The 72,089-nt window shown below is 41.1% G+C and overlaps 2 protein-coding genes across 2 annotated transcripts; both read left to right on the top strand.

Moving 5' to 3' along the window:
- The first annotated feature begins 12,379 nt into the window (after positions 1–12,379).
- LOC115015670 (hippocalcin-like protein 4) lies at positions 12,380–33,588 on the top strand. The gene is made up of 4 exons (XM_029443174.1): positions 12,380–12,548; positions 26,918–27,093; positions 27,711–27,926; positions 28,455–33,588. The coding sequence occupies exons 2-4, from the start codon at positions 26,932–26,934 to the stop codon at positions 28,650–28,652; spliced, it is 576 nt and encodes a 191-aa protein (XP_029299034.1). The 5' UTR covers positions 12,380–12,548; positions 26,918–26,931; the 3' UTR covers positions 28,653–33,588.
- A 2,754-nt stretch (positions 33,589–36,342) lies between these two features.
- Positions 36,343–52,597, top strand: nt5c1aa (5'-nucleotidase, cytosolic IAa). The gene is made up of 7 exons (XM_029443168.1): positions 36,343–36,872; positions 40,415–40,462; positions 43,707–43,874; positions 44,038–44,167; positions 47,339–47,461; positions 49,646–49,830; positions 50,367–52,597. The coding sequence occupies exons 1-7, from the start codon at positions 36,732–36,734 to the stop codon at positions 50,721–50,723; spliced, it is 1,152 nt and encodes a 383-aa protein (XP_029299028.1). The 5' UTR covers positions 36,343–36,731; the 3' UTR covers positions 50,724–52,597.
- The last annotated feature ends 19,492 nt before the right edge of the window (positions 52,598–72,089 follow it).

Genomic DNA, 72,089 nt, shown 5'->3' on the forward strand with positions numbered 1-72,089 from the left:
GAAACATTTGGGAGTAGAAATCAAGTGCTTTGTAAATTGTAATATAACTATATATATAAATGTTAAGTTCAGGTGTCCACATAGTTTTGGTTATATATTGTTTCCATGATGTCATTGGTGTTGATGCATTTGCAGTGTTTGTGCTGTAGATGGCAGTATTTATTAATCAAGGCACTGCTGCTCTTTTATCACTTTAACCACATTTTACATCCACCACATTACCTCTAAGACCAGCAGGAATATAACTAACTTACATCTCTTATGTGCAAGAGAATACAGTTCATACGTGCTTGGATCTGAAGTGAACCTGCACGCTGTGTGACTGTGAATGTGTTTAAAGACCAGGGTTTCCTATGGTTTCTTATAAAGTTTGAAATCTGGATCTATACGTTTGTAAATAGGATCATATGTCTTAAAATGAACGCTCTACTCTTGTGTTAACCGCACATAAGGAAGAGAGTAGTGCAGAGGACAATGAAAGCACAAGATAAAGGTTTTCCACCCCGATCAGAAACGACACAAGGATATCCACGAAACTGTCTCCATGGTGACCATCATGCTGCTCTACCAGCTTCTTAAGACTTAGATTCTAGATTCAGACTCATTTTGCTGTTATATATTACTATTGTATTGTTTGAACATGTTAATACATTCATGCACTGGGACTCATTTTCATACTTATTTGACGGGTGTGACGACATTTCATTCACTGCGGTCTCACAAAGTCCAAACTTGTTGAAACCCTGAGAGAGTCGTGTGCACGTGTGCATGTGTGAGTGCACTTCAAACACTGACTGGCCTCGCTCTCATGCTCCACGAAGCCAAAGAGCAAGAAAGCTGCTGACCGTGTTACTGTGGCAACCTGCGCTGAAGCAGACACTTGTCAGCGTGTGTATTTATGTGTGTGGGTGTGTATGTGTGTGTGTGTGTGTGTGTGTTTACCCATGTGTGTGGCACTTGGACGAAAAGCAAAATAGGACAGATGAGAGTGGAAAATAAGTGTCTCATAAGATGATGTGTTCTGCTCCTTGCACAGGGTGAGAGATGGAGACACTTTTTTAGGCATTGCACGATACTACTTCAGGAGTTGGGGCGGAAAATGGAGTTCACACGCTCTTCTCCCCGCGGTGGAGAGTGCTGAGTGGGTGTGTGGAGAGCCGTGGACGGGCTGCAAAGGGGAGGCTGAGAGCTTCAGTCCTGTGGCCCACGCCGGGTGCTCTCCACTGGGAGGGACGGGCTCTAATGGCTGTCTGCATGGTTAGCACTTGGCACTGGATAGGGGGAAAGCACTTCAGAGAGTGTGCATGAGTGTGTGTGTGTGATTGCATGTGGGTGTGTACACTTGTTCGCCCTATTTCTCTCCCCCCATATGTTACTTTTGCACACTTCACTTACCAGGTGAAACACAAGTAAATGTCAATAGTCTAAAGTGGCATCCTCTCTTCTCTCATCATACACAGATCCTCACACTATCTATCTATCTATCTATCTATCTATCTATCTATCTATCTATCTATCTATCTATCTATCTATCTATCTCTCTCTCTCTCTCTCTCTCTCTCTCTCTCTCTCATCTATCTATCTATCTATCTCTCTCTCTCTCTCTCTATCTATCATCTATCAATCTATCTATCTCTCTCTCTCTCTCTTCTCTCTCTCTCTCTCTCTCTCTCTCTCTCTCTCTCTCTCTCTCTCTCTCTCTCTCTCTCTCTCTCTCTCTCTCTCTCTCTCTCTCTCTCTCTATCTATCTATCTATCTATCTCTATCTCTATCTCTATATCTGAGATCTCTTCCTCTTGAGTAATCTCCTGGACGTCACTGACCTGATGGTGAAGTGCTCTGTATTGAGGGCTTCTAAGTGCATGAACACGGAGGAAGGCGTAATGAAAACAGTTATTGTCGTTTTGGCCCATTTTGCCAAGTTTGGATCATTTAGATTCACGAGAGAACATGTTTTCATCAAAGGAAATTAACTGAAGAGAATAAAAAAAAAATCTAATTAATTAGACAATTATAAATGGAATGAATTAACTCTCATGATAGACATTTAAGGAAATATATTAAAGCTGATACAAAATGATTGTCAAACCAAATGATTGAATACAATGTCCTGATGGTGTCCAGCCGTTTGGTCAAATCTAACCAAAAACAGGTGAAAATATGACTTAGTTTTACAGTTTGTGAAAATAATAAAACATTCTGGCCAATCTGCATAATGAGTAATCTATTTCTACTGTAAACCTGCAGCCTCTCTAATGTCCAGCAGGGGGCGACTCCACCGGCTGCAAAAAGATTGCATAGAAGTCTATGCGAAAATGACCCGACTTCTCACTTCATTTATTACCTCACTAAACATTTTCTTAATAGGTTTATGATCTCAATCGCAAATTTCAAGTCTTCTTTATTGCAGCATGATGTTAGTTTAGTAAATGAGCGTCTTATTTAGAGTAACATAGACGATAAAGCAGGATATGCTTGTGTGTTTTCATTTCATGAAGGTAAACGGTAACATTAGCATTAATCTCCATCCTCTCGTGTCACTTGTAGCTCCAAAAAGATGGCGACGGCCAAAGTTCACATAACAATGGATGACGTCACGGTGACTACGCCTACTATTCTACACCTTACGTTGTTTTTATATTGTCGTATTGGTTCTCTTACTTCAGCAGAGTTCTGCAGCAGTAGTTGCACTAACACCACCAACAGTGGCAGCAGTGCTTGTTTGTGCAACACGGGATGCTGCACACTATAAAAGTACTGGAGTGGTGCGTCTCCTGTGTACGTCTACAAGGTCAAACACACAGAGAGCAGCTCTCGTCTGTGGGAGACTTCCTTCATCTCAGACAACAACACCTCCAATTTGAAAGTCCTGCAAACCAAAGAGAGCGAGGACCAGGAGAGGTGTTGGGAGAGATAAGAGGTAAAAATAGATGGACTCTCTCTTCTGCAAAAACACAAACATGCACACACACCTACACACACACCTACACACACACATACACACACACACACACACACACACACACACATACACACACACACACACACACACACACACACACACACACAGTATACATACAGGGGACAGCTGTGTGCCTACCACCTGAGGCTCTTTGATTCCTGGTGTGCTTTAATCTGCGCTGTGCTCCTGCTCGTCTTTGAAGTGAAAATCCCTGCTTGTCACCTTCGCCTCTCGCTCTCTCTCTCTCTCTCTCTCACACACACACACACACACACACACACACACACACACACACACACACACACACACACACACACACACACACACACACACATACACACACACCACAAATGACCACCACCTGTTATCTTTATCATAGTAAATGCAGACTCGCAGCTCTCATTCATATATTCTGTTCTCTTCTACTGTGCCAGAGGCGAGCTGCACCTAAATTTACCCCAGCAGTTATTTCCGGGCCTTTCTAACATACATCACTGTCTGTCTGCTGGATTACATTTGTATCTACAGGAATAGAATCTGATTTCCAGCTTTGCGCTGCCACAGAGGTCTTTTCATGGCAGGAGGATGGAGCAGGCAGGTGTGGGAGAGCAGCAGAGTTTTAGTATAGATTTATTCATTTTCTCATGAATTACATACAGGGTGGAAATATTGTTGATATGGAAGTACTTTGTCCCAGAACCCAGAAAGAAACTTACAGGAAAGGTTTGACATTTTGGTTAATGAGCTTATTTGCTCATTATTAAGAAATAATTTGATTTAACTCCCTGCAAAAAGGCAAATTGTAATTTTTACTCTTTGTTTTTTGTCCGTAATTGAATAAAATACAACAATTCAATACAACAAGCAGTGTGCTTTAGAGCAGTCACAAGATTATTTACACACAGCCCTGGAGGGATAGGGAGGACACAATCAAAGGATGAAAAAATTAAATAAAAGTACTTTTGTGAGTCAGTATGTTTCTTTTCAACCTTCATTTTCTTTCGCCCTCCAAGTCTCTTGTAGTACTTCTGATTTACAGGCAGGAATGAAAACTTATGTTTTTTGGCCTTATTTTCCTCTATTCTTTACTTGTTTCTTCTTTGCTTATTTATTTCAATCCATGAAGGAAGAATACGTGACGTGGGGTTGCAGGTCATCATGTGAAGAGTCTGGAACTCACCTAAATAACTGAAAAGCTTCAAAACTCCCAATGTCCCAGATATTTGCATGCAAACTCTGAATGCACCCATGCATAGTGTAGCACATTACATGCAAACGTATTGGGACATAGGATGTTTGTGCTAATCATGGGCAAAGTTTTAATGCACATATATGGTGATATGGCAAATGTAAGAACACTTTGACAGTAAACTTGACCATGCATTGGATTAACACACCAAAGGACCTTTCAGTAACATGGAGTTGTCATGTAATTACATTAAAATATCAGGAGGTTCTTTTAGTGGAGTGTTCTTACATGATCTGATTTTAGTGAGAGATTTAAATACTTTACACCACTGTGGGTGGCCTGCACCGCTTTCCCTCTCCTCTCATCCCTCCATCTCTCCATCACTTCATTCCTCTGTCTGCATCTTTCTGTTTCTTCCACGTTCCCACTTTAATTGTTGGTTTCTTTTAGGAAGTTTTTCCTTGTGCGGTGCGAGGGTCTGAGGACAGAAGGTGTCGTATGTACAGTCTGTAAAGCACACTGAGACACATGACACATATAAATACATTTGATTTGATTTGATTTGTCTCACTTCCTCTCTCTCTCTCTCTCTCTCTTTCTCTGTATTAGTAAAAAAGGGTGTGACCTGGGGATCGGCATCCAGCAGACAACCCTGTCTGTGTCGCCATGGAAACTGGTTCAGCTTCACGGTGGCCATGGCAGTGAAATGTGAGCGTTGTCCCGCCACAGGTACGTGTGCAAATGTTTGTGTGTGCTCACGTGTGTTTGAATCAGAAAACAAGGTGTATGTTTGTGTGTGTGTGGCAGTCAGTGACATGTGTGTGCAGGTCGGGGGCATTCTGCAAATAGACAGGGAGAAGAAAAGCAAGTGCGTGCACAAGTGTGTGTGTGTGTGTGTGTGTGTGTGTGTGTGTGTGTGTGTGTGTGTGTGTGTGTGTGTGTGTGAGAGTTTCACATTTCTAAGGATATTGACATAACATGGCATTGACATTATTGTAACTAATAGTGACACTATGTTATCATTCATTACAATAACATTGACATCATAATATTGCACCATACAAGCAATGACAACATTTCGCATGTTCATGTGTTAACGCTGCTATAATCCTGCATTGCATTGAAAATATAGATTTTATGATAATATTCCATTCCTGAATGACAGTAGCATCTATTACTCACCATTCACTAAACCCCTCCCCTGAACAGTGAGTGCCAGCGAATCATTACTTAGCAGTTGTAGCTGGGCAAGCCTTGGCTTTCTCTACATGCTGCGTGCATGGGGCTGTGCATGGAGCTAACATTAGCTTAACCAGCTAGCTTCAACTAATACAATCTGCCAGCGACAGGTGTCATTCCTGTAGACAAAAAACAATTACAAAAACAAAATGTTTTGATGGTAGATCTGCGTTTGTTTTCATTATAAGCTGCACATGTGGTGGAAAGCTCGACAGGGAGAGCAACAGTAACTCTGGGGGGCGTATGGCTCGTGTATAATGAAGGTGTTGAATGTATTTCCTCTCCCCCTCTCGTACTCATTACCACAGCGTATTAAGGATCTGTCAGACTCTTTCTCCTCTCCCTCTTTATTTCTGATCACCCCTTTCTTCTCTCCCCATGTGAAGTCACTGGAGTGGAATCATTGTCCGATTCGAGGTGATCGTCATGGTTGCTTAACCCCACCGCCCTCCCGCTTCCTCCCTCACCTCATCTCTCCCTGTCTACTCCCTTTTTTCTTTTGTCCTCTTATGATTAAGCGGTTCAGTGCCCAAGGTGGTACATCCATTGGTCTGCTTAAAGACAGGGTCATTAACACCAGTCAACTCCATCCAAAGAGAGGTGAGAGTCGTTAGCTTTCTGGAGAAAAAGTTCATGCTGTGTTATGAATTATCAATGTGGAAAGCCTGAAGTAATATTGGATTTTTAAAGTCAGTGGTGAAGTCAGTTTTTCTGGACTAAAGGTGTTTATAGCCAGAGGGAGAGATTACCTGTGAAAACACAAAAACCCGAACATCAGATTAGACAACACAACTATTCCAGGTTATGTGACACCTTAGTGGGGACAATTAAAGGAAGTAGCGGCAGTTTTCACATTCAACTGGCAGATTACCAAGATGAACCTCCCAACGAGCAGAACAACACACATGCTGTCTGTAGGGTAGAGGTGCAATGTTGTTCTATTATGGGGGCGAACAGTGCACATTTTCAGACAGTCTCTCCTGGAAGACATTCATATTGTTACACTTAGTTGTACACAAGATAAGCGACAGAAAGAGTTGTGTTAGAGAGAAGTTCAAACCCTGGCTAACCTACGTATATCCGGCCAAACGCGTCATGAAGTGGTTGTGAATGTCGAATTGTTGGTTTCAGAAAGTTACAGGACTGGTTTTAAACCCAACGTCAGAGAGGTGTGAGCGAGAGGAGGTTTCCACTGCTGTACGTCCGTCCAGCAAGCAGCTCTGAGGGAGTACACTGTAAGTAGAATGTGTAGGATCATCCTAAAAAACAAAGTATTGATTAATGTAAAGACTGGTATAAACACAATCCCTCTCAATCTTCACTTGTGACCCACTAGAAGTGTGTGATGGTGTCTGTATCTGCAGAGACCCGGACCCCCAGCCTGGACTTTCAAAAAATGGCAGACACAACGCCAAAAAAAGAAAACACCAAGCGAACATGGAGTGAATCTGGAGTTTGCTTTCACCCGCTGGCAAAGAGCGTAACCCTCGTTGAGTTCGGGAGGAGGAACTTTGAATGTTGTGTTTACAAACCACAGACGACAAATCCTCCTCACTGTGCCTTTAAAGAGTAACTTTACACCCGGCTGAAGAGCAGTGATCCTCTTCTTCTTGCCATATTCAGAATCAAGTGTGGTGAGAGGAAGTGTGTTCTGTTGCACGTGTCATTGTTAGCGGGGTTCTCCAGCCATTCAGTAAAAGTAAACTTCCAAAAAGCAGCGGAAGGAAGATTTAAAAATATGGTCATAATTAATGCAGGAGTGGTCTCATGTATTGCATCAGAGAGATGGTTTTAAAGCAAAACTACATAAATAATGAAAGTGCTTGAGCACTATTTGAGCACAAAACAGTCCTGATTATGTGTTCAAAGCTTCAGTATGCTCAAGGATCCTAAAAGCACTGCAGATTTTATAGACTGACAAACTTAGAAAAACACTGAACTCATCATCAGATTTAAGATTTCCTTCGCTTCTCCTGGCTTTCCAGAGTTCATAATAATAAGATGATGATGTATAAACACCTGCATACATGATGCATAATGACTCCTCTGCCGCTCTGATGCTACATGAGGATACAGGATACAGGATACAGGATACTCGTATTGCATAAAGCGGCCGGACTCCCAGTTTTCTAATGGCAGATGTTACAATAACAAATAATACTACTACAGAAAGACGACATGCAATGATCCGGGACTAGGCTGCATAATTAAATGCACATTAAATGTTTAGTGTTATACAACAACAATACAATACATAAAGTATAGTAAATGTAATGTAAATCCGAGAATAGGTATACTACTAGGATACTAGGAATACTACTGTTATTTATAGCTTAACCAATCAGCCACCAGGACAGGGATGTGCACAGACCTTTAGAGGGGCAGGTGCTCCAAGTAAAAAATGTGCGATCAATTCAAACGTTTATGCGTTTCGACACTGAGCCTCTTAATGTGTTGTGTCACCAATTATTTGTGTAATATTTGTTAAACACTGAAGACGCCTCTCCGCTCTCTACTCGGCAGGAAGCAGCTAACATTTGTATTGAGCACGTCGGGGCGGACGGCGACCGATCCAGATGCATGAACTGATGAACCGACCGTCTAACGTTGTGTCAACACTGCAGCTACGAGCATAACAGAGAGCATCGGGGGAAAGGTGATCATGTGACATAGACTGACTGACCACCCCCATCTGTAAGAACCTGCACCATGATCTGCCTCCACTTTAGTTAAGTTTAACTAAAACTGTTTTTTTAAGGTTAGAAAAAGATTGTGTTCAAAGTCAAACACTGTGTTCTGGTGAGGACAGGAACAACGTGGGCTGATCAGTAACGAATATGACCGAGGTGGAAGTAATGTTATCGGTTGTGTTAGTTGGTTTGTTTCTCTGTTCGTCAGCAGGTTTACAGAAACACTATTGGCTTTCCTGAAACTTGATGGAGGAGTGAAGCACGGTCCAGGGAAGAGCCCATTACATTTTGGAGTGGATCATAATCACAAAGCATTATTTTCCACTTATGGAAATGGCCTTGGCGGATGTCTGGGCTCTCCGAGTGCCCTTCTGGTTTCATATATAATTGCAGCGTCCAGTGAAGCTACAAAATAAAAGCCACAATTAAAGAATTTGAAAAGGACTCACACTGCCCCGTGCAATATTACAGTAGCAACATTTCTAAAGCTCGGATCAGATCAGCAATGTCAGACATATCGAATGTATCAACAACATAATGAATGAATATTGAAGAAGGGTACAAATGGAGAGGAGAAACTAGAGGACAAGAGGGGCAGAAGTGTCGCGGGAGAATGGAAAAGGAGGATGGGAGAAAGAGAAGAAGGGAGGGAGTAGCAGCCGGAAGGAGGCGGGCGGAGGAGCCGTACTTTGTGAAGTGTGGAAAGGTCAATTAGGCGGTTTACAGACCGCTATCGCAGGCCTGAGATCATAGCTACGTGTGATCTGAACTTACTGTATCTTCCAGGTCTAACATTTCTATTATGTACTGTAAAAAGAGCACATTTGTCTTCACTTGTGATTCAAAACCCGTGAAGTCATAATAACACTGAGAATCATTTTAAATCAAATGATACGAAGCAAAATGTTAATAGAATAAGAAGTTAAAAGAGGAGGAAAGTACAGCACACAGGGCCAAAGTGTGGAGATTAATGGCAGGACGGCGACAGTCGACAGGAGAGATGAAAGAGAGAAGAGAGGGATGGGTTGTCTCCCAGGCAACCCTCTGTTGCCGATGGACACGCGCGCACACACACACACACATGAATATTAAGAGAAGTAAGAGGGAGAGAGCTTCATACTATATTCATGCCATTTCAATAAAGCATATTTCAATTAGAGAGCGAGAGATTAATTTTTATATAAGTAATGTGGTTTCAATTATACATGTCTGGATCAGAGGGAGGAGGAGGGAAGGGGAGGATGGAAGACAAATTGGAGAAAGGAGGAGATTTTGCTGTAATACTTAAAGGAGTAGTTCGACATTTTGCGACAGTTAGATGAGAGGGTTCTCATCTCTCACTCTCCTGATGCCTAAACGACAGAATAGGTTGTTTGACTCCCAAAACTGCTTATATGACCGTTGGAGAGTCACAGGTGCACGCTGGGAAACGGTCGCAGTTTTAAACACGTGGTTAAAGTTGTGAATTTAAACAAAAGGACTTGGTTAAGTTTAGTTAAAGATCCTGGTGTTGGGTTAAAACAAGTATGTTGTTACACAACTTAGGTGTTACGGTCCCAGATAGGGAGGACCCAAATGCAGTAAACAGACGAGGTTAAACAAAAAGAGAGCTTTAATTCCAAAAAGCTAATCCAAAACAAGGTAACAAGTAAAAAAACACAAACCGTGAAGACACGAGGTAGCACGAGGTAGCACAAATGACGAACCGACAAAGAACACTGGGACAAACAGGGATGTATACACACAGACACTAAACGAGGGAATGAGACACAGCTGGGGGGAAAAGGGAAAGACACAAGGGCAATGTGAATGGACACAGGAGAAACAAATTAACAATCACAGAGGGAGCAAAAAACACAAGGACAGAAAGTAAAACAAAACATGACACAAGGGGAGTGAACTTTACAAAATAAAACAGGAGACACAAATCGTGACATTAGGTTACAGTAAGTACGCTGCGTAAGTTAACTTCCGTGCGTAAGTTAAACATGAACAGTGGTCTCATGGGGAAAATTCTGACCGCACAGACTTTGTCGCTGTTTATACTACATGACGTAATTTCCTGCGTTACGCTCGTCATAATTATTATGGCCAGTAGAGGTCGCCACCTAGCAGTATCTGGTCTGTACGGTAGACATAAAGCCATCGTAAATAGCTGGTTAGCTTAGCATAACACACAAAGAAACTAAATAGCACCCAGTAAAACCAAAATCTTTACTTTTCACACTTTGGTTTTTGTATTAACAAACAATAAAACATATGTTTACAAGAATGCTTTGGAGGCTCTGGTTGGTAAGATATTTACCTGTCTGTAGTCTTTCAGTTAAGCTAAGCTAACAACAGCTAGCTTTATGTTTATCCTGAGAGAGCGGTATCAATCTTCTTATCTAATAGCTGAAGCGTGCTTCTTAAAATGTCCAATTATTTCTTTAAAATGACAGAATAAATGCTGTTCTTTGTTTCCTGCATGAATTGATTTGCCCGCATTGCTGTGCAGCTTTATTCAGGCTGCAACTGGTTGTTTTCTGTGGTTATCTGAGTCTCTTTCAGAGTGACTGATGCTTACCTTGGATTGAAGGACGCACCGTGGCATACAGTGTGTGTTGCAGTGTTCCTGCGGAGTGATGGACGTTTACCTTGTGCTTGAGATTATGTTACTCCCAACGAGGCTGACCTTGGCTAATCAGAGTGCAACACATCTTTCTCTACTTTCTGTTATAACTCCGTAGACTCTATCGGATGAAGCCACAAAAACACATTATTCTGCTGCAGAGACGGACACTATCACAAGGCAGGAGTCCTTGTTCTTCTGTCTAATTAGTAAATTCACTCATTAACTCGACTATAAACTGTTGAATAGGAACAATAATAAAACAGTTTTTGTTATCTCAGTGTTGGTTATGAGAACAAAGAGTAGATCAACAGCACATACATGGAGAGGAAATGCCAAAATAATACAGGAAATTTGAGTCAAACAAAGTTCTGTTGAACTTAGCTCACATACCCAAATCAAATCTGCTTTATTGTTACAATAGTTATCTTATATGAACTCAGATAACATGATAATGGAAGCTATAATCAATAGATTTAGCAAATAACAACAACAGAGAGTAAACCATGTCGGCACAAAATGAATCAATATATGCACTACAGTTGACATCATTACATAACTATGTAGGGCATTATTGAAGGCTCTGGCCTCATGGGATAAGACAAAAGGTACAACATAATTCTCTGTAGTCACAATTACTCTCTTAAAATGACATTTGTGTCATTAAGAGACAAAGTAGAGACAGCAAAGAGCCTCTGACTGGCACGTATAGTGCTGCCGTTCAAAGGTTTGGGATCATCTGTTATATTAATGTTTTTCTTATTTGTTTAAGATCTTTCTGAGATAAAAAACTAAATTATTTAGACACCAAATGTATTAATTACATTTAAAATAGTTTAGTTTTTGCAAAGTTCAATCACCTCATAAAAGATTCTTAATATCACATCTCATCCTTCTCCCTCTAGTTGTCATGTTAATGTGTCTTAAAAAGATTAAAGGTTAAAGGAGGATGCGTTTGCCAACTAGTGTCAAACTGTGCACAGACATTATTCCCAGTGAAGCTCAAACACCCAAGTGTAACAATAAGAACAAATACAATAAAATCCTTAATATGTTTGCTGAATTGTTCAATGTAGTCATCCTCCAATCCTGACTAACCATGTCAAACTAGAATACTTTTTTTTGTCAGTTCTTTGTTGTTTTTAAAGACAATTTAAGGGAAAATCCCTTAAATTAAATGTCCTCATGTTTTTTCTTCAGAGGTTTTCTGAAATGTTCAATGTTATCCTGTTCAGAATGACTATGGCCATCTACAAAAGTCTTTAGTATTGTGTGACTAGTGTTTAACAAGTTTACCAGGAGCTCGTAGCAGGAGAAGGGTTAGCCATACATGATGCAGAAACAAGCTCAATTTGTATAAATTAGGTGCATTTGAAGGAAAGGTAACGACATAAATAACTCGTATACTGAGCAGTTATAATCTGTGTTTAAATTTTTTCACTGTTTGACTTCCCTTTTAGCTTTTTAAAATATAGTCTCTCGCTCTAGTGCGCGCGGTCAGCCACAGAGAGGACGCGAGGACGCGAGGACACACAGGAACGCGCGCGCGGACGCAGCTCGGGCTTCTTTATTGACAAGGCGCTCCGTCGAATCAGAAGAAGAGGTTCCACCTTTAAACAGCATCCCAGCTAATGGTCGGCGGGGGGAGGCGGCCTCCATGCAAATGTGTTGGCAAGGGAGACGCAGCGGTTCATTCATCTTCTTCCAGAGAGAGAGGCGAGTTAACGCGAAGGTTATTTTACATGCGGGAGGAACTGCTCGGGACCAAAACACTGCCGCGAGAATAGCTGCAGAGCAAAGAAGAGGCTTTTATTTTGTAGCTGTCAGGAGCTCATTCTTCTTCCCAAACATCACAGGGTAAGTGGAGGACATATTTTGCATTTGTAAATGCTCTCTTTGTAACATCATGTCAATGTGTACAAGTGTTGGTCTACAATGTGTCACATATTCTGTTACTTGTCTTTAATATCTAACTAAGAGAAACAATAAGTGATGAGACAGGAAGTCATGGACATTATGTTATCAGAGGTGTCTCACCGGGAAGGGGGACACGAAACCCTCTCAGTGTTACACTTATAATGCACTACAAATGAGTCAAGTCAAGGTTTCAATTATACTAACCCATCTTATTTAGCAGTAAGGGGTTTCAATGTCTTGTACAAGGACACTCAGGGCTGTAGAGTCAATTGAACCTACTCTATGTTCTCCTGTTTTAAAGAAAAGGACCACTTTGTTGACCATATCTGCAATGGTGGCAGCAAACATGATCATGCTTGTGTTATGCTGGTATGTGTTACACATGGTGAGTCATTTGTAGAGAAAGCTATACATCCTGGATGGATGCATTAACTGTTTTTATTCCACACGGATCTGAAAAAAATGCAGCCAGGGAAGTCAGCGCCAGAATGTCTTTCAAGGTCTGGGAGCAATCAATGGATGAAGAAAAGAATGCTACCTGTGTGTCGCACCACTGAAACTGGACTCTTGCTTTCTGCTCTGCACATGAGACCAATAAGCATGAGAATTGAATCAAATATGTGTTTATTTGTGCACGCCTGTGCTGGAGGAATGCAGTTGAAGGATGTGAAAGCCTTCTGAGTGGCTGGTAGTACTAACTATGACTAGAAGGGCATTCGGAGAGTGCAGACCAAGGCCGCTTCCATATGTAAAAAAGAATGCATATATTCCCCTCCCGTGATTGGTATCCGCTTTAATGGGTTCTCTCTTGACCTAAGTTTAATAAAAACCGGGCCTGTAGTTTCCCCGCAGTCCTGCTCACAAACAAACCAACCATCTGAACTGGAAACATAACCTCCTTGGCATATAGATCGAGAATTAGTGAGCGTGTTTGCAAAAGGAGCATGTAACAGCTTCAAAGTCACTTCAGAGACGGACAGAGAAATACAGCAGGCTGACCAAGTGGTTTGATTCTATCTGCATAATCCAGTCCTCTGTTTATGACACCAGGTCCTGCGTAATCAATAGGACCAGCTTCCAATATGTGCTGTTTGTGAGCTCGTCCACATTACTGGTCGCCTTCAGGCGGCTGCGCTTCAAAGGGTCATAGCAGATGGGTTATTGCATTGTGTGTCTAAACATTTGTATGCCTTGTCGGGTCTATACATAATGTTCATTGATTGTGTTCGTATGCACAAACACAGCAGTGATGGGCACATCTATGACAGACAGCTGGTCGCTCAGTTGAGCTCGGGAGTCCTTTGGCTGCCAGCCTTTAACTGAAGAAGAGCAGAAGGATACACATTTTAATAGTTTAAATCTATGTTAACATTCGGTGATACAGTCTATCAATACAGATCAAGGCTGCACGGGATTGGAAAAATCTGAAATTGCAACAAATAAAATGTCTGCGTTAAATATTGCGACGTGGAAAAACATCCTTTCTTTAATTTAAAGCAAACACATAAGAAGGTACTAGTACTCTTAATACACTGGTCTCCTCACCATGACACCATCATATTCATATACTACTCAATTGGAGGCTAAAGTTAGTCATCTAGCACGTCATGATATTAATAATGCACGTTGCCTACCCTAAAATAAGGTAGCTCATCTGTGAGTGAAGAAGGGGGGGCGTCTAGACGGGATGCAGGAATCCAGTGAGCCTGGGTCGAAGTTGGAAGTGAGACACGGGAGCTTGTCTTAGGTTTTGAGGAGTTGTGGCATTTATTCACGTTCACGCTCACTAACGTTATGCACACAACCTACACACTTAGTCATTCCTCAAAGGAGGTCGCTAACACACTTTAGAAAACATCTTAAAAAAAGAGGTAATTTGACGCTGAAACGATATATCGTGCAGCTCTAAAGCAGATATCATGCCGTGTTGTTGCAGTGAGATTGTTTGGAGTCTTGGCTTTTAATTAGGCCAAAAGATACCGTTGGTTCTGTTGTGCTTTACTTCTGCTTCAACCCACTTTTACACCCTCAGCAGATGGTGTATAGTTCTCAAGAGTCAGACTGTCTCAAGTGGTGCTGAGCGTCCCGTGAGGGAGGTATCACCTAAAGCTAGTACCACCTCCTCCTTCAACATAAACATCACATTCTGATCTGTTGTGCTATTTAGATATCTTCTATTTCACTGCCTCTAAATTCCCTGTTAATAATTGTTTTCTGCATATAAATTGAGTGGAGGTTGAGTTTTACACTTTTACATTACAGTTCATTTAGCTGACGCTTTTGTCCAAAGCGACTTAAGTGCAAACAATCATGAGGATACAACTCCGAACAGCAAGAATCTTGCAGGTACATTATGTTCGAATAGGTGAAATCATTTAAGAGCAGAACAAAAGCTTCAAATAAGCCAAACAAAAGTGCAACATACAGAAAGAAAAGAATATGAATTAAACTATTAGCTACACATAAGCCAAACCAATATAAGTGCAACATACAACAAACTTTTATTTTTGTTTATTTATTATTTATTATTATTTATTTTAATTTTTATTTGTTTTTATTTGTTTTTATTTGTTTTTATTTGTTTTTATTTATTTTACTTTTTTTCTTCTTTTTTAACTTAAAAATAAATAAATAAAAATGTATTTATTTTTATTTATTATTATTATTATTATTATTATTATTATTATTATTTTATTTTGTTTTTATATATATATATACATTTCTTTATATACATGTGTGTGTTTGTCACGTTCAAAAACATGAATCACTTTGATTGTTGTATTTTATTATTGGTCCATGTATTAAACGATCTGTCAATCACTTTGGTAAATCTTTGGCGCTCGAGCTTCCTGTCATTTATATTTTGATCTTGGATTCTACTACTGCACAATCAGGCCTGATTGTTAGCTCCTTAAAACCCTAATGACACTCAATGACATCCAAATAAAGAACGCAAAGCTTTCACTAATGTTTGAGTGTTTTCTTATTGACCTTTACTTTATATAAACACCAATTGCTATTTACTCATTCATGATATCTCAAAACAGTAAATATGCTTCATACATCTCATCAGATATTAAGTGTTGTACAACAATCCACCACAGACACACACATCATTTATGTTTTCGTCACATACTGTAGGACGAGCAACAGGTAATTCCCCAACGGAGAAGTATCTGGATTTCTTGGTATTTGCAGTGATGTTAGATATAATCACAGCTTCCTGTTATTTACAATGGGAGGTGGAAAGAAGCTACAGTTACACATAACAGCTGACTGGCAGATCACTGACTGTGAAAACATGATTATAGCTACTTCCTCTTCTCTGGAAAGACTTATTGATCCATATGTTGTACAATAATATCAGCTCGGAGCCACATGTTGCACTAAGATGTCCGTGTCTGTGCATGTGCATGTTTTTCCAGTCTACTCTCGTTTCTCTGCAGCAGATGAAAGATGCTTTGACACCCACAAACCTCCACTTTCTGTATCTCTTTCTATCCCTTTGTACCACTTCCATTTAGCTGTAAGCCTGTGGCCAGGTGTACTGTGCATCTGTCTCACGCTTCACCGGCTCATTGTGTGCGTGTGCCCGTGCGTGTGTTGGTGTGTGCAGGGGGTTTCTGCATGTGTGTGTCCCTTGACTGATTGATTCGTCCATTCCTGTCACATGCGTTATTACCCAGGGAGACAGATGTTGGAATATGAGGATGGATGTGTGTGTGTGACACACACTACCAGCCTCTGTGAGCCCGTGGACCAGCTGATGGTTGAGCAACAACAAAGGAATGTTGAGTGAAGGATTTTGGCATCACTGGCGGATAACTAATGAACTCCCACAGTTATCAGTGGACACCATTGATAGACTCTCCTCCCGTGACAGATACAGTAAATGGAAATGTAACTGATCTCAGAACTAACACAAAAAGTATTAATTTGGTATTTATTAGTCACATTTATAAGAAATATTGGATGGTTTATCCATCATTTATACTTCCCTGCTGTTATTCCGACCCACATGACATAACCTCTGGTAGATTTCACGTGTTGGACTTCAGGAAGTTTATTAAAATCTAATCAGACAATAACACGATCACATGTAACTAGATTGAAGAGTGAGCAACCATTGAGTAACCGAATGACAATGACCTCATGCAGCGATGTTATAACGATGACCTAAGGCCACCGAAACAACCAATCTTGTGAAGAGGTGTGAGCTTTGTAGTTAGCGTCAATAGTGAGTGACTTCTGTAACTCGGTACAGAGAGAGAGAGAGCCGTCATTCCTCCCGGGCTTCTGTCACAAAGCAAATCATCAAATACTTTGTCCTGTACATTTTCTCCTCAACAATTGTTGTGTTGCCAATTAATTTCCAAGCAAACAATGCGATTTAGACGCGTTTCTATCAACTGGCTAGTATTCGCTCCGATGCAAAGTGTAGTTTCATCTTAAGTAAGCAGTATAGGTTTTGCTTCATGCATAGCTGGACCACCAGGAAATAGAGTAAAAGAAGTAAAAGGTTACGAACATTGAAAAAGCTCTTCAGGAATTAGTTTGAATTGTTCTTTCATGTCAGCGAGTATCGCCCTCATCGGCCCACACACACCTGCTGCTGCTACAATCAGACACGTTGTGCAATTGAGGAAGTTTTATCCAATTTTGTCTTTTCAATACAGCTTTTCTAATGTTGCTACTTCAAAATGCACTTTTTCTTTTTCTTTAACACAAGAAAATACCTCACAGTGGTTCAGTTAGACGGGCATGGGTTAAAATCTGTGTCTGGGTGCTCTGGTTTCCTCCCATCGTCTAACGTGTGAGACTAAAATTGTCCATAGGTGTGAATGTGTTGGTCTGTCTGAACTGTATGAGTCAGCCTTGTGAGAGCCTGTCAGATTGTTCCCTGTCTTTATCCCAATGCATGCTGGGATAGTCTCCTGTGGGCATAATAAACGGTTTAGAAGAAGTGGTGGATGAATAGAGTCTATAAGGCTGTCATATAGTCAATAACACAGATAAGGACTGTTACACTTGATATATTAAAGTCAATATACATTTCTCCGTGGGGTTTCCTTGTGTATGAAATCTAAAGGTAGCTGTAGTGGGTTTTTTTGAAGGTGGAATAAAAAATAAGTCAACATAAGCATGACGAGGGGTAGGAAGCAACAGGTGTGCACGTCTGTATGTAGTTAATGCAAACTCTAACCCTCCTGCAGCTGCTTCACAGAAGCATTCACTAGAGATATGAAATCTTTGATGTACTTTTTTCTTGATTAATTAAAAAATGTTTTACACAAGTGAAGCAGTTTGTTCTACAGATCTACATCTATGTGAACAAGTTTAAAGACTTAATTATTTCCCTGTGCAATTATGTATGTTTTCTTCTTAAAGCTGAATTAAGCAATTTTTCAAAGGAGACAAAACCTCCAAAGCAAAGTGACAGCAACAGATAACACACACACACACACACACACACACACACACAAACGCACGCACGCACGCACGCACACACACACACACACACACACACACACACACACACACACACACATACACACGTTGTGAGCTCAGGCTTATCTGCAGGCTATATGGGAGCCAATTATGATTGTATTGTGTGCTGTGTGCACTCCTTTTTTGCATATCTTCCTTTGTCGAGAGCAAGATGCCTCCAGCTTCCCCCCCCCCCCCATTACCTTTGACATGAATACCTGTATTTCCCCTGACGTAAAGCTCTGCACTCACTGGTGACTGTGTTTGGCATCAGATGCGTAAGATGAGCCTCTCTGTTGGCTAAGTTATGAGTCATCAGATGCAGCTATCTTTACGTCTGAAAGTGTTTTACTTTTACTAAACGTAAATTGCAATTTCAAAGTGGAATTCAGAATAAGTCAGGGACTCAGGGCCAATGTTTGTCGACTCCACATCAGAAAACCAGCAGAGAATCTGGCAAAATTAGCAAAATAAACTGAAGGTTGTCGACTCTAAAACACACAAGTATTCAAATAAGAAAATGATCTTCAAACAGTTTGTAATGATAAAAACAAACAGACTGTTAATCTATTTACGACAATATTATGTGCACTTCTTTCAACATTCAACCTGCATACACAATATACTTTAGGTTTGTACATTGTTTATTTGATCTCTAAATATGTCTACTGCAATATAACAAACTGACTACCTTATGTAACAAAGCTCTTAAGTGCTTATTCCATATCCAGCCTAATGTATATTTGCATGCATTACAGACGGTGCTACGAAGTTATTGGCAGTGTCTGAAAGGCAAGTGATTAATTTAAGTTAAAATGATGCACTTAGCAGCTATGAACACGATGTTCGGACTTTATTCTGCAGGTTGTTGGATTTTGATTGGCCACCAAGCAGCAGCTTCATATGTCCATGTTAATGTCAGAGGATGTTGATGAAAGGACAGGAGCAGCTCGGGTAATTGCTGCAGGCATTTGCTCTCCTGTTCTCTTACAGTGATGTCGACACACTGCATGATAAACACACTGCTACTGTGTGTGTGTGTGTGTGTGTGTGTGTGTGTGTGTGTGTCTGTGCTTATGGGACGTGGGTATATTCGGGCCTGTTTGTGACCGGCGCTTGAACATTTAATCCTTACTACCAAACAACTGTCAACTAAGGCTTATGCAATAGAGGAAAGTGCATTTTTGTACATTTGTGCTTATGAGCATTTGTGTGTGTGTGTGTGTGTGTGTGTGTGTGTGTGTGCATCTTTCAACTTCTGCCTGAGTTTGAAGGTGTCCCTGGAATATAATTTGCCACATTTTACAAGGCTGTGCAGGTTCGATAGGGCACAGACAGAAACAATAGGCGACAAAAAGAGCAGCATTCAGACGTGAGTTACCAAGACTTCAGTAAATGTGTAACAATTATGGCAATACATAAATACCGGAGGTGAATGAATGACACTTTTGAGATATGGGAGATAAAGGTTAGACGAGAGAATGACTCATAGGGGCGCACGCACAGAGCCGTTTTGTTCCCCGTGTTCCTCCCCAGGCTCGACATGCTGCCTGGTCTTAAATTAGAGTCTGAACTACAGCGAGGTGAGCTGCGTTTCTATAGCGATGCATCCTTCCAGCTCCAGTCATCAGAGTGATGTATGCAGATTATAATAAAGTGGAGATCATACTGATGGGAAGAAACACCTCCGCACCAACATGCTGTTTCATAACTCTGTAAATACTTACATAAGCATCCGTCTTCACTGCATGTTAACAAGGTTTTCACTGTTCATGAAGACCAATAGGATGTTTGGACGTTATTAAACCATGATAACACAATTACTATTGTTGTACTTAGCAATACAAATCTATTATAGTAGCCCAAATGTAATTTTGGATTGATAGGGATTTAGTAAATTGTTTCTAGGTTAAACCAACAGATGACATTGAAAGTGAATGAGACACTTTGTACATCATCATATACGTCACATACCAAAATGAAGCTGCTTGTTGATGTTCAGCTTTTCTCACAAGGCTTAAAACTATTAGACGAAGTGTTTAAGTGTTTTAGGGTAAGACCAAGTACGTCTCCAGTCTGTGAGGGCAAGTCAAGTCTATTTGAAAATGACCCTCTCAAGGCGGTGTTAAGTGTGAGCAGGAGAGGCTTAAATACCGGCTTGATTAGAGACGAGATGCAGCTGGAGCCCAGGTGAGCTGGTGAGGTGGGAGTGGGGTGAGGTGGGGTGGGAGTAGGGTGAGGTGGGAGTTGGGTGAGGTGGAGGCGGGGTCAGGTGGAGGCAGGGTGAGGTGGAGGCGGGGTGAGGTGGGAGGCAGGGTGAGGTGGAGGCGGGGTCAGGTGGAGGCGGGGTGAGGTGGGAAACAGGGTGAGGTGGAGGCGGGGTCAGGTGGAGGCAGGGTGAGGTGGAGGCGGGGTCAGGTGGAGGCAGGGTGAGGTGGAGGCAGGGTGAGGTGGGAGTGGGGTCAGGTGGAGGCAGGTCAGGTGGGAGTGGGGTCAGGTGGAGGCAGGGTCAGGTGGAACAGGGGGAGGTGGGAGTGGGGTCAGGTGGAGGCAGGGTCAGGTGGAGGCGGGGTCAGGTGGAGGTGGGGTCAGGTGAGGGGGAAAGTACTGAGGTGCAGCAGGTAAGGAGAGAAGCTGACTGTGACGAAGAGATTCTTTGGAAATAAAAATGGCAAAATCTCTGATATTTGAATTTGTTTATTGTCTTTATAGTTATATATTGTCTTTATAGTTATACATTGTCTTTATAGTTATACATTGTCTTTATAGTTATATATTGTCTTTAAATTATATATATTGTCTTTATAGTTATACATTGTCTTTATAGTTATATATTGTCTTTAAATTATATATATTGTCTTTATAGTTATACATTGTCTTTATAGTTATATATTGTCTTTATAGTTATATATTGTCTTTATAGTTATACATTATCTTTATAGTTATACATTGTCTTTATAGTTATATATTGTCTTTATAGTTATATATTGTCTTTATAGTTATACATTGTCTTTATAGTTATATATTGTCTTTATAGTTATACATTGTCTTTATAGTTATATATTGTCTTTATAGTTATACATTGTCTTTATAGTTATATATTGTCTTTATAGTTATACATTGTCTTTATAGTTATATATTGTTACATATTGTCTTTATAGTTATATATTATCTTGTAATTAACGTTGAACACCTAATTTTCTTATTTCTCATCTTTAATCTGAATTTGAATGGCATGATGCGATCATATCTTCACAATATAATACTATTACTATGAATACTACAGTCAGACAGTCTAACAGTCTGTTAGAGCACTAAAAAGAAAAGTACACCATCGATCCATACAGAACATTATTATTCAGTATATTATATCTATATTATTATATTATGAGTTAACAACCAATTACACAATACATATCTAATTAAACAGAGAGCATCATGGGGGATGTGGAAGACACTGGCCAACATTTAGATTTTAAATAAAACCCCCACATCAAGCCCATCAGTGAGCCAACTGCTCTGGTCCAGTTGGCAGATGGACTGTTTCGATTGGCCGAAAGCATCATCTGCTGCCGGGCGGCTGTTTGGCAGTGAGCTGGGCAACTGTTGTCAAGACAACAAATGGTTCTATTTCACTTTTGATGGTTTGGTGAGCGGCCATTAAGACTGTTCAGGGTGTGGTTTATCATCCGCATATCAATACACTGGCCTTCCATCGGATTTCTATACTCTATTATTTATCTCTCTCTTGCACACACAACACACACACACACACACACACACACACACACACACACACACACACACACACACACACACACACACACACACACACACACACACACACACTCATCTATCGTATTGATTGTTCTCCGATTGCTGCTGCAGTCCATTGTACTTTTTCCACTCTGACAAAGGTTATTGCCATTGCAAACACACAACACACGCACACACACACACACACACACACACACACACACACACACACACACACACACACACAGGAAATGACTATTGTATGGGTCATTTTTTGCTCTCTTTCCAACTCAATTACAGCTTTTGCCAGCTAATCATTTTCAGTCGCAGGACACCAACACACTTCCCCCTCTGGGCTGTTCAGTTAAAGCCAGAGTGCCTGAGCCTCGTAATAACGACTGCTTTTCAACCTTGTTTTGTTTCTCGTGTTGCCTCGTACTGTGAGTGTCCGGAGAGAAAAATCCTTTTATTATAAAAAAGGAGTAAAGGGTCATTCTAGCGTGATTTGAGTTCATATCCTGATTGTCAGCTTTATTTAAGTTGTTTTCTTCATTTCTGGAATCTCTGTCTGTCGGTATGTTGGTATGTCCTTCACATATCTTGAGAACCGTTCATCCAAACAATTTGACGGTTGTATTGTTGGGGACTCAAGCACGAGCATTGTTGAAGTTGTTTCGACATGTTCAAGATTAATAAACTTCGGATGAACAAACAAACAGCGGGACTTTATGGCTCTGCTGAACAAGCCGTAGTTTATTCACTTTTGCTGTTGGATGCTGGATACACTAACATTACAACCACACTCTGTTGTTGTGTTAGTGAGTCTGTTGGTGTGACGCAGATGACCTGAATAAAAAAAGTTTACCTAACACATCACCTTGCAATAACAAGATTACTGTCATTGTATACATATCCTGCTCATTTGAAGGGAGTGAAATTAAACTATTCCTCCTTTTCTTGTGGTATTTGTCTTCAGATGACACTATGAGACAAACCACTGCCTTTGTGACATACATCCGCCTAACACACACACACACACACACACACACACACACACACACACACACACACACACACACACACACACACACACACACACACACACACACACACACAACTTAGATTAGACTTTGTGTTTACTCTCTGTCTGACAGCTGGAATGAACATGAGTTAAGGCCCCTTCAGACTCAATAAGATGCATGTCTTACTCTTTTGAAAAACTGTTGGGACAATTTTCTACAAGCTCTGCGTATCTGCCTGCTGCCTCCCATCTTCCTCCGTCCTTCCATCTTCATCGCCTTTTCACTCCACGTCTCTCTTCTCCCCGTCGGTCTATTTGTCTTCTCCCACAGAGGTGAGAAGTTTTCCTCTCTGCCGTATTTTTCCTACTCACACAGCCTCTTGATCTTTTATCACTTTGTCCTTTCTCCTCCTATATAATCTTTTACATGGGATGTATAGGTGTATATGTATAAGAGACTGTGTGTGTGTGATGGAAGTAATATGTCCTGGTTGTCCCTGATTGAGGCGGGCATGTTTAGTGTGCTTGTACCTCCGCCGCGTGTTGACGTGAACAGACGTCATTATGCACAACAGCATGTTGCCAGGCCAATTGATCCCTTTGGCGGGATGTGCAGAGCTGCCATTCAGGGCTCAATAATATATTTTAAGGAAAGGAAATTGCAGCATTTAGGGAATAAAGCTATTTCCTATCAGCACCAGAGGGAGTGACTTTGAATGCGAAAGCATACATGGTTTCCCCTAGGATTCGATCCTTTGTTGGCTGTTCAGCAGCGAGTCACTGACTTTGTGTGTCTGCTGTTTGGTGCTGCGCAGCCAGTGTGCAGCGGGTTTACCAGCTTTTTCTGTTGAAAATGAGGTTGACGAGACCGCTGAGAGTGAACCAAAACAGTAAAGTGGCAAGACCAAAACAATGAACTGAAAGGGGCTAAAAGGTTCTGTAAACCTGAGGAGACTCGCAGAAATGGGTGATAATTCTCTTTGGGTTCTTAGATGAACTGTATATTTCTTCGATTTACCTCTTTCACATTGCACGTGTTAGTCGTTTGATCCTGTTTTTGGATTATAAAGATATTCATTACTGTAGATTGAAGAGTTACTGTCTGTTCTAAGCCAATAGAACCTACAGCTGCATTGATCTTATCCACGATTGGTGCCATTTTTCTGGCGATGCTTCTGTTGCTTTTTTTTCACGAATTAATCTTTTTTTATAAAAAGCAAAGAAAGTTGACATCCCTATTCTCAACCCCGCCTACAAAGCCTTACAGCTGGTACCAGCATGTGTTAATGCACTCAAATAAACATCACCCTCTCGACGGCAGGCACAATGAGAAAATGGCAAATTAATCTGTATTCTGCTAACCCAAGAAAAAGAAACCCCCAGGGTTAACTCCAGATAACTTCCCACACCTGAATAGTCTCCTACATTGGATTTCTGCCTCAGTAAGATGAGCTGGCGGAGACCTGAGCAGCTGACTGGAAGACTGTGTTAGACCTGGGAGCTAACCTACGGGTTGCCTGTTTGGCCGACATGAGCAGTGTTTATTTTGATTCTTTCAGATGGGATAAGTTTCCAGTGTGTTTGCTCGCCCGGCTGGTCACGCCTATCGCTGGCTTCCACAGGAAACTCCATTATCTGCTACATTTGCTTCCCTAACAGAGGGATACAATCTCATCTGCCTCAGTCAGAGGCATGACACGACGCTGCAACTCTGAGGAATCTGTGTGTGTGTGTGTGTGTGTGTGTTCAGGAGGGTACGAGCCAAAATAAACCCACCGCTTGTGGCACACGTTGGTACGCTTGTGGTGTGTGTATTTGTTGATCCGTGACACTATCATTGATTTAGGGATAGTTAAACTTTTATTCTAAATGTCTGCTGCTCGAGGTAGAGAGTCATACACAGTTAAGAGAGGAATACCTCAACTGTAATGATGATCCTTCTAAAGGGACCTCCTGCCTCTCAGGGGGAAATGACTCTACAGGTGATTCTGCCATAAATGGAGCACTCACAATTGCTCTTTTATTGTTGACACATCCTGGGTCCTGTTATAAAGTGGACGCTATTTTAGCAATGAATGAAAAAAGTCAAAGATGTTTGAATTGTGCAGGTCTTCAGTGAACAGATACCCAGCTGACCCAGTCAGTGAAAAGCCTTTGATTGCACCTGCTTTTATATAATCCAGGCACATTTCCTTTTCTGCCTGGACAGAAAACATTCTTTTCTTTTCTCTAACGACTGTAAGAGGAATCTCTGCGAAGAGAGAAACACTCATTCTTGTGTTTAAACTCGATAAGATCACAGGTGACCTTTTCAAATCAAGTTACAGCTGGAATGTCCTCGATTCCACTGTAGGAGAGACAAAAGCTTCTTCCTCTAATCTTTTGCCTCCTGTCTTCGTCCAGTTTCCAGTGACTTGCCGTTTTCTTTCTACATGACTCACTCGGCATAAAGCACGACAGGATGATATTTCAGCCTCTAAACTGTCCCTACACTTCCTCTGCAATTTAGGAGGATTTGTGTTCGCTTTGCTCGGCTGCTCCTCGGTGTCAAAGTGCGAAAGCTGTCAGACATGGCTATGAGTCAGGGATGGCGTCATGAAAACACTGTGGTGGTCCTCAGCCATGTGGATATGTGTGCGCTGAGGAGCCAGGCAGAGTAATGGCCCATTTTATGGCCAAAATAGCGGTGATGCTATCACGCTCTTTAATCACACAAGGTGATTATCGAGGTAATATAATAGGAGTCAATATAGAAATGGAAAGAGCTTTTATATCATGAACATTGTTTTCTGTATTCATCTGAACCGCACAAACATATTTCAGATGATTCCAGTGTAGATTCAGTTTCATATTTATAGTAGAGAATGCACATTAAACAACACACATTTTATCCATATTCCAAGCTTGATAAACATTTACCAATTCAACTTGGAGTTATTTCAACAGGCAGAGTACCAGAGGTTTGCTGCTTCCACAGAAAACACTGATTGTCCAATTTGGCTGCATCCAAATGGATTAATAGAGTCTCCTCTCATCTGCCAATGTTTTCTGTCCATGAGTTTGACAAAGCGGCTGAAAGGAGGCGGTGCCATCCACGTAGAACGTTAGATATAAGGCACACAACTCTTGACAGTGGTGGTAGTAGTTGGGCTAGGAGTTTGTCTATTGATGGAGGTAAGAGTGAGAGAAGCATTGTATCCATGTACAGTTGTGTAGCATATAGTGGTGGATAAGGCCTGCAAAAACAACTCCAAGATAAAATTACCAATTGTTTTGTATTTTCTCCCCATTTACTAGCAAAAACATGTAGAGCGTTTACTAATGTTTAGATGCAACAAGGAGGCAGTTAACCAGTCGGATATATTTGACACAGCATCTATTTAATGTCATTTCTGGTTTCCTACTTTCACAATTATACAAAACTGCGTCATCTCCATACATTTGTGTTCAGGAAAAGCTAAATGCAAGTAATTTATATGGACACTAAACTGTAAATGGGCCTAATTTGGAACCCTGGGGTACACCGATATTATCCTTAAGGCACAAATAAGTTATTTTGGCACTTTAGTTTTTTAGTAGCTTCCTCTTGGATGCGGGTTTACAATCTGCCACCTGTTCTCCATGTTTTTTATAGAAGTTGTCGCCCACAAACGCTCAGAACACAGCAAAATAAGAAAATACATGCAGAGGTCTCTGCAGATACAGAAACTCTGTTGTAGTCTATATGTGTGTTAACTGTTTAGTACTTCTATATTTTGACACACAAAGCCACATAAAGACATTGCAGCTGTCCTCTGAGTGTATCTCTGTGCAGGTCGGTGCTTGTTTGCATCCGTCCCACTTGAGACCTGTGCTGTTTTAACTACACAGGGGTGTTCCTGCTGTTGCTGTGGTTTGTTCACTCTCTCTCTCTCTCTCTCTCTCTCTCTCTCTCTCTCTCTCTCTCTCTCTCTCTCTCTCTCTCTCTCTCTCTCTCTCTCTCTCTCTCTCTCTCTCTCTCTCCTCTCTCTCCTCTCTCTCTCTCTCTCTGCCCCCATCCCCTCAGAGAGGTGAAGTATCATGGGGAAACACAACAGCAAGCTGGCTCCGGAGGTTCTGGATGACCTGACCAAGAACACCGAATTCAACGAGGCAGAGCTCAAGCAGTGGTACAAAGGCTTCCTCAAAGACTGTCCCACTGGCATCCTCAACCTGGAGGAGTTTCAGCAGCTCTATGTTAAGGTGAGGGCGAGGCGGAGGGCAGGGGGCAGGGGAGGGAGGTGAAAATGGGTAAGAAGCATAGGAAGTGAAATCATAGCAATGTATTAATGCAGTCATAAGGAGGGTCTACTTTTTGTGGGGTAACACAGTGTTTTTCAAAGCTATTGCCTGAAGTGGAAATTGTTCTTATTGTTTTTTTTTTCCTAGTTATATAAACCGAAAAAAAGTTACCTTTTAAATGATTCAGAGTGTTGTTGGATTGTTACGTAAAAAGCTTATGTTACCATGGCTTACTAATGGTCCTGTGGGGAATAAACAGCCACTCTGTTGATGCCTGAAACTCCTTCAGAACATTCAGAAACAAAACTTGAAAAAAGTAGGCTAATGCAGATGTGTGCGGAAAAGCAGAAAATGGTAAAAAACATTACACAGGTTATAATGCATTCAATGCATTTCGGGGCTCTCAAGAGACAGATAAAAAAGTAATAGTTATATCCTGACTTTTAGTCCGTACTATGGAACAAGCTACAAAAACACTGCATCCACCATTATGCAACTAAACAGAGTCTTTCGATGAAGTGATGCACAAACCACTGATGCATCATTTGTCCCCTTTTTTCAAATGTTCCACTCTCCAGTTTTTCCCATATGGTGATGCCTCAAAGTTCGCCCAGCATGCGTTTCGGACATTCGACAAAAACGGCGATGGGACCATCGACTTCAGAGAGTTCATCTGCGCCCTGTCCATCACCTCCAGGGGCAGCTTCGAGCAGAAACTCAACTGGGCCTTCAACATGTATGATCTGGACGGAGATGGAAAGATCACACGCATGGAGATGCTGGAGATCATCGAGGTACGTTTGTGAGGAAGTTAGTGTGCGTCTGAGGATGTTTTTATTTAGGATTCTGATTTTGGAGACAATGCAAAAGGCCCCACCGCCAACTTAAGCCTCTTTTTGTTGTAGCCTCTTTTGTCTCTTTGTAGGTGTTTTGTGTCACTTTGTGTTGGTCTTCTTGTAGTTCTTTTTTATCTGTGGTTGTTTCACCCCTTTTTGTAGTAATTTTGCATCTCTTTCTGGTCATTTTGCATCTCTTTCAGGTCATTTTGCATCTCTTTCAGGTCATTTTGCATCTCTTTGTAGTCATTTTGCATCTCTCTGGTCATTTTGAGATTTTGTCTTTGTGGTTGTTTTGCCATTTTTCCTAGTCGTCGTGAGTTTTTTCTTCATGGTCATTTTGAGTCTCTTCATAGTTGGTACGTGTCTCTTTAAATGACATTTTGTAGGTAAAGGCCAGGGGGGCCTGACACTGTAAGCCCATTCAGTAATTCATCCATTCTTATAGGAGAAATCTAACATTTATTTTCCTCTCCCTCTCTGCAGGCCATCTACAAGATGGTCGGCACTGTGATCATGATGCGTATGAACGAGGATGGGCTGACCCCGCAGCAGCGCGTGGACAAGATCTTCTCCAAGATGGACAAGGACCACAATGATGAGATCAGCCTGGACGAGTTTAAAGAGGCAGCAAAGTCTGACCCCTCCATCGTCCTACTGCTGCAGTGTGACATGCAGAAGTAGGGAGAGGGATAGGTGGAGAAACAGAGGGAGGGAGGGGAAAGAGTTGAACTGTTAAGGAGAAGGAAGGAGGATGAGAGAAGAGAGGGGCTTGGGAAGAAAGGGAGGGACGCAGTTTGGGGAGGAGCAGGAGGAGGTAGAGGAGCTCTTTTCCTTTTTTTGAGGCAGCGATGACTGGCAAAGAGCCGTGTTTGGAGCACAGCGGACCTTGGATTGATGCCAATCTTTAATTTCAGGCCGTCCCACTGTGCAGTGCACTCCTGCAGCACCTCCACTTCGGTCTAGCTTTTGGTCTTTACAAATCCAAATCTGATGAAATCTGTGAAAAGAGGAAAATTCCCCCAGCACTTGCACATTTCCCCAAATGTCCTATTTGTATGATAGTGAATGGTTGGGAAACCCTTTTTTTAAAAGATCTTAATCCTAAAAGAAATATTTGCAAAACTCATTCGCTTTCTTTCTGAGAGTTAGATGAGAGGATTGATGGGACTATCGTATTGTTTTAATGTGAAGCGACAGCCAGCAGACAGTTAGCTTAGCTCGGCTTAGCATGAGACTGACAACAGGGAGACTGCTAGCCTGGCTGTGTTCAGGGGTAAAGAGATCTGCCTCCCAACATCCCTAAAACTCATTAATTAACATGTTCTATGTTCCGAACTGTAAAAACGTCAAGTTGAAGTCAAGAGTTTTGCTCCCTGTTTCCCTGTTCCCACTCTTTATGCTAAGCTAAACTAAGCTAATAGTTTCCTGTTCTTCATACTTACCGTACACATATGAGAGCGATATCGTTCTTCTAAGCGAACGCTTGTCAAAAAAGCTAATTATTATAATGGCATCCAGAATACTCATTTGAAATCCCAGCAGTGTTTGGATGCTGTGCACCGTGGGACAGTTTGATAAAAGGAATGGCATTAAACCAACAAAGGGCGACAAGAAAGAAGCAAATGTTGTGCTGATAGAGAGAGAATTATATTAATGAACGACACAGTGAGTTTGTGTTATGGCGTCCACGTGTGTGTGTGTGAGTACATGAGAATGTGTGTGTGTGTGGACATTTTACCGGCAAAATAGACTTCATTAACGCAGATCAAACTGCCCCTCTGTTTAAATGTGCGTGCAGTTTAATTAATCTGTTCCTAAACAATCAAATCCACAAGCAGCTGCGTGGCACTTACAGAAAGCATGGACGCGTGTGGACGGCGTGCTGCGATCGGAGTGTGAGGCGGGTGATGAATGTCTCAGACGGCTGCCTCCAGCAGCGTGCTGAGGCATACTGATGTGTCCTCAAGCTTTTCTACACGTGCTAACAAAATCAATATCTTATCAAAATGATTACATGTGTTTTATTAAAAGGACATGTAATTAGGTTTAGGATAAAGCCTCATCCTACACATCATGTAATCTGACCTTCCCCAGCACTGAACATGTTGTCTGCATGTTGTCTCTCTTTGGCATTACTTTAGCTTTATTTGAATGCCAGCTGCAGTTTCAGCGGGCAACAGGAAATTAACATTTGACATTATTAAAAGTATATAATAATTACTTATTTTACAAAAAGAATGACATGAAATCTCTACATCAGCTCGTCATAATTAAAGCTCGAACTTTGTGATTATAATCATTTCAGATTCTTCTGCAGGCATGAGTTTTTGTTTGCAGACATAAAATGTTGAAAACTGGCACAGACTGTGTTTTCAGTGCATTACTGTATCTCAGTTTGTCTTTTTAGACACTGGTGGACATCGAAATGTGTAAATATTACACACTGTGGCTTTAAAACCTCTCAAAACTTAGTTTCAATGATTACAAATGTCTTTACATCCTTTCATTTTGACGACTAAGCTAAGTTTGTAAAGCTTTTTGACTTCTAAAATCTGTTGCAGTTTTAAAAACAGTTGTAAAACTGAACTCTGGAAATCGTGTCAGTCGGACACATGACGTGATTTAAGCAGACGCAGATATAGGAGCCGATAGAACAGCGTCGAGTCGGGATCATCAGGACAGTAATTAGGCCGAATGACAGAAACGGAAAGGTCAAACCTGCCTCCATGATTCATTGTTGTTGCACATGAAATGACCGTCTCTCCTCTTCCTCTCCCAATATCCTGCTCGACCCCCTTTCTGTCTTCTTCCTCCCTAAATGTCAGAGAGGAAGCGCTTTGATAATCGGTGGAGGGAGAGGAACTTTTCTGAACTCAGCTCGGATGTAAAATCAATTTGAAAAAGAGCAAAAGGTTAAAGAGGAAGTCTGGGTGCTTTTTTTGCGCGCGCGTGTGTGTGTGTGTGTGTGTGTAAATGGTCTCACCTGTTTGTGAATGTAAACAATGGCAGATAACTAAAACAAGTGTAATGCTGTTAGTAACTGCTAGCTTGTAGCTTAATCACAACATCTACGTTGTTTGCTGTGTGAAGGCAGTGGTGTTCACAGGTACAGGGCAGCAGCAGCGGTGGAAATAAACATTGCGAAGGTATGTGGTAACCGATCTATGGAGGTCAGCACCTCTTCCCCCGTGGAAGGAATTGGCTACTCCCATTGGCTGTCGTGAATCACTCCAAAAAACACGCCAGCGGATTCACATGAGCTGAAAATCAGTTTTGCGTTGTTTGGTCTGAACACACCGCCCAAGTGAACGAGCGACACACTATTGTTATCACTATTAGTTACTGTGGATGTTGCTTCAATCGTGAAAGCTTACAGAAACAAATACACAGGTCACCCACAACTCTAAAAATACTTTTTACTGACTTTCACGAGCCCTGTATTAATAATTCCGACTCATCGGGTGAGACCTTTACGTTTCTCCTTGTGGATCAGTCAGAAATGTCCCTCATCTCTGCATTGCAGCAAAAACATTTGACTTCCCTCCTGTCGGCGAATCAGATTCATCTGCTGCTTCTCAGCCAGCCAATGAACATGCTCCCTCCCTAAAGCTAAAGAAACGGCCTCCTCTGTTCGATAATGTAATGATAAAACTACATGTACATTATGATACGACTGTAATCGTATTTCTGAATATAAACCAGTATAATATGTAAATGTACCACTAGCTTAGACCTACTTTCATATGATGACACAGCTACTGTGTGTGTGTGAGAGAAAGAGTGAACTTGTGTGAGTGCTTGTGAAAGCTCAGTGTGTGCTGCGTGTCGGGACAGTGGCAGTGAGTGTTCGCATGTGTTTTGTATTTGTATCATTTGTGTAACAAGAGAGGCCTCAGTGTAGTTTAACTTTGTAAACCCTCCACCGACGCACTAAGTATTATTAACTCACACTTGCTTTCGTGGTCCGCTGGTTTCCGGTTTGTACTGTCTCCACTTCGGGACGTGTCGTTTCGTTCGCTGTAGCCTAATGTTGCGGTTCTACAAGTAATACTCACGTAGATGTTTCACCAAATCACAGGTTGTGTTGAGAAGTTGTTGGCAGGTGGAGTGATACAAACACTGTCCTGTGTCACAGTGCCACCTCGTGGACGGAGGTATAATGTCTCACAACAACGCTACAGCTGCCCTCTGTTCATAATTAATGGCTCAAGATCAAAACCCACAATGTTATATGACGTCTTTTCTTTCTTTAAAGTGCAGACGTCTGAAAGTGGAGTGAGATAATTACATCTTTTATTGATTTATATCGATTTTATGGAATGAAGATCTTTTAGGTGAAGGAGAAATCAAGCAATGAACAGTAGCCAGGTTTCCTTCCAAATGTGGCGCGAATTTTAACCGAATTTCGAGTGAAATAAGCGGGAAAGAAAATGCGAATAAAAGCTTGTTTCCAGCCACTATGGATTATTAGGAGAGGTCTATCGAGATAAGCAGTTTGTGGCTCCGATTCTCAAGTTGGACAAACCATTACACCTTTGCAGAAGAAGAGGGCGCAACAACACCACGTCAAAACTTAATTCAAATATGACATTTCTGTTCAATGTATTAATATGAAAAGGCTGCATGTGCAAATATATAATTCTAATTATAACTCATTTAGAAGGTGACGCAACGTATCCTCAATCAACGCTTGGTGTACTATACGGGGAGTTATTGTGTCACGTTTCAACAGGAGCGGAGAGTGAGTCTGCACAACACCACGTCGTTAGGTTTAGGAGAAGATCGGGGTTTCGGTTGAAATAACTACGTGCGTAACGTAAGAAATAACACACGTTGCCTTTCGGTTTTACGCGGGACACAAACAGCTTCTCTTGTGGGGAAGTGCGTCCACCCCGACCTCCTCATACTACGTCACCCGTCTCATGATTACGTGGGTTACATAACACAACCAGATGAAAGTCACAGTGAACACACAGTCGCCTGTACAGCCTCCTGGATTAGTTGAGTGTTATGCAGTGAAACAGCTTGATTGGATCAGATTGGCTCACAAAGTGGCTTCACGATGTGTGGAGCTCCTCCGCTGATTACATTCTGACCATCATAATTATCACCGGTTCAGCGCGTGAGAGCCACTTTGACTTTCCTCCCCGAGAACGCAGACGCAAATTATTATATTTTTGTTATTTTGATCGCTTTCTCGTCTGATGTTTTTTCACACACACCGTCCAATTCAAAACTGCTTAGACAAAGTTCAATATTTAATGTGTAGATTTTAATGTGCCAAGGATGGCGTGCGAGAACTGAAATATGATTGCAGTGTATCAGGTGGAGTGATGCTGTGTTGATCAGTTCACCAGAAGGTTCTGGACACACACTGAGCTGTGTGACATGAATATGAACATGTGATTTTATTTTGAAAGGGTGATCATATGTGCTCGGTTGTGCAATTTAATTATATTCTTCAACATTTCTCTATAATGTTCTTGTAAAATGTCTACTTGTCCCGTCTGATGATTTTTGCTTTTGTTTTTCTTTTTGTTTTCAATATTGTTAAGCTCCTAGAACAAAGACGATGTAATTATTTTTGTTACATAGAAATAAAACACATGAATGTCGAGAGTTGTTGTCGTCTTGCTTTGAGTTTCCTCCAAACACACTTAAGCACATTTAAACACACACACACACACACACACACACACACGCACACACACGCACACACACACACACACACACACACACACACACACACACAGCAGCAGTGAGCCAGGAGTATGAGTCACCGTCTAGCAATGATGTCACACTGCTGCAGTTATGTCACCATTAATGCTGTTGTCATGGTAACAATACGCAGGCCACAAGGCAGGGAGACGAGCACATAAACGCCAACTTTACACACACACACACACACACACAGACACACTGATAATTTACAGTGAATTTTAATGGCTGCAGAAATGAAGTGACTCTCAGCTGGACAGCAATGAGGTGACTCATGAAGATTAAACTCTGACTTTATGAATCAATATGGACATTTACTACACGTGAGGAACATAAACGATAACAAGAACAATAAAGAGACTATTTAGTTCTTTAAAATCAAACACATTTCCTGTTTTTTAAATGCTTTATTAAAGATGTGACAAAAGAGGAATCACCGATTTAACAGATTTAAGATAATATACATTATAAAGATGGAAGAATAGTTCATCCGTAGTTCATAGTTCTATGAGGATATCTATTGGGTCTTTGCTTTCTAGTTATGGTTCATTCTTTAAACCCTTGTTTTCCATTTCCCCTTCTCCAGCCATTCATCAGCGATCAATATGAATCTATTCTGAGTCTCGCTGTATCAGGCTTCAGCTCAGTGGAAAAGCAAACATCACAAACGCACACAGAGAGCGCGCAGAGAGCGCGCAGCAGAGACACAGTGACTCACCGCAGCAGCAGAGGTCACTCTGAGCAGGAGCAGTGTGCAGAGCGGACACAGGATGGAGCTGTTAGCTCAGACACGCTCGACCTGTTCTGTCCCAACATCCGGGCAAACACAACGTCCACGTGTCCAAAGAAACACGAAGGAGAGAGAGCAGAGAAAAGAACACATCTTAAAGTTCATTTATTCAATTACAACATTTTATGGTACTTTATTCTTCTACTCTACAATATTTCAGAGGGACATATTGAACTTTATACTTCACGACTGTTATTTGACAGCTGTAGTTATATTTTGCAAATTTAACTTATTATTAAAAATATAATAAAGTCATTAATTATTATATATTATTATAGGTTCAGCGATGCAGCAGTGTATACAGTATTAACATTAGTTAATAAAGTAATAAACACATTAATGCATCAGCAATTATAGATTAGTTATATAATAAAATATTTATTATAAATAAAATATAATAAAGTTAATACTTTTTTACTTTTACATAATTTATTAATTTATATAAATGATAATACATCAACTGCTAATATTACTATTATTAAAAATCAAATACAAATAATACAATAAAAAAGAGAGAAAAATAAAAATAAATATGCAAACATAATGAAACATTAAGGACAAATGTAAATAATAATTAAAAAACTGAGCCACAGTTGGGTCTTAAAGCTCGAGTATTAACACATCAGATTCAAAGCTATGGCAAAAGGACATTACATGTATGTACAGATAAAGATTACATTTATTTGTGAAGATATTCAGTAAAAATCTTTAACCGCGCTGGTTGGCTAATAATCAGATACAGTGAATAGAACAAACCACGAAGGGACTAAAAAATTCTTGTGGTTGAAAGATTAATGAATTTGTAAAGCCACCTTTATATAAAACATGACAACAAACCTCAAAGGCATTTGGCTGCTGCCAGCCGTGGCACCGTGCTGCATTCAGCATGCATGAGTGAGGACGACTAATGGCTCCGTGTTACACTCAGTGTACAACCTTGGTTTTAAGTGAAGGTTACATCCATTATCTGCCACCTTTAGGCTGATTCAACTCCCCGATCCCTGACCAACGCCTCACTTACTCACTCTCATGCTCTCAGCCTCTCTATCTTTTCCAACATATGCTTGTTTTTACTTCTCTATTCCTGTTAGTCTTCATGCATTCCAACCACATAGATGATAAATGTGTTTAGTTACTTCAGTATTTACTTCATGGTGCATTCATGTGCTCATGTTGGTGTGTTCATGAGCTCTAAGTCGTTGGAAAGCTACAAGGAAGAAGTGTTTTTTATTTAAACAACTCGTTAATAACTTGTTAATTTAGGATTAATGCTAATAAATTACTTTTCTATCAAATATAGGTCACTTTATTTGGACAGCAACTAAATCTAGAAAGCATATAAAGTGTCAAAATCATTTTATTTTAAATGTATTTTGTTTCTTAATTAAAGGGTTTATTACTTTATCAGTGCGTGAAGCCGAGACACTACAGCCAAAAACATTGTTTTTTCATGCACAGGTTAATTTTGAGATTTCCCCCACATGTCTTCTTTCAGACTTGTGGAAAGAAAACATCCAAAATGAACAATTCAGTGTTTATTTGACTAACTTTGTCTATTTATCTGTAGGTTTATCATAAAGTCACCAACATTTAGCGTTAGATAATGAAACATTTGCATATTCCAACATACAATTACAGAAATAATCAACTGGGGAAGTTTCATGGTGATATGAACTTCCCATGAGCCTCTTGGGAAAATTGCACCGTCATCAAGGGACAGTGAGGGGGGGGCGGGGCCATGCTGAATAAGGAAGCAGGGCTGTGATTGGTCAGTGGGAGGACAGAGGGGAATGAGAAGGGAGCTGAGAGGGTGATTGAATGGGACAAAGAGGGAGGGAGGGAGGGAGGGGGTCACCGAGTGGGGAGAGAGAGACACACAGACAGATGGACTGCTGCACAGCCTCACAGAGGAGACACTGCATGTGTGACAGTGTGTGTGGATGGTTGTGAATGAGCTTTCATGTCCTCTGGAACTGGACGCAGTGAGCAATAATCCTCTTGAGGGAGAAAAGGATACAGACAAGTGATCAGAGTGACACTTTAACACTTCGGCTGCTTTCACAAGTCCTATAGTGAGCCTGTTATCAATGCACGTCACGGGAGTATCTCCATTAATGCCACGGACCGCATAGAGGGACTTCTTGATTTTGCAGAAGAAGAGAATTGTGTCTTCATCTAAGGTCGAGGAGTCAGGATAGGTCGGAGAGGACGCCTTTAGGAGCACAGCGAGGGGGGGGTTCTCCCTGGTGAAGATGAGTCTGGACCCTGTGCAGGTGATGAGCGGACAGGTCAAGGAGCTCAAAGTTGCCCCATCGTCCAACGGGGAAAGCAGAGGATCATGGGAAGAGAAAGAAGAGTTTGACCAGGATAACCTGGGCCTCACCGCCAAGCCAGTAAGTCTCACCGACATATTCATAAATCTGTGTCTGTGTCTGTAAGCGATGCTTTTGAGGCCAGCGCCAGTTTCTGCAGACCCCTCTGTCCCCTTCTCTTCTCTCCTGTTGCTGCTTCCCCCAGCTTACTTTGTTTGTGTCAGATGTTTACGTCGCCCACGTGCAGATTAAAGTGTAGTTCATAAATGGGGGGCTTGAGAACTCCTACTGCACCCTTCTTCAAAATGATGAATGCAATTTAAATAACAGACACAGAAGAAATGCAAACCTACATAACTTTGTTTCACTGGACTCAGTTACATCTGATTTCGTCCAATTAATTACAGTAATTGTTATAAAAATGACAATATGAAACATTTCAAAACATGAGTATGCAACTCAGAGCAGATTAATAAAACAACGTAATGTGATTTAAGTGAAGGTGAATTAGAAGCTAACTTTGCCAACTCACTTTGTGAACCTTTGTGAACCAGCAGAAGCTCCATAGCTTTGCCTGCAGCAGCTTTGCGTCTCAGTAAACGTCCTGTTTGTAAAAGGCGAACTTGATTCCGCGCTGACAAGTAGAAACACTCAATGGCAGAGCTTAGTGTTGGTTTGTTGCACTGCAGTAATTCAACATACTGAGCAGGAAACATCAGCGTTTCCAGGAAATCTGCTTTGAGGGATTATTGCAATTAAATACATAAAGCATGCAGAACATTTAAACGAGACAGTGCTTAAGAAACAAAGGAGACAACAGAGAGAGAGAGAGAGAGAGAGAGAGAGCATTACAAATAGAAAAACAACAAAGAATAAGCAAACTGAGGGTACTCCAGCTAAAAGTATCTAAAAGCTGAGTAATCTCTGCTGCGTGAGGATTAGTGCGAACACAGAGTGTGTTTTCAGACTGAACCGTTACATGACAGTAATATTAAATATCCACCTAACAACGACTGCTGCACATTGCTGTGATTGGAGCAGAATAATAATAATAATAATCTTTATTTGTATAGCATCTTTCATACAAGCATTGCAGCTCAAAGTGCTTCACAGCAAACACATAACAATTAGTCCAAAGTTAGACAGAATAAGAGCATTTACAGAACAATAATCACAGTGTTGATGTCAGCCTCTCTGTTGACCTTTCAACGTTTGAAACACAGACGTCTCTGCGAGGTTTAATCTAGGTTTAAAGCTGTGGGTCAAAGCCAGCCCTCTCTAATATATTCTTTAATCTTTTACTTTTCCACTAATTGTGTGAAGAACATGCAAACGTGGTAACACAGTTACACACTTTACACGTTCAATGTTAAATAGCAGAATTAAAATAGTTTAAAGTAGCATTGGAAATAGCAACAATGAACACATTGTTCAAAGAGTGAAGACTGTGATGACATCATTTTATCATATCACCGTGATGAACTGGATGGTTCTTAGCAGGGCGCTAACAGTGAAATAAAAACAGAAATGTTAACTGTGTCCACGTGTTAATTGTTTATTTATATATTTTCCTTTTCTCTTCCTACACAAGTGTTTTCCTCGTTGATTAAATGGAACATGTTAACAACATTAGGCTTTATTTCTACTCCAGCAAAGACACATTTAATCACGACTTCTTATTTACCTCAACAACGATGTATTTCTACAGTAACGCTGTGTCAGCTATCGTGATACATGTCCATGGAGGGCAGCTCCTTGTGCATAATGAGCCGCCCGGGAGAATGAAAGTAAAGATAAGTAAGACATGATAAAGGTAATGGGAGCTAATGCTGCACTACCTTTCATGTTATTTCAGTAATTGTAATTTCATATTAAATTATAGCCATTAAATGTGAAGGCGGGGGTCAAGATGGGAAAATGACTCAGTGGCTGTCGATGAAATAGAGTTTCAGACTTTTCCTCCCCCAAAAAATGCTGCTAACTTTAGCTAACTAGCTTACTTCCTACATTAGCAACCAAACTGAGGCACGTAATTAGCAAACTACGTCGTGCAGGGCTACAGGTTGTGTTAAAGTCCACTGTGTTGTGCTTCTGTACTGTGTGGAAGCTGAGTCCGCATGCTACCAACGTTTAGCAGCTGGACATGCGAACGTTTGTCCTCCAGCTTTTTCTTTTGTGATGAGAAATGTGAAATACAGTTTGAAACTCCTGAACAATAAAGCATAAATGTCCTGCTTGTCCTTGTATGTAGCTGTATAGCTATATAATCTGATCTTTATCCTGCTGTGTAATATAACACATTATGTTTATATCTTCTTAAATAACTTAGCTAGTTACAACTTCCACGATCTACCAGCATCCGTTGAAAGGCTGAAACTGTCTGGTGTGTGTTATTTATGACCTTTTCTCCATGTGCATTACCTTTGGTGTAACTTAGCCTTACTTTGTCTGTGTTTTTAACTCACTGTATGTCATCTTTAAAGGTGCCACACGTGAGATTTAACAGATTTTCAGAAATATGAGGATGAACATATTCCTGAAACACGCTGAGACACTAACAATTTCCATTCTATAAGATACACAAAGCAGCAAATACTGTAAACACTAAAGATGTAAACAAACAGCATCACATGTGAGATTCACCTCCTGACTAATATGAAATATAATGTCGACGTGATTTCAGACTATTGCTGTTAGTGGCAGAGTCACTCTGGTGTCACCAGATCTGCCACGGCCGGAATAGACTGCATCATCTGTGGCCTTTTACTTATCTATAAATACCCCCCCCCCTACCCACCACCCGTCACTCTCTGCTCACACTTTCACCTCTTGACTGTCCCCACTGCTCCCCTTCTGTTCTGTCTCTGTCTGTTGTCTGGAAATCCCTTTCCACTTCCTCTCCTTTCATTCATGGAAGGGATATCTCACAGCCTCACATATGTAATGCTCCTCAGATGACTCACAGATCTGGATTATGCACATGCACCAGTCCTGCTGATCTGGCAGAGCTCTGATAGGATTAATATACAGCGTGAGGGGGGGGGGGGGGGGTTCGCTTCATGGGACAATAAATTAAGCTGTAATTCATAGGTGCAACATAAAATAAACACATGTTTGCTCTTCATTCCCAGCAGGTTTAATTATACGCACTTGCTTTAGCCATCACACGTATCAATAAGAATGAGGTGATAGTGTTTACTGTGGGAGAGGAGCTGTGTGATCGATGCGTTCCCAGTGGGGAAGAGGCACGCTGAGGGAGGGCAGAGCATTAACACTAGTATCAGATCACAGCAAAGAACCTCTGGGATCACTCACAGGCTGTGTGACATGTTATTCATAGAGGAAATTGAGTCTAATGGATAAGCTGCACCAGAGGTCTGAAGAGCAGAGCTCGTAAAGAGAGCTATGTTTAACCAACTGCAAACTGTACGGACGTGTCCGCCATGCAACTGTCTTCATGCGTTAACATCCGGATCTCCATCTTAACTATTATGTCAAGTTAAAAGGTTCTGTGCAAGAAGAATTAGATGCTGTTTTATTGGATGAATTGTCAATGAAGCTCAGTTGTAAATGACTGTTCTCTGAATAAACAGTGAATAAAAACAATCTGTCATTCTGCTAAGGTGACAGGGAGACGAGCCCGGAAGGTGTGTGAGGGAGGCGTGTTTTTCGTAAGTATATCCCATCGTCCTGTGAGGTCAAAGGTTGTGTCCATGGCTGCTGAATGATCATCAACACCTTCTTTTAACCTCCTCTGTGACGGATGCATGACCAACAGCCTGACCCGACGCATCGTCACGTGTGCTGTCATGTTGATACTGTACCGTCACTGGCTGGACTGACTAATGACCCAGCATGCTTTGCTCTAATTACTACAGCCACAGAGAGACTTGGCTCTTTGATATGTGTACTCATGTTCCTGTTTTATGTTTTAATATTCAAATATTATACACTCTGTCACAGGCGGGAAAACAATAAATACATTTCTGAAAATGTCAAAAACGTCTTTTTGACATTTGTAAACAGCGTCTCAGTTTAAAACCTCTCGCTGAGGGACATTTAATACCGGCATTGCTCCTGTTCAATTCCGTGGTGTGGTAATGACTGGAATACTTCTTAGCTTTGTGGATCCTGCTGACTGATGAGTTCAAAAAGGAGGATCCAGATGCAAGACACCAGGCGGGCAGGTAGAACAAGAGGTGAGCTTTAATAACACAAAGCTGGTTTATAGAAACACAAGAGAGCAGGCTGAGGCAAAACACAGTAGAAAACTAAAACACTAAGCTGAGAACAAACCGGTATGGCACAAGGAACACCGGCAGGAAATCCTTCAAGGGGCACAGAGTGAACCCCTGCAGGGCGACCAGAGTACAGGGCAGAGGGGCCAAGCAGGTCTGAAGGGCGACTAAAGTGCCAAAAGACCCCTGAGGACAAACAGGGGAGATCGACGACTCCTCTGGAGGACAAAGACGGTGATAGGACCCTTCTGAGGCCACGGAGAAGGGAAAATGTTATTATTAAACTAGCAAAAGAGGGCAAAGCTCAGAATCTGGGTATTTTTACGCATGAGAATGACTTGGATACATTGCCACGTGTAGGCGGAGCCTGCAGGAAGGTGATGTGTGTCTTTGTGTGGCAACAGCTTAGTGTCATATTTCTCAAACTCTAATGGATTGAGTGTGATGTGAACATTTAAAACATATGTGTCTTATAAATGCATGAGAATGTAGGACATAGATGACACTCATATGCATGTTTTTATAAGTGTAAACACATTTATTACAATTCAGTTCAGTGGACACAGACGCACGAAAATAAAGATGTTTTGCTTTGTGTGATTATCTCATCAAAACGCACTTTTAATCTCACTTAGATGCGGGATTAATGTGACGTGTGTGTGTGTGTGTGTGTGTGTGTGTGTGTGTGTGTGTGTGTGTGTGTGTGTGTGTGTGTGCACGTGTTTTAGGTAAGTAGGTGACAAGTCAGCAGGCAGTGGTGTTGTGATGGAATAAGAATACATAGAGGGACAGTGAATCAGTGTCCCTGTCAGCCTGCAGCCTGTGAAGCAGCACACGGCCATCGGGACACAAACACACGTGTGTGTTATTACACATATTTCTGCCCCCACTGCAACCACACAGACTGGACACATATTGACTAATTAATTATTGCTGTTATGTTCTTTTGTCTTTTTTATCATTCCAGAATAGTATAAATATTTGCACTAATAACAAATAGTTTGCACTGCTAAGCAATGAAGTAGTGGACATTATCTTTATTATTAGATTTATCTTATCATTAGATTATTAATGCATGAATTACAGCACACACACACACACACACACACACACACACACACACACACACACACACACACACACACACACACACACACACACACACACTTTCACAAGCGCATTATTGTACTTTAAATTTGTTATTTTAAGTTAACCCCTCGCCCCCCTCGCCATCAATCAGGCGTCACCTGAGCCAGCTGCCCCCATAAGTATTCCACACTCCCCTTTCAAACACTAGCACCCGAGTGTAAACACATACATTAGGTAATATGAGGCCAGTGTGCCATCTAGTACTAATATATAATAATAGTATTGGATAATAATCTACACAGAGGTAGACAAGTCCGTCTGGTGAGTTACTGCACACACATCAATATCAGAATCTCCTTTCAGGTTTATGCAATATAACTTAACAACACAACCTCCAGATGACCTCAGAGTTAGAACCACAGCTTTCTGACAAACATTATGAGCTTATAAAAGAGAGGATTTGTTGTAGGAATACGCTGTTGGGGAGTTAACCAGCTAGATGTACCGAAGAAAAGAGCAACTCAGGCAAAATCACATTTAAGCAAAAAACATTTTGCAGCATAATTTTCACATTTTTCATTCTTTTTTTTCTCATGCATTTTCCAAAATTACATGTAGGGGAGATTTATATGTTTAGTTTTCATTCAACAAATGTTCTTGCATCCTGTCACTGCTTTCCAAAATAAAAGAGTTTGAGCAGAGCATGACGAAGCCTTCGCCGGATTACAATCCCTGCTGACATGATCACTGAGGCGTCGGGGCGTGCCACTTCTTTTAAATGTGCTTCAGTTACCACCGACTCTCTAAAGATGCTAATAATGTCCCTGTAACTGTGTGTGGCTATTAGCGCTGAGCCAGTCTTTGCAATGAGGCTCTCTTTTTACAGAAAAGGGCCAATTTAGCCCCTAATGTGCACATTACCTTAATTAAATATGTGCAAATAGCACAGGAGCACAGAGGAGCTATTTGCTTGGCAGGGTGTATTTAACTCTTTGCAGTTGCTTTGATAATTACAGTTTATTTTGTCTTAGTTGTGCAGGTTGTGCAGGTTGTGCAGGCACAATGTTGTACAATGTTGAAAAATAATTTTTTTTAAATACTGCATACTATAAATAAAGGTACTGTAGGAAATGTATGAATGCATGTATAATCATGTAGTTGTAGTTGCTTGCGTTCTTGCTGATCATGTGGTCACATATACGTAATCATCTTACCCCATGATTAGATATGAAAGCACACAACTGATGAGAGATCTCATGCAGGCGAATAAGAGAAATGTATCTCATGTTTTTGCAAGTAGCCCAACATGTGACTTTAACCACATTCAAATAAAGTTTAAATGACCTGAAGCCTCTTGTAAAATAGTAACAGCTGCTCTTTTAAACACATGCACTTGTGAAAAGTAAACATTCAAACTATTATTATCAGGTTTTAGTGTTTTTAACAGGCTCATCCATTCACACCCTCCACCTCCCCCCCCGGTGTTTTCTCGTCATCGTATCAATGTGTTATTACTGCTCGCTCATCTTCAATCTTTCTTCTGTTCCTCTGAATCGTACCGTTGTCTACCTCGTCTCTTTTTCTGCAGCCAAAGCCGGAGAACGCAGTGACCGTCGCCGTCTCTTCTCGGGTCTTGTTCCGGACCGAGCGGGAGCAGAAGGTGTTCGAGCAGCAAGGAGTGGAGGAGTATCTGAGGTACCAGATCGAACACGAGAACAAACCCTTCGCCCCTGGACCCGCTTTCCCTTTCGTCAAGGTTAAAGTCACACACACACACACACACACACGCACACACACACACACACACACACACACACACACACACACACACACACACACACACACACACACACACACACACACACACATCAGGTACAACACAGAGTTCTTCTTCACTGACTGCTACTTGATCCTGACAGGCTCTGGAGGCGGTGAACTGTCGTCTGCGAGAGCTGTACCCACAAAGTGAAGAACTGTTTGACATTGTTTTGGTGACGTACAACCATGCCCACGTTGGAATCCGGCTCATCAACACCATCAACCATCACAGTGAGTCGTACAGATATCTAATTATGAAGTAGATGTAGTTCCACGCTGAGGAAACAGATGCTTTGTACCCACCATCTCCCCGTTAGACAGCAGTGGCAATAACATATGTGTAATTACTGATACAATGTGGGTGACAAGATCAGTATCTCACTCTCTATGTAGCCAAACTGAATATGTGGCCAAGATTCTCAAGTTTTTACAGATTTGGAGGATGACTTCCATTATCTACGCTATAAGTCACAAATGGAAATACTTCTGTAGAAGGGAGGATTTCAAATAATGATGTTGCATATTTAATCTCAGAGCAGAAACTATGTAATGAAGGACTGAACCCAAGCATGTGAATTGAAGAGTCCGGAGCTTGATGGCAGCAGGAACAGACCTGGTGTTTCTCTGGATACATTTCATGGAAGTTGACTTTGGCTTTGTTTGTTTTTATACTTCCAATGAGCTCAGGGTGTCCCAGTAATGTCCAAGTGTTGCAGTGTTGCATCCATTCTTCGTGACTTTAAGAAAACAAATGAGGATTATAAGAAGTTAAGACACCAGCTCAGCTGAGAGACAAACATCAAAGTATATAAGCAGCCGACTGATAGGATCCTTCCCAGGGAAATCTCAGACCCTGTGAAGACATCTTCCTCACAGACCGCTTCCTGTTCAGCTCCTCAAATGTTTTTATGTCCTCGGAGCTTCTGGCCGGGGCGAATTCAACGTTACGTCCTTGGGGATGTAAGAATAATCCGAGCGGCCCGAAACAAAAACAGTTCTAAGCGGAGCCACCAAAGCAAAGCGCGGCCTCACAGATCTGTGTTAGATCTCTCTGGTGCCTCTCTGCGTGAGGAGCCCAATGCATTCAAACAGTGCCTTACCCTCGGACCTTTCTTACAGGACTAAAGGACAACGCGGCCTCTCTGATGTCACAGAGTTAAGGGTTTGTTGCAAAGGGTTTCCACGGGTGACAGACAAGAAACATTTACTTGCTCCTCAGCTTTGTGAGACTGAATGTGAGCACCTCAGAGAAACATTTGAATACTAATTTATCTCATCACCTGCTCACACTGGCTATTTCTGTCAGCTGCAGGATGAGGTATAAAGTTTCTCTCTTGGATGACGTGGGGTCAACTATACAGTGCATGTACGTAGGACGACCCAAGGGCCACGATGACTGACAGGTCCTATAATGTACTCCGTGAGCCGCAAATTGAGATTTCATGAGACGACATTATCGTTCTCTATGGAAATCAAAAACTCACTGCATCACCTCATATGTGTCTACAATATGCATAACCTCCCACATGCTGCACAATGAAGCTGCTCATTCTTTGATGTGTCAGCAGTGTCTCTGCAGTCCTGCTGATTTCCGATCTTCTGAACAAGCAAATAAATAATTCAAAGATGATATGAAAATATTTTCGCAAGGGGAGAAAAGATACAAAGACATCAATGGTGAGGACGTTTCCCATCGAGGGAGTCCCACGCTCCGGCAGGGGACGCTTGGGAGGTTTGAAATGATGGGCACAGCGCAGTGCAGGGGCCACACACTCACTCCCCCTGACTACAAAGTTAAATAAACCATTTAGGGAATCTGGAGAGGACAGTTGGTTCTTTGATCTCCATCTGCCTTCAGCCTATTTATGCGCAATAATGTCTACACAAGTCTTACTTCTTTTCAAACTACACTTCACAACTTTGCACTTCAAACCCTGGTCCCTGCCAGTAACGATGTAGCTACCTGTTACCACCCTGAAGTGGGAGAAACAGCCAGTAATTAGAAAGAATTACCCGATACCTAGTGTCCAAAACTACACATGTAAAGACTCGGTTAGATCACTTCAGTGTCAAATCAATCTGTTAAAATAAACCATTTCATTCGGGCTGGCAGTGTCTATTTGTGCCAACAGGACAACCTTTGTTGTTGCTTACATTAGCATTTCCATAAAGACCTCTGCCCATGCAGCAACTCAAAAGGAACATCTCTTTGTCTTCATCCTCTGTCAGTTGAAAAACTACAAAGCTTCACAAACCAACAGCTGCTATGTTCTAGCCATCCATCGACAAACATTCATTCCTGCACTGTGGCACAGATAGGTCACATCACTAATGTATGAGAGTAAAGTTGTCTGGCAAATGCAACATACCGAGTTCAGAGAGTTCAGAGAGTTAAGCTTTGTTAGCTTTGTAGTTGGGTCTGAGGAAGGAAAGACATATCTTCTTATGTCACGTTAAGTTACATAACAATTGTACTTATTTGAACTTTTATTTCCTAAACATAACCAAGTCGCAAGTCTGACAGTCGTACATGTCCTGTATATCCTTACATTACAGTTCATGTCCTTGGCAATCGACCTTTTCTGTCCTTGAGGTATGAGGACATGTTGGTTACAACAGAAAAGACATATAGGTAGAGAGGGTGTATTAAAAATGATGTATTAGTGGCAGTATGTGAAATGAAGCTGTTAGGACTAAAATGGTCTCTCACTCCCAGCGCAGCTTTAAATAAATGCCATTTCATTATCAGCACATCTCTTTCATCTCCATCAGTCTTGCATGTCAGCTTTTCTTATTTCATAATAACCCTGAACTCATTCTATCACATCTCCATCCCGACATTAGTCTTTTACTTTCCCCCTTTAGCCATTTCTCATAAAGCTCGTTTCACCAGAACAGCTCTGTAATCGTGGATCTTATTACCTAATATCTCCTCTCCTCCTTGTACCACCGCTGCTCTTTGGATCAGACCTCAGCAGCTGAATCAAGAGACGGACTCGGCCAAAATGCAAACAGACACTTTGCCACCAGCAGTCCTGCCCTCTGCCTCCCCTCGTCCCCCTTAGTTAGCCCCCTCAGTTAGCCCCCTCTTTGGAGCCGCTCCACCTTTTAAGTGCTTGTAAGTGTATCTTCTCACCCTCTCCTTAACCCCCATCTCTTCTCCACTTGATCCCCAATTCATGAACTCCATGACAAGCTCAAAGCTACAGCTCCCAACAAAAATAAGCTTTTTTCTGTTTAGTTTTGTCACTTTGTTTCTGCATCTCACTGTGTGAAGACCAACACAAACAAACATGTGTTAATATTGTAATGGGTTTGTAATGCTGCCAATGTACCGCACTTTATGCTGACATTTTAGCGATGTACTGAAACATGAAACCTTGTTGCTGCTCTTCTCCCCAGACTTGTTTATCGAGAGGTTTTGTATGACGGGGGGAAGCAGTCCCATTGGCTACCTGAAGGCCTGGCACACCAACCTCTACCTGTCTGCCGACGCCGACAAGGTCAGGGAGGCGCTGACTGAAGGTGAGAGCAAGAGAAATATAACAATTATTAAAAATAAAGTGTAACACATTACACCAGTGAGTATATTAAGGCCCGGTTTTAGTCTTAACATGTTTTTTTGTTTTTGGTATGCATGATTTAGATATTTATCAGATTTGTACAAATTACACTCACATGATGAGAAGTAAAAACCTGATGAACATACAAAGGCCTATACAGTATAACCCCACCAACAATAAAGTGGAAATCTCTGTCAGAAACAATGATTTATTAATTTTTTTATTAATGTGTTGTTCTGCAAAAGAACATGTGATTTTTTCCTAATTTTATTTATACTCACGATATACAAGATTATACACTTATTAATATATCATGAATCCTGTATGTCGAGCTATTACTTTAACGCAATTTCCTTTTAGTTCATCTCTACAGACAGTAAATAAAGGAAATAATCTGTATAGAGATGAAATAATACTTAAAGGAATAGTTCAACTGTCTGTCTGCAGCTAATCAGCTGAAGACTTCATGCTCAAAGATGTCTGTGGTAATTAAAACAGTTGAACATATAATTACGCTGAATTAGATTGAAAGGAAGGTAAAACTCCTTCACTTTTACTTCCTACTTGCACATTTAGAAAATATATTTTTGTTGGTTAAAGTTAACGTGTTGTCACTTTCAGGGTGACAGGAAACCACCAGAAACTCCAGGAAGTCAAAATAGTCCTGCACGTAAACGTCCGAAAAACCACTGTACAGATTAAAGTAGAAACCCAGTAGAGTGCTGGCGGGAGGTCAGCACTCTACTGGGTTTCTTTGGGTTTCTAGTTGAATCTCACTCAATTGTCCCTCCCAGCTCCCTTACAATCAAGACATCAGTGAAAATAACAACAATTATAATTTATTAATCTCTTATCGTGTCTAAATTTTAGACCAAACTTTTCTATGGATTTCAGTTTTCGAGCCATTTCAAAGGCCAACATGTGGCCGGCAACAGACCAGGTCAGGGTTGTTTTACCGGCCGGTTAAGAATATTAACTGTCAATAAAATAGGTTTTGCAAACAATCTTTTAACCTCTTAGAAGGTGGGTGAATTTACCCGAAAATACCTACAAACGACATACCCAAAGTAAATTTAAAGCTGCTCTTCAACCATTTGCACCAGTCTTGGAAAGTGGTTGGCAGTTGGAAGAAAACATAAAAAAACAACCAGTACTGCCTTTAAACTTTAATTTAAATAGTAAATGTGTCTGTTAAATTCTTACACACAGGCTGCAAGTAATAGTTTATTTCTGTCCTGTTTGCATAACGAGTAGCAGTAACGGACATCTTCCCCGACGCTGCAGTCACATTACCATAAACCAGCGTATTGATTTCCCCCCTCTTTGTGTTTCCTTGATGGTTTCCTGAGTGTCATGGCTCATCAAGACTTACACTAAAGGGAATACCTGCAGGCTGTAACATCCCATTAGCTTCAGCTGTGGCTCTGAATAAGCATCAATTTTTGAAAACTTGGACCGCTCTCTGATGTTCATTTTCTTTGCCGGAGCTGGAAACAGAATACATTGATGTGAAATGGACTTGGTACGACAACCGCTTCTGAAGGTTTAGAAGTGTTCAGTGCGTCACATTTCATGCTGCATTACTACTGTCAAAAATGAGTAAGGCTTCTCTATATTGGATTATGATCCGGACAGCATGTGAGTGTCTGCAGGTGTCAACGCATCGACAGGTTCATTTAAAGTCAATTAAAGTGAAATAAAGTGAAGTTATTTGTAACTAGATTCTTATTAAATCGGTGTGTGGTCGTGTGCAGGACTGAAGGTTTCTATAGCTTTGATTTAAAGTTGGTCTTCAAATCATGTTTTTTTTCCTGTTGCTCATTGATTGATGCTGTTTGTGAGTGAGAGCTGGAAGACTCAATCAGCTCTTCTACGAGCTTTATGTTGTTGTTATTTAGTCTTTCACCAAGATCTGCTCCAATGGTCCCAAACATTTGGATAGTGCAACTTCATCCATGCACACTAAAGAGATTTATTGAAAGCACAAGTTCTTTTCAATAATGTTATTTGTTAACAGTTTTAAAATTTTATACGGTAAATAATTTGACGGTTATGGACATTGAAGGGTAGAATCGTACAGTAAGTGCCGTAAGAAAGTCAACAAATCTATTGTAGTCTCTCTCTCTCTCTCTGTGTTTGTGTTCAGGCATCGCAGCAGCCACCATGTTCACGTCAGAGAAGCTGACAGAGGTTTCAGAGTCCCAGCTGAGGGTTGCATTTGATGGGGACGCCGTCCTCTTCTCCGATGAATCTGAACGCATCTTCAAGGCACATGGGCTGGACAAGTTCTTTGAACATGAGAGGGACAATGAAGACACGCTATTGGATCATGTAAGTAGTTTTCAACGGAGGTCTGTTTGGACAGTAGACACTGTGCTGACACCATAAATATATTGTATTAATTTACGATAATCATAGATTGTATCAGTAAAGATCACATTTCACTCTATCCCAGAATGGAGAAAGAAAGCTTTAAACCCTTTAAGCCCTCTCCATTCAATCTCACATCTAATCACCTGTAAATTATTATGCTGATCAATTTTTAGATATAAAATCTATTTTATTACTGGATTATTCTATGAATAAATTATGCAAATGATATCATAAATGCTTTCAAAAGGCAAACTGTTAGTTGTTGCATCGTTCTTCTGTCAGACAGCCAGCAATTTATGAAATTAGCTTTGAGCTGTGCAAACTTAAAAACTAATGGTGCTAAATTGGTGCTAATCCAATAACATTTGTTGTACTTGTGCTACAAGTACATATACATGTTGCATGCAAATCAACTTATTATGCAAGGCGTAAAACCACGACAACTCACGACACTGAGACACATGATCTTATCAGCTCTGCTTCCTCTGTTGCAGGGACCCCTGAAGGGCTTCCTGGAAGCACTGGGGAAGCTCCAGAAAAAGTTTTACGCTAAAGGCCAGCGCCTGGACTGTCCCATCCGAACGTACTTGGTCACAGCTCGTAGCGCTGCCAGCTCTGGGATCCGGGCACTGAAGACACTCAGGGCCTGGGGCTTGGAGATTGACGAGGCCTTGTTCCTTGCAGGGGCTCCGAAGGGCCCCATGCTGGAGAAGATCAGGCCTCACATCTACTTCGATGATCAGATGTTTCACGTGGAGGGAGCGGCTGAGATGGGCACCGTCGCTGCCCATGTGCCCTACGGCATTGCACAGAAATATAACCCTCAACGGAACACCAGTATGGGGAAGTAGACAGCGGGACTTCAGATGCCGATGGCACAGTCATCCAGCCAGAAACAGAATAACAGGAGGATGGTATGAACAAACGTCTTAGAGAAGATAAGCGAAGAGGAGATTTTCCAGAGAGTTTTGGAAAGATGTACTGAGTTGTATGTGGAAGCAGTTGTATTGTAAGTTTGTTCAACCACTTTGAAAACTGTCTTAGCTTAATGTCATCACGTCAGGGGTTATGCAACCGCTTTAAATATTATCAGCCCATTAAATGGCTATTATCAGCTGTTATCGGGAGCATTGATTAGATGTGGTATGGCTCTACTTTACCTCCTAGTGGGCTCAGTAGGCCGTTATCGTCTATTTGTAAGCTGCTTCAAACTGTGAGGCAGAGACCTCTAGTGGCCATAGTAACTACCACTGGAGTCAGGTGACATTATAATGAGCGAAAAAGTCTGCAGAAGGATGGGGTCAGGGTTGATGGTTGGGTCTTACTGTTTTTCTTTCACACATGCCAGTTTCAAACAAGATTTATAACAGTAGTTATAATAACTGATTTAGCTATTTAAAGGGATTGATATGGGTGTCTGGTAAGAGGTCAAGTAGAAGTCTGCAACCTGAGATGCCAATTGTCTCTCAACTTTACATTTCAAAGCCTCAATCTCCCCAATACTGAAGTGTTTTGTCAAATCTTGCTTTATATGGTAAACTCGGAGGTGCTTGATTGCCATGCTGACTCTCACTACTACTTGTCTTTATAAAGAAGACACCTCTTCAGTGAATACTGAATGAATGGCTTCACTGATACATAACTTCAGTAAAGCACAGAGACAACACTTTGTTGGCAACACATTAGCCAGAGATATTATAAGGTTAAAAACGATAGTGATGCACTGTAGCACAAGAGTGATCATTTAAAGCTAACGAGTTTGACTTGTTTACAACTCTACAGAATGTGTTGTATATTCCAGAAGATGGCAATAATATGCACTATTGAGTTCGTCCAAAACAAATTTAGAAAGCCATAAGTTTCAGTTGGGGCCTTTAGCCATACTAGCCGTGTGGTAAATCAATACTTTGCTCAAGAAAATACACTAACAACTTTTGGATGGATTGCTGTAAAATTAAGTCCAAGTATTTAGGATTCGCAGGGAATGAAATCTAATATTATAGATTAATTTTCATCTTGTGTCAGTTCATGGCTGAACACCAGCAAATCTAATGACTTTTGCCCGTTGACTCAGTTGTACATAATACTATTAACATGCTAAAGTTCTCCCTCTTAGCATGTTCAATGTATTTCATGAGAAAGTATAGAATTGTATTATCCTGTTAGTCCAAAACAAATATAGACAGCCATATGTTTCAGTGGGTGCCTTTAGTTTCAATGAAGACACTTTTTATAAATAGCCATGCTCGCGATGGGATCTTGACACCGAGAGAACACAAAACTTCAGTTCAACGCTTGAGTTCAAGGAAGTGACACATTAATGATTTACGTCATCCTCATGATCGAGGCTACATACCATTAGCATGCTAGGGTTTCCTATCTTAGCATGTTAAATGTATACATGAGTAACTTTAGTAGCCATGCTAGCACTCGTCCACTTTGTTACAGAGAGAAATATCTTGACAACTTGGACATTTCTGTCCCCTTTAAGCACCAGCAACAGCTCAAAATTGAACGAAACTTCACCTTCATGACACCCCTCCTCTAAAACTAAGTGAACTGAATTCCCATGTGCAGCCGTTAACTGCATTAGCATGCTTAAATGTACTATGCTAGTATGCTAATGTTAATGATCTTAAAGATGATCTTGGCCTAATTACACCTGAGGGTGACTCAGCCCAGGGTTGACAGATTAAAGTTGACAACATGGTTTTACTTACTCAGACCAAATGTTCGTCTTCATTATTGCTCCACTCGAGGTAAAAAGGAAGAAAAGCAAAGTTTAACTGTTTAATTCATCTTACAAATGATCTTCCCAGTGTATATAATGAGTAGTACACCCTCACAGGCCTTCTATTGGCTATTCTTGTTTAAAAGTCCTCCTGGTAGTTAGTATGAGGGCATTCCAGCATCTGTGCAAGGTGATGTGGTTCCTCACCAAAAGTATCTCCAACAAGGTGTTCAACAAGCTGCTTTACCGCCCTCTGCTGTACATCACGGCTAGTACAAAGTCACTCTCTGCTAAAGTGGCATTGATTTATGTTGTGAAGTTTAACCAATTTAACTACATCTGACAATTAATACCTTGCTTTAGTTACAGCATCAGTTTTTTGGATTGATAAACGTATATTTTCTTTCAAATCGACAAAATGGCCACCCACAGTGGCCTTTTGTAAAATGTCAATCCACTTCACATCGATCTGTCACAGCTGCCAAGTCCTCAGAAATCTTTTGCATATTTAGCGATGCTTCTTTGTACCTCATCAGCCTTCTGAGGACCTCGAAGCTTGTGAAAGTGACGACACACCGGTTTGATTCCACAGCCAAAACACATCATTAAACAGATGTGTCTTTAAGCGAAAACGATGGCTGGGTTACTGGAGGATAAAGTTTCAGCAGGATCAGAGATCAGTCAGGCCAATTTGGACTTTACGGTGGTATTCAGGATTAGATTAATGCAGATGAAGCAATGTTTGAACCTTTCAACAACAAGTTTATGCAACTTTATTGACACAAATGCAATAAGAAGATGTACATGAACACGAATAAAGATTGTCAATTATACTTATTGCTTTACTCATGAATGATCGAAACAGATTGAAAGACATTGATGATAAAACAAACTTGTGCATTGGGAGTCACTGATGTGCAGTCCTCCACTCAACCATGGGGTGGCAGCACTGGAATGATTCATGACACGCTGCAGAATCTGGTCTTCATTCACCACATGTTGTTTTATTTAGGATGAAAAATGTTGGCAAATCATCACTTGATATTGATTTAACAACATTAAAGTTGTCTTAAATTATTAAATTGTATCTCGACATATTTTCTTCTCCCATATGTCCTTCCATATTCTTTATGCTTTTAATCTTAATTTTTCAACCTTCACAATAAGCAGATTCATATTACTACCGATGCTTACCCCCTCCCACATAGATGATGATAAATGGGTTTATATTCCCAGTCATTCCCAGCTGAATTGTATCTTCCCAGTGGAGTCTGGGTAATAAAAGCCAGAAAGCGGCAACATCCAGTCCTGGTCCTCCTGCTAACAGCACCACAGGGACAGCCCTGCTGGTAAAAGCTGATGGATTGACATTCATGTGAAGTTTATAAGCTACAGAATAGGCTTGAGGTTGCAGTTGCAACACACACTGGAGAGCAGGGGCATATTGATACGATATGGCCAGCTGGTGAACTCTGCAAAGCCAATGCACAGGTCTTGATGACACACACACACGCAGGCTGCCAGCTCTATCTCTAAACAGACAATAACCATTATCGTGAATGGAGAAAAGTGAAAGAGGTGCTTCATTTTGCCCGATTCAGACGGTGCTTGGGGACAGAAATCACCAACACCCACCCTGCCTCGTACAGATACTCCGGTTAGTAGATAAATCCTGGAAGGTGCTCAAGTGAAGAAGAGATAAAAAATAAATTGTGGATCAAGGGGTATATTTTCATTTCAGCCATTATACCTCGTGCTCTCCTTCCAGGCAAGGCCATAAGATTGTGATGGGAGGACAGTCATGCAAGTGCAAGGAAAGGAAATAGAACAGAGTGAAGAGCAGAGTTATTATATAGATAAGGGATACGTTCCACTGCAAATGTGGGACATTATGTAACAGACCATAAGCTCAAATATAAGCTGTTTTACTGCCAGATGTGACCTACAGAGGAGAAGCTGAGCGGGGTTGGGGTGGGGGTTGCAGTCGGCCTTTATCAGCACCGCAGAACAACAACACAATGAAGAAAAGAGAGTGAGAGTGAGAGTGAGAGAAAAAAAGATCAGAATAAAGAAATAAAGACAGATGGAGAAAAAAGCAACACTTGCCCCAAAGACACAGATTTGTTTTCCTTCTGCTCAGTTACAAAGCAGACTGGCACCCTTGAAGGGAAACGATGGGTGACTCAGTGTGTTGGCAGAGATGCTGAGGGGATCCTGCAGTGGGAGAACAGTCCATAAAAGGTTTTCGATCTGTTCCAACACACTTTTTTTTGTCTGCTCTGCACTCAAAGTGCTGCAAAGTGGTTAATTTGGCATTGAGCTGACAACACCTTTCAGAAGGCTCTTCACAGTATCGTATAAGGGCCAGTGTAGGTAGAACATAAGGTAATATTCAGAGAAGAAACTCTTCCTAGATTAAATAATTACAAGAAAAAGTTTGGGAAAAGTTGGTGAGGAGATGCAACAGTATGGAACATGTCGATCTTCTTGCTTCTCTCCATTGCGTTGTACTTCCTGATGCTCATTAACTACCAGCTCATCCACATCAGTATGTTGACTTCTTCTGAATCGGCCACATTTCACTGCATTCTCTCCTCCGGATGTTTATAATAATACAATGATACTGGGCTACAATTACAAGCTTTTCTTTATTGCTATATCAGATTTCAAAGTATGATTTGCTTAGGTTTAAACTGCAGGCATAATGCACGCTGTCTGTGGTGTGATGAGGTTGATCCAACCTTGCAAAGTGAAAATACATTTTATTGTAAATGTTTTCCCATAAATTTACGACCTTATGTTGAGTTTCTTTCTGAGAATATTAGCCTCTCCCCAAGGCTCCATATTATATTTTGTTGTTTTACCCTCAATGGCCCTAAAACCTCTCTCTGTACAGTGTCACTTTGTACAAATCTAAAGAATGTCAGCGGAGTTAATTACCTGGCCCGTGCAAGTAAAGATATGTTGTTCAAGCTCTCCATCACATTTGCAATGTGCAGTATCCTTGGTGAAATCAAAAGTGTGCTACTTCAAAACGTGTGTGTGTGTGTGTGTGTGTGTGTGTGTGTGTGTGTGTGTGTGTGTGTGTGTGTGTGTGTCTTTGGCCCTAGTAACTGAATATACATTAATTGCCTGGCTGAGAAGCAGCTGGTAGCAGGAATGTGTGTAAAAAGATAGGAAAGCATTCAGCACGCAGTGTCTCCGTCCTTGTACAGTATGTTCAGCTATTGTGTTGGAGCCTGACAGCAAAATAACAGCTCCTGTCACAAGTGAGAAAAACATTGACACTGCAACTCATATCAAGAAAAATAAATAACAGTTGCTAGTAATTAATACAACGCTGATATGTTTTCCAGCATTTTTCTCTGTATTTTTAGCAATGCTAGCCGAGTGGCTCTATGGATGACAATGATGGTTCGTCGATCCACCACTTTGGTCCAGATTGGAAAATCTCATCAACGTTTGAACGCATTGGCATGAAATTTGGTACATATGTTCATGGTGCCAAGAGGACGAATGCTCATGACTTTGGTGATCACCTGACTTTTCCTCCAGCTCCACCATGAGATTGAAGTTTGTGATTTTGAGTGAAATGTCCCAACCCCTACTGGATGGATTCCCATTACATCCCCCTCAGGATTAATTGTAATCACTTTGGAGATCCCCTGACTTTTCATGTAAATTAAAACATATAATTTATCCAATAATTAACTTGAAGGTAGGCTATTTGGTTTATGACCAAATACCTGATAAACAAATGGCATTCCCACCAACCACAGCTGTCGCATGCTTTGTGTTTCCTGCTAAATAGCAAATGTTAGCAAGCTAAAACTAAAAACACATAAATAAATGCATACATAAACACAGTGCTATCTCAAATAAAGTTAAACATATCTAGTAAAATAAGTATTGTGCCAAAGTATAGCATCAGAGCCACCAGCAGGACTGTAGACTCAAACTGCTACAACAATCAGGAAAGACTAAACTAAGTTGTAATTGAGTTCAGTAACATTATTTGTAATGATTTTCACTGTTAGAGTTTAGAGGCTATAAAGGATTGTAATGGTGATTCATTGACAAGATCTGAAACAGTGAGCCACGTGTTTGTTCCTCTTTTTTAAATGAGACGCATATAAACTCACAAAAACATGTTTTATGGCTTATTTTTCCTAAAACATTTTTACATTTCACCTTGGCTACAGAATTTATTTCAAGGATTTTAATCAAATCCTCACCGTTAAACTCAGGGAACACACTGGGACACAAAAACAATTGTAAAACCCCCATGAACCTTCTTTTCTATGCACTTTGTGTCCCATTGTTTTAACTTGTGTGTAAACCACTAGGTACAAAATAACACCTATCTCCAAATATAATACTTACATGGCAGTTACCTCTGGCTGGAAATGTGTATTGACCTTTTCATATTCAGCAGTCAGGCTGGAACTGCTTTTGATACGGTTGCCGCTGCCATGCCCTCGGCTTTGAAAGGCAACATTGGAAATCCTGCAGCATGTTATTTAACATTACTTCAGTAGGTCAGTGCAGCAATGTGTCTCTGCTGCTTGACCAAGGCTCTGTCTACACACACGGATAGTTTTGAATCTCTGTCCACACTAGAGTCCCAAAACGATTGCAAATTCTAGCCGGGCCAGTGATCGGCGATAAAGGACCAAAATACCAAAGAAGAAGATTCTGAGTGAGTTTATTTACCTTTGGCGGTTTGAACAAATCCAACAATAGCAGCTCATTATTTCTTTATTGTACATATCTGATACCTATTTGTTTTAACATCTCTCACAGCCCATAGTTCGCCGAACTACATGTGACTCACATGTGGGGCGGACAAGGCGGTGGAGTTGCCGCGTCTCCTTACATCACAAGTCGTCCACCATTATTGTCATTGTTTCTGGTGCAACAATGGGCTCGCACAAATTGAGGAGATGACGCCATCGTTCCCCAAACGCTGCCTTTAACAGGTATACGCAGTACACACGGATACACAGTGTTTTCGAAAAGTCTCCACCTTAAAAGCTGTAGAGGAAGTTCTGTAAACGTGAATACAAACCCCGAGCCCACAGGAGAAGCTGTAAACAACGCTGACGCTAATAAGAACAACTAAACAGACTCTGAGTGTTATCAGTGAATAAGTATGAAAAGTTGTCCACCAGGAAAATCTCTTTAAAGAGGCTTCAAAGTTTCTTCTAGAAGGATTCATCCCTCGATGGTGGTATCCATAGCAACAGATTAAGGCTATCCCTCGAGACAGATAAAAGGGAAGATTGGGACACGAAAGTTTTAGTGTGTGTGTGTGTGTGTGTGTGTGTGTGTGTGTGTGTGTGTGTGTGTGTGTGTGTGTGTATGTGTGTGCGTGTGTGCATGGTAGGTAAGTAATCCATGGATTGGCCTTTACAAATGAATTTTGTCACCAACACACTTTAACTGTGTTTCCATGGCTACCTAATCCGGGGTGTTGGAAGACGGAAAGCGATCAAAAGGAGCGAAACGATAGAAGAATATAAACATGGAGGGAAAAGACAAAGACAGAAGATAAAAGTGTGTGAGAGTCAGGAAATAACAAAGCAATCAGGGTGAGAAGGCAGATAATTACATATTTAAAGTCATGTTGCACAAGTGGGAAAGTATTTGTAGAACTGCCTGCACACGGAAGAAATGTAAACATACAACACAAGTGTGTGCGCACACACACACACACACACACACACACACACACACACACACACACACACACACACACACACACACACACACACACACCAGTAGGGGACACTGAGAATATTGCATGTTGCTAAGCACTTAGAGATCTTCAGAGATAGAGGATAGAAGTGTGGGCGAACAGAGGGGCTGAAGGGATGTAGAAGAGAAGACGGCTGCAGGGGAGATAGAGAGGGACGGCTGCCAGACATATTTTACTTCACAGGGATTCAACAGATGGAATAATTATTCCCCATGCAACATATCAAATATCCAACTGCACTGGATCAGCTCTCAAATCTGAAGTGGACTAGATAAGGGAGTTTCATTTAATAACAAGAACGAGCACAAACATAAAACTGGTTTCCGTATTCAAACAGTGTAAGAACAACTCAACCCTTGTTTTACTTGTTGTTGAGTTGTGTTCTTGCCCTGTACTTATTATCCCAAATGTTTCCAACACTCTTCAATCAAAGAGAAATCATTTTAATCAAGGTAACAACCCGTTTGATTTGGTCGGTTGTCGACCGCGTCTGATCCTGTGAGCTCGCTTTAGTGTTGTGGTTGTCATACATTGACTTTTTATCCAGTTTAAAGCCACATTTTTGCGATTTTCTTATTAGATCTTGGACATTTTTGCTATATATTTTGTCATCAGACGTCTGGATCTGAAGTTATCAGAGACACAAGCTGAGCCGGCCGCCGCACACAGTCAGAGAAACACAGATTCTTAACCTGAAACTGCTTAGTTCAGTGCTTTTACTGTTTTAAAAACCAGGCATGTTTGTTTTGGAGACGAGACCCATGTAGATAATTCAGCTCCTGGTAAAATCCTGCTGAACGATCAACAATCAATCCTAACCAGGAGAAGACAAACTCCCATGATCCCACGCTTCATCACGACGCCACCAATCTCTGTCTTTTGTTATTGTTTTGATTGACAGACCCTCAGCGGTAGAAAATTACATATTGTGCATTTGAATTATTCATTTATACTTAGTGGAGCATATCGACTTCTTGCTCTTGTCACAGTCTGCTTCTCTCATCACCTGAAACTACTGAGGTGCACCTCAGTAGTTTCCTCCTCACCAGCCAGCCACGCCCACCTCATCAGCTCACCTGGGCTGCAGCTGCATCTCGTCTCCAATCCAGCCGGTGTTTAAGCCTCTCCTGCTCACACACTCATGGCCAGATTGTGCTACGACTCATGCGAGACTCTCCAGCAATTCGTTCCGGACTGTTTTTCCTGTTTGACCCTGCATGTTCCTGGTTTCCTATGCACTGCATTTGGGTCCGAACATGTCCTGTGACTCCTCTAGCTTCATAGCTAACACACACAGACATGAGTTTTATCTAATTCTAAGCAACAGTTAAATTATTCCTTTGAGCAACAAATGTACTGCATGATAGGATTACATTAACTGCACTGGGACAGTTGTACTTTTTAAAGCAGATGTCATAAACAAATCTCTGAGGCATTAATGTAACGCTATTTATCATTCCTCTCTGATGCACATCAAGTAAATAAAACGTTCCCATCTGGAAATTAAATTGTATCATTTGTATTTGTTTTAAGATTTTTGCTTTATGTTCCAATTATGCAAAGCAGATTTAAAAAACAACCTGTTCTTTGTGTTTACCACGAGAGCAGCCGAGTCTCAGAGGTGCCGCCGACGGCAAGAAGATATCCAAAGAACGGTGCAGCGAGCCACATGCACATTCTCACAACTGTAATGTGTTCAATTATATTTTGTATAGTGTAGTCTGACTAATGTAGGTGCTAAACACTGTTTGCTTCAGTGTCTTTGCTCAATGTATAAAATATAATTGTGCTGCACAACGTTTGAGCAACCACGGTAAGATACAACATTAGACGAGTAAACGCAATTAAAAAGGGACAAATAAATACATGTGAGTTAGAAGTAGGAATACAGATAAAAATAAGTATTCAGTATTATTAGATATGAATTAAAATAGTACAAATAAAACAGTTTACAAATAAATAAAAAAGACATGAGATAAAACGTAAGAATAAAAATATTCCAGTGCAGCACTTGAAGCATGAAGAGCTAAAGGCAATTTCACTACTTTTCATGGAGAGCCGGGGAATTAACTAGACGGCATGTTAAAGATGTCCTGAGAAGATGGATGCCAGAAGTTTTGATGATGAGCGGTATCTGTGGAGGCAGCAGGGTGTGATAATGTGACCTGACTGACTCACAGATGCAGTCATTTGTCAGCTTTTTCCATCAGAGCCCATGAGAGGAGGGACAGTAACAGCTGGAGGACCAGGATGATATCTTCAAACGCCATAACCAATGGCAGAGGAACCATATGTATTGCAGGTTCAGGAATAATGGCCCTGAGGTGATGTAAGAATGTGCATCATACTTTCAGTCCTCTGTTGTCAGGATTCTTAAGGCCATGGACTAAAACCTTTTGAATGCCAACATGTTTTGGAAATCTGATAGTTTCCATTCAGTTGTGAAGCAAATTCTAAGCAAACTTTTGAAACGCCGCAAAAAAGAAATGCCTATTAGGTGCAAGTCCATCAACTGGTTTGGAGAAGATAAACTCGGTGCAGTTTCATCCGAAGTTGGCAGAACCAGCTACGGTTTACTCGTGGCTGTAATCCGCCGGTAAAGTAGAGGTTATAAACCGAAGACAAAACGTCGCCTTGGTCCTCCGATCGTTCTGCAAGAGACAAATGGAGAGAGTTCTAGTATTGGCCGTGTTTCATGCTGTCAGATGTCTCCTCATCAGTCCTCACGTACCTGTTGCTACGACCAGCCTTGTTTTTCCGCGTTAATATCTGGAAGACGGCGATAGCAGTCATGTGAGTGAAGTATGTTAACCTCTTAAGGGGTGGGGGACTTTACTCGAAAATACCTACAAACGACATACTTTAAGTAAATTATAAGCTGCTCTTCAACCATTTGCACCAGCTGCAGGATTTTGGTTTTATTCAAAAGATAACTCTCTTATTGTTCTTGTGAAGAATCACTCTAAGTGCTTCTGGCACTGAGTAATAGTGGTCTGAATATACTGGATTTGAAGAAGATACACTCCGACTGAAGTTTGTTTGTTGACAAAGATGCCTGAAGATGGGTATAGCTGGTAGTTAAGAGCTGGAAAACACAATATAAACATAGCACCAAGTGTTACCAAGTTCAGGTTAAATATTCAGAACAAAAGCACAAAAACTTAACTTATTAGACAGGTTTCTCACAGAGTAACACCAGGCATTTACAAGCTGTGCATTTGGAGATATTATAATATTTATTGATAAAAAGGCCATAAATAACTCTTATATACCCAGTATTCCCTGTCAGTAGTAATTACACAAAGTAAGTGAAGTATAAACACATTTATTTAAATATTTGTGTTTTTTTTGTATTTTGATTATAATAAATACAATTTTTAAGTATAACCTTGAGTGGACTCCCTGACACAGTGTTTGTAATTCAAGCTACACAATCAGAATCTAAGTTGATGTCAGAACCTGTAGAACAGCCTCAGTGCTCAGGTTTGATCATCCTGTGGAGAAATGAGTTGGATAACGTAGTATGGAGTCAATCAACACCTCTTGACTGACAACAAAAGAAATAAACCATCTGGTGTTCTCTGCTGAAGCGACATATAACTCTAATTAGGCATACGTTATTTTTATATCTGCTTTCGGTGCCTTGTCGATAAAATGTAGAGTTTAGCCTCTGAAGGGACAGGAAAGGGTTTGTTGGTCTGAAGAACTCTGAATTTGCAAAAGGCATCATCGCTGCTCTGGTGAATTGCTGCTCTAATCACTGATCAAAGAGATAATGTTTCCTCTAATGGCCTTAATGTGCACAGATTAGCCAGAGTAATCCATACGTGTGTGTGTGAGCGTGCATCAGTGATCTGATTTGCAGTGTGTGTGGAGACTTGTAAGGCCAATTGTGCAATTTTATGACCATGTGCTGTGTGTGGCAGGACATTTAGGAAGGACACTGACTGAATGACCTGTTGTACATGTACACACTGAAGAACACACTTACACACGTGTTGGTTTTCCCATCCTTGTGAGGACCAACAATTTCATAAAATATGTCCATAAGAAAGTTGTGAAGTTTCTCGTCTGACTATGTGTAGAGATTAAATATATGACTTTGGACTGTTTCTGTGATATGCAGTACATTACATCTCTCCTCTACTAACTCATACAGTAAGCACGCTCCTTCCACATCTCGTGAGGACCAACACAAATATTCTCCGTTTATAGCGTTTTCCACTGAAGCGTTTTGTAGGTAAAATAAATAACTAATGAAGACAGGGTTTTGAGTACATTTTCTGAGAAAAAACGTTTTTTTTGTTGTAAATTTACCCTTTTAATCTGATCAGTATTTTTCTACTAAAGTTATGACTTTAATCTTGAACATTCTCTGAGTTTTTTCTCTGAATATTACCCCCCCCCACCTCGGCTTTGTAATCTATTTAATTATTTGACCTACAATAATACGCCTTACTATTACTGCAGAGACATTTTGTCCTCACAAAGATAAATGTAGAAGAACACACACATACATACACACACACACACACACACACACACACACACACACACACACACACACACACACACACACACACACAAATACGCACACAGTTAGAGGTATGAGTCACCGAGCAGCTGGGTAACGTACACATGACAGATAGAAAGGGGGAAATAAAAGGGCAGAGATTTAGATACTGTACATTTACAGAAACGAGTGTAGTTTACAGCTTTACAGATATAATAAAAAGATAAAGAGCTGAAGATAAAGAGAGAGCAAAGAGGGTGGATTATAAAGCTCTGATAGTAGTGTGTACTTCCTCTGGTCTGTAGAACTGCGTGCCATTTTATCCCAACTGAGCACATGAATCAGCCAGCTGTCACTCAACCAGTATATCCTACCAGCTATCCACGTTCATTCATTCACATGTAAATTCACACACACACACACACATCTTCGAGTACACCTCCCTCCATCACTGCCACTGCATCTTTCTCTCCCCGAGGGCCACTTGGCAGCGAGCGCTCTCACCCGCAGCAGTTCAGGGACTCAAACATGACTGATGGCATGTCACACACATGACAACACACTGAGGAAACGAGCAGATGCACGGCTCTGCGGTAAGCCTCGTACGCAAACAGTCAGTCCACACCTTATTGGGGTCAGGTCTGAGCACAATGTGTGTTCGTCGAGGTGGAAACATTCTGCTGGTGTGTACAAGAACTCAGGTTGTGTAGGTGGTTGAATTATGCACATTCCTGCAGACACACCGCTGTTTTACATCCTTCTTTTGACTTATTGCCAAAGTCTCTGTAATTAATTGCTAAATACTATAACGATGACATCGTCAGGCTTTTACATGTGCTATGGTCTTAACTTCAGAAAATCCACAGGTGCACAAAATGTAATTTGTTTTAGGTCGCATGTTTTAGAGGATGAATGGGACGTGGGTAGTTCCTATAAACAGTGATGGCTGAACAGACCAGCTACATTATTATAATCTTTCCGTCAGTATCTACAACTCTGTATCTGCAAACTTTCTTATGGACATATGTTCATACGAAACATATCTGGAAAAGATTTTATGTTATTTGTCTTGTTCGTCTTCCATGTTTGTGTGTCATTGCAACTAAAGCATTATTTGTCCCAATCTCAGGAATTCCAAATGTAAAACAAATATGAACCGCCCGAGAGTCCAAAAGGTAATAAAATAATAATAATAATGCATAAAGGTGGCCATTTGTGGGTGAGGGTGGTTGATTAAAGCATGTTTTGCAGGCGGCTTGGCTCTCATGACATGTTGGGTATAATATAATATATAATATAAGTGCAGGCACAACGCCTTGCGAAAGTTTCAATGGCTCGTTCCAATTTCTGAATCGTGTGAATATGAGCAGGTGCACGCTGGTTGACTTTGGTTCTGTTGTTGTCATTCAAGTATAAAATAATTTAATATACTGCAAATACCTTTTTTATGTTTATTTATAATTAATTTAAGAAACCAGGTCGAATGCACTTAGTGCCTAGAGATGTGTCTGCAACAAAACAGAAGCTATCAAAATAAAACAGGAAACACTAAACATGTGTGAATAACATGAAACAATAACTGATAATCTTCTGAAGATGCAATACTGTGACATTATTAACTTTAACCATCACTACTTACTTTATAGTTACGTGGGTTGCACCAATGTAGAGTTATGTGGTAATCAAAGTTAGAAGTATTCAGAGTACGTTGACCCAAACAATGATATTTGGTCCCTTTGTCTGACATTACTGGCAATATATATGTATATGTAAGGTAGCTAAGTTCCCGCACATTGGATGGTGCTGGTTGAAAGAGAGACTAAGTGTCTAATGCACGTTTAAAAGCTGAAAAGCAGAACAACAAGGTTACACAGGAGATTCTTGACAACAGTGTGAGTAGTGAATTCTTAGTCAATTGATCAAAAATGAGGTAAAGTGCTGCAAAACACTGTAATAAGCATCTGTGGCCATCCTGGGTTTCTTTCTCAACCTTGAACTCGCCTTGTGTGCAATAAAACAGGACGCAGCAGTGATGAAGTGCCGCCCGAGCCTCTTGTGGAATGAGCCTTTAGTATTGAACAGCTTCTGTGACGGCAGGGGAATGAGTGTATGTTCGTGTTTGGCCTGGATCCATAGTCATGCCAGCCCCGCTGCTCATCCCACCTGGGTGGTTGAACACACACTGAAGCACACCTTGATAATCACTACCACGATCTCAAGGCCCATGTGCACATCGATCAGCAGGGTGTCCAATATGTGGTGAGTGCAATGCACAGGCTCGTAGAATCAGTTTAATCTCGAGGCTGGCGTGGAGAGCAGCGGAGGGGAGGTTAGATTCTGTTAGTAATTATTATTTTTTCGTTATTTACTATGGTTTCTTCTGCTCTTTAGTTTTACTTTTATTGCTACAATAGCACAATTTCCCCACAGAGATCAGTAAGGTTTTATGATATTGTATATTCACACATAACACCTGGCACGCACAATCTCACAGCAGAGCTACTTGGATGCGACACTGCAGAATAGAAATGGATGTTAAACAGTAATTTTGTTTATATTTAGTTCAAGGCTTTCTTTCTTTCTTCTTGAAACGAGTTTGACTGCGATTGACAAAAAAGTGGCGCAGGGGGGCGATTAACGACTTTCTTTTAATTTACCCTCCAAGCAGCTTTTATTCTCCAACTCGCTCCCATTTATAATCAGACTGCACCACACGGCCAGATGTGCATGGACTAAAGTGAAATCGCAGGCCAGCTGCCACAAAGAAATCTACTAGAAGTGTGCTGCGTGTAACAATCTGCTTGTTCTTTGGTGTCCTGTTTTATGTTGAAGTGTTCACTCCCCCTTGTTATATGTTTAGTGGTACTTCTTGTCTGTGTCTTTACCCTCCTCTTCTGATTGTTAATGTGTTCCTCCTGTGTCCATTTACTCTGCCCTTGTGTTTCTGCCTTTCTCCCCAGCTGTGTCTTGTTCCCTCGTTTGGTGTCTGTGTATTTAGCCCTGTCTGTCCCACTGTGTGTTGTCAGATTGTCATTCGTGCCCTGCTCCTGCTCCTGCCCTGCTCCTGCCCTGCTCCTGCCCTGCTCCTGCCCTGCTCCTGCCCTGCCTCCTGCCCTCCTCCTGCCCTGCTCCTGCTCCTGCCCTGCTCCTGCTCGTGTCCATGTTTGCTTGTTACTTTATATTTTGTACTTTGTCAGCTTCGGCTTTGTTTTCAATAAAGCTCGTTTTTTTGTTAACATCGTCGTCCAGTGAAAATTTGGGTCCTCACCTTCACCACACTGTGACACTGCGTGAATGTGCAAGTTACAATGCCGAACAGTGAAGGTGATAAAGGACTCAATTAAACCTTTGCTAACCCTCTTAGTTACTATCACTATGTCAAACGGCACAGATGCAGTTTACTGTGATATTTTTGAATGGATTTATGTAATTGCAGAAAGAAGTAGAAGAAAGGTTTCTCGTTTGTAGCCAGCCTCGGTTTATTTCTCTGTCAGATTTTACTGTTATGATGAAAACGTAACCTTATGACTTGAGCGTCTGTATGAGACAAACCAGGCTTTCAAGTATCTCCATTGTAAACCCATCTGCGGCAATATTGGACACTCAGAGCAAGTACTCGGGGAGTCAGGTGACGTAGTATAAAGAGGTAAGAGACAAACAAACACAGGACTTTGACCCAAGAGACTCCTGTTCATGTCCCGTGTGAAACCAAAAGTCAACGTTGATTTATTTACGTTACAAATCTACTTATTTCAACCATGATGTTTTCTCAAACCTGACTTAGTAGTTTTGTTTCGAATTCTCAACTTTGACCACGTGTTTGATGCAATCTTATTGGAGCGTCATGGTTTGACGCAGTGTGTTTAAAAGGTGACGCCAAGGGGTCCTGACCATGCGTCTGCATGTGAAGAGTTGGAAATGACAACAGGTTGGTTTATTCCATTCCTCTTTTGTTGTTTGTCACTTGTGGAGGAATAAAAAGCTTGACGGAAGGCCTTGGGCAACTGCTTTTGGAGTCGGCACAGTAACAGATTGTTAAAATAACATTTGTAACTTCCATTTGTTAATGTCCTTCGTGTAAACAGGGTTTTATTTTATTTTAGTGTGAGTGAAAAGGTTTACACACTCATCCAATACAAAAGCTCCTGCTGGAATAATTGCTCATACATTACACCCACCTACTCGTGGGGTTTAAGTGAATTATGGCTCAATAAAAAGTGGGTAATGTTTGTGCCCACAATGATGATTGTCTAGACCAGGTTAAACAGGGGTTAGTTGCTAAAGGTGTGAATGAGCTTCAGCGCACGGTTTCATTATGAGTGAGGGACTTTGGTTAGACGTGTAGATGATGAACATCCCCAGTGTAGTGCAGAGTTAGTTAGATCCTGCATAACACACCAGGCGTGATGTTCTTGCAACAGCCGGGATCATTCTGCCTCTTCTGCTCTGCACTTCTAGCAACAGATTACACAAACACCAGTGGAAACCTTGCACATCCCACTCCATGTGGGAACGATTTATTTTGATGGTCCTCACTCATCCCACTGCCCGTGGGAACAATCCTCTCAATAGCCCTTAAACTGTACACCAGAGCTTGTTTTGCCGTGCAGTCAGTGGCCATTGTGGCTCGTTTGAAGGAGCTGTTCTGTCAATTGTATCTGTGCACAGTGAGCTGAATGTCATCCTACTTATCAGTACTTCAAAACTGTGTTTGTTACACACTCTTCAAAAAGACCCTTGTTGGCCAAATATTATATTTCTATATTTATTTATACAATGTTGCTGAGGGGAGTTGTTTTCACACAAAACAATTAAGACAATTATGTAAAACAATCAATTACTGGAATGCACATACTTCTGTCTCTCTTCTCTTGTAATTTTTTATTTAATTTTATTGCAGAATGTATCGTTCACATGGTCCACAGTGAAGAGTTGAGTTAATCTATCTATCTATCTATCTATCTATCTATCTATCTATCTATCTATCTATCTATCTATCTATCTATCTATCTATCTATCTATCTATCTATCTATCTATCTATCTATATTGTATGCTCAACTGAGACGTAAGCATACAATAAAACAGTACAAAAAAGCTTTTCTTTGACAGTAACAGACCCCAACAAATGATTTATAGGTCGTCCATGCACTTATTACATACATGCGTTTGTTAAGACCCTAAGCACGGCACTGCATCTTCACTTATGTTTTTATAGTTAAACAAGGTCTACCACCAAAATATAGCCTCTTTAATAAATGATGTGCTGATAGTGTGTGAGGGAGTTCCCCACTGTCAATTAATGTCGTTCTTCTACGCGCAGAGGTGTGATAGAGTCGACGGCAGCAAGAATACAATCAAAGCTCAAATCAAACTTCCACCGTACTGAAGCGCTTCAGTGACCGACAGGAAAGTGTGTTTCACTAATCAGAGTTAATATACGTAGCTGCAAATGTAAAGCACAGCGTTGTCTGCATAAATGTTTAACAAGCTGTCTGGCCCCTGCTGATGAATCAATGATGACCACATGCCTTCACCGCCAGCCTCCCGGCAGCTCGGCCCTTCCCCAGAGCAACAGCACTTCTATATTTAGATCCAGGACCTAGAATACAGTAGCCAAGTAATCACCCACATCCTGTGTGAGTGATGAACTGCTCCAAGCCTCCTCCAGAGCTCTACGGGGGACTGAGGAGCCTCTGCCAAAAAAGCTCTGTGGTCTGTATCAGCTGGCATGTTATAGTAAAACAGAGCATCACTTTAGTGTCTGCAATCACGCATACACACGCACACACACACTCTCAAATGCGCATATATTATTTTCTGTGAGCTTTTTTTCAGATGCATATTTATCAATTTCAACTTCACACACACCGAGAATAACTCAAACATTCCCTTTAACTAACAGATAGTAAACACAAGGTATAATAAAGCAGATGTCTGGATATATAAAGAGATATAACGGTGTAAGGGAATGTAGAAAATACTGTACAGCCCTCTCCCCCTTTAAGATAACTCTAGATCTCAATCCACCCAAATTTGGTTTCCCTGGCAACAATCCCCTCCTCTTTCCCCCTCGTTCTCTCCATCTCCAATCTATTTTAATTAAAGTGTGTGAGATGCCAAAGGCCAGTCAGCCAGTCTCGTTGTTGCCTCCCTGACTCTGTCATCTCATGTTTGCTTTGACTCACACAGACAGTTCCCTTCCATCGCTCTGTCCCCACCTCCTGTATGTCCAGTGTGCATCATCCGTTTGCTTTCCCTCTGACTCTCTCTGCTCTCTAAATCATTCTTTCTTTTTTCATAGTATCCACCTTCGTCGCAGGTTACCATACACACTATTCTGGCAACATGTGGCACATAACAAGCTCGTCACTCGTTACAAAAAACTTGTACCCAATTAATATTTGGAATTGTTGCATTATGATTTGTCGCCATTTGGAAGTAGTGGAATATGCAGCATGAGGTTCAACAAACATCTCTTTACCATATAAAGTCTCCATCTCCTAGCAAACAAACACACACTTTCACCCAAAATACAAGTTGTTTGTGTCGTGTGTGTGAAAGCTCTGTGAAAAGTTTACTACTTCAATATTGTAAAGAACTTATTTTAGGCCAAACCATAATATTTCACTAAACCTTGTCAAGTAGTTTTGTTTGTTTCCATTTACAACCTTAACTACATGTTTAAAACCAAAACAATGAGCTAAAAGATGCTTCTCTTTTGATACTTTGATACTACTGTCCCAGTGTCCAGCTCAGACAGTTCAGACTGGCCTTGTACACACTGTCTTCTGTTTGCTGTGTTGTCCCTTCTGTGTGCCTGTGCTGCCTTTACCTCCTTTGCCCTTCTACACACCTGCTCTGCATCAGCCTCCTTCCCTTCTCCCACAGCTCTTCGCCTGCACACACCTGCTCTGTTCACTTTTGCATGCATGCACCGAACCTTGAATTAACGCTTTTTCTCCAAGTTCCAGTTGCCTCATTGGGTCCACCTGCTCCACTGTTCATGACAGCTATGAGCTATCTTTCTTTCACCCATTGTTTATATAAAAGATGTTGATTTGTGCAGCTCATCAGAATAGTTTTTAATTAATTTTGCACTAACTTAGTATATTTGGTTTTACTTCAGGAAACTACTTTTCCTCTGACCTATTCCCTTCACTCCACTCCCTCAATCTTAATCCAGTAATAAAAAGCACAATTTAAAGACAGAAAAAGGCATAATTGACACCCTGAGCATCAACATAAGCTGATTATGATAATCACATGTTCCAAGCAAACTGTGTTTTGCTTTCTAACAAGGTGCCGTCCCCTCCCCCACATTCCCGGCGGTCTCATATCAGACCACTCATCTGTCACATCACATTCTTCACACAAGCCAGTTCCAGCTAATTAATGTGCAGAGAGAACAAATCGGAAACATTTGACCTCCTCCAGCTTAAAAATAAGTCCCACAATCCTTTTGGTTTGACAGAACTGCGCAATGGGATGTCCCGATTTCCAGCTCATAAATGTGTGTGCGCGCGTGATAATTACTGCAGTGCAGAGGCTAATTGGGCCAACGCATATTAATTCATTAAAACGTCTCCCTGCTGGTATCCACTTCAAATCTGGGCCTCGTCTGTTGGAAGGGTAGGTGTCCTGAGAGAAATGCAAAGGAATTATTCTCAGGTAACATGGTGCGATATCAAGATGTCTGTCACAGCCGAGCATTATTAAAAGCTTCTACTGTACAACTTCCTCTTTCTTTTCAAGTGTTTGAAATAAAAAGTCTCTGCGCAGGAACATCTCATACTTATGATACCAGTTATTCCCTGCATTAAGACTTCTTTGAAAATTGATGTCCAGAAGATGAAAGATCATTAAGCTTTGTCATGATCAGTGTATGTGTACATGTGTGTAAGAGAAACACATTTAAAGACCTCTAGGGCCCATAGAGGTGGTTGCAGGGGCCTGGATTGAGAATGGTTACCATAGCAAACTGCTTAGTATTGACTTCTGGCAAAGACTGAGACCCTCTGGTTTTTGTCCGATCTCTATCCTGTGTGTGTGTGTGTGTGTGTGTGTGTGTGTGTGTGTGTGTGTGTGTGTGTGTGTGTGTGTGTGTGTGTGTGTGTGTGTGTGTGTGTGTGTGTGTGTATTTATACAGTTAATCTGAGAAAGCCCTTTATTACATGTTAAATGAACCAAATGAGCAGATAGCAATCAGCTAAAGGGCAAAATGGGCTTCTGCACAGCAACACTGAACACAATAGAGGCATGCTGTGACCTTAGGCCACAATGTGTGTGTTTGTGTGTGTCCGTGTGTGTGTGTTTTTCTTTATGAAAATGTTTGATATTCATCTGGAGAATACATAATTAAAGCTGGAGGCGAAAAGGCTATTTGCTCAAATTGAAAAAGAATCTAATTATGGCTAATCAATGGCCTAATAGAGCTTTTGAAAAGGAGTTGAAAAGACAGAGAGGAAATGCAGATGAATGGTGAGAGAGCGAAAGTGAAAGGCCGAGGGAGAGACCTATGACAGAGTTTTGACAGAGTAAACGGGTAAAATGTCTAACTGAGTAGTTTATGACAGTGGGAGAAGGAGATGATGATGAGCGAAAGAGACAAACCCCAGGGAGGAGGGAGGAGGGAGGAGGGGGAAAGGAAGGAGCTGTTGTGCATCAGCAGGAGAGGGAGCAGAGCTGATGAGCTAAAGATGGGGGATCTTTATCTGTAAAGATGAAACAGAGAATAATCACAGATGACTTTACAATATGCTGACATTATCCCCTCCTCTTGAAATGAAAGTAGAAAAGTGAGAAGAACCGACTGACTTCAAGTCACTATTTTGGTTGTATGAACCACATTTGTACTATTTATTTTTACAACTTTGCCTGAGCAACAGTGCTGCAATAAACGTATAACATTACGTAGCCAACAGTGGTACACTAAAGACCAAATACAAAAAAACACAAATAAATATTTAATGTGGAAAACAAAATGGTGAGTCTTTGCTTTTGAACAACATAACGTCGCTGTTGGCCAGAAACCTTGTACGTATTTCCATATTTATTTACAAAGTGCTATTGATCACCTTCTACGTTTGTCTTCTACAAATATTTAACCAATGAAAAGTATTAAAAAGAGCTTGTGACTCAATCTTGTAACTCAATTGGAGCCTAAAACTGCCGGCTTAACCTCAAAGCTCTTTACCGCCTCCATCTCCCGCACACA

The sequence above is a fragment of the Cottoperca gobio genome, chromosome 11 (genome assembly GCF_900634415.1).
Source record: "Cottoperca gobio chromosome 11, fCotGob3.1, whole genome shotgun sequence".
Lineage (NCBI taxonomy): Eukaryota > Metazoa > Chordata > Actinopteri > Perciformes > Bovichtidae > Cottoperca > Cottoperca gobio.

Bases quoted from the DNA above. Each gene is read 5' to 3' on its own strand.
- nt5c1aa (XM_029443168.1), top strand. From the start codon at position 36,732: ATGAGTCTGGACCCTGTGCAGGTGATGAGCGGACAGGTCAAGGAGCTC. The intron at 36,873-40,414 runs GTAAGTCTCACC...CATTCTGCTAAG, and splicing joins TGGGCCTCACCGCCAAGCCA to GTGACAGGGAGACGAGCCCG. The intron at 49,831-50,366 runs GTAAGTAGTTTT...CCTCTGTTGCAG, and splicing joins AAGACACGCTATTGGATCAT to GGACCCCTGAAGGGCTTCCT.
- LOC115015670 (XM_029443174.1), top strand. From the start codon at position 26,932: ATGGGGAAACACAACAGCAAGCTGGCTCCGGAGGTTCTGGATGACCTG. The intron at 27,094-27,710 runs GTGAGGGCGAGG...TCCACTCTCCAG, and splicing joins TTCAGCAGCTCTATGTTAAG to TTTTTCCCATATGGTGATGC. The intron at 27,927-28,454 runs GTACGTTTGTGA...CCCTCTCTGCAG, and splicing joins AGATGCTGGAGATCATCGAG to GCCATCTACAAGATGGTCGG.